A 72,089-nucleotide genomic window follows, 5' to 3' on the forward strand; every position below is an offset into this window, starting at 1 on the left:
TTATATATATATATATATATATATATATATATATATATATATATATATATATATATATTGTTTTTGTTCTTTTTCATCATCAAATGATTCGTTCCTTGATATCAAAGTGAAAAAGGAGTAGGTCTTTGCAGCCTTCAACTTTTGCGCTTTACTTGCCTAAAATGTGTGCCACGCGGATATCACATGTGGCCACGAATACGGTGAAGGGAAACTTTATTGCACCAGCTACTTCCTTTTCTTTGTTCTTGTCTCTTTTATGGGCTATTCAGGATCCCAAACAACAAACCAAACAGTGTTGCACGTTTAGGCATGCGAGTATTCACCCTATTGAAGAAATCAATGAGGTCCACCGATAGGTTGCTGCTTTTGAACAGACATTTTTCAATAACTATTGATTATTTTTCTTGGTTTCTATTATGGACACTGCAAACAGCGAAGATAATGTGAATGATGTTGTTTCAAATTAATGTAAACGTTAAACGTCATACATTAATTTAAACCTCTTTTTTTGTATAAAAAAGAATGCTGCTGCTGTTAAACTGCGCTCTTATCATACGGAAAGTAATTTAATTATATTGACGACAGAAACAGAGCGAGTGAAGCTGTTCTCTTTATATCATTAATGTAGAATGTTACGCATTTAGTTGCACATTTCGCCCTGACAAGCGCTCAAGACATGCTAAATTTTTGCAGAACACCTCTTAAGTAATTTCCAAACCCATACTTTTCTGCTGAGATAATTAGCGGTTCCCCTTTCCCCTGGTGCCAGAGGAATGTCGAAGTATGATCAGAACAGGAAGAAAAGACGGCTGTGCGTAAATCTGAAAGCATACTGCTTATTGTTATGATTGAAAGAGACTGTACCTGCTCTCAGCTCAAAGGGAACACCGGGCACTGGCCTGTGGAGGATTTTGTCTGACAGTCGCATAACTGATTAGATTTTCATAGAGAGTGGCTGCAGTTGGACGCAGTTCTGTGCTAGCCAGTCGTATCTATACGTGCTGTTTCCTTTTACTTTATGCCTCCACGTGCTGTGCAGTGCTTTCATTTGTGACTCTGGGAGATTGCTGCTCGCGTTGCAGGGCTTTGCTGCAGAGATAGTTGTTGGTGTGCTGGGGAACTTGTTTTATTGCCTTCACAGAAGAGAGACCATAAACGCATTCTTACCACCTACATACACCCTCCCCCATTTCACTGCAAAAGCATTGAAATTGCTCACATGCCAGATAATTCATACACAATGGAAACATTAACAGTGTGCTGGAAACTCGTCGATTTGGCCGAGATAAACCATAAATTGGCATATTAATTTTAATACAAAGGTCCTGCGTCCTGCGGGATGAGAGCATGCAGATATTGTATAGCCCATCGTTGCATTGGTGTTGTGAAAATAAAACAGTTTTGGAAAAACCCACGCACACAAACACACATACACCCACACCCACACCCACCCACACACACACACACACACACACACACACACACACACACACACACACACACACACACAAACACACAAACAGACACCACCACCCCCACCACCCTCCCCCCCACACACACACACACACGATCACACAAGCACTCAAAAAACTGAAAAAAGGCTTTTCTTTCTGTTTCAGTAAATTGATTTAATAGCTGATTTCCTGCACTCTTTGCCTCTTTTGGAGTTGTGTTCATGTGTATTTGTATGCAAACGTCCCGCCTTGCTTTGAGTGTGATCACTGTACTGAATGACATTGCCCACATTTCGCATCATACTTTTCCCCCAAACACCACATATTGTTCAACTTCAAGTAAAAAATGTCTCATCCAGCCGAGCTGATAGTGTGCCAATCAAACTCTCCGTTGTGTTTATCGGCATTTAGCGCTAATGTTCAAGCGCTGAGCTAAAAGCTACAGTTTCTCCTCAACTCCTGCCTCTCAATTGGTGGAGAATGGTCAGCTGACGTTGTCATATTGTCTCTCACCGAGCCAAGCCTCCGCTATAACACTCGGGTTTGTGCGTCTTAACCGGAGATTGGAAATTAATAATATTGAATCCTCAAAGTAGCCCACGTCCAGTTAGAGAAGCAGAAAGTCGAGAGAAAAAAAGAAGACATTGGAGAAAGGTGTGGTTGGTTGACACAGACGGGAAGGAGATTTACTGAGAAGGAGATTGAAGAGAGACCGATAAAGAAGTGGGGAGAGTTGGAGAGAGGGTTACAGGCAAGGTATGAATTCTTATTTCGCAAACCCGTCGCTCTCGTGCCATTTATCCGGTGGTCAAGATGTTTTGCCTAACGTACCCCTAAACTCCACCACCTATGACACAGTGAGACATTTTTCGTCGTACGGCGCTGCTGTGACCCAGAATCGGATATATGCACCTTTCTACTCTCCTCAAGATAATGTCGTTTTTGGGTCTGGCAGGGCACAGTATGAATATGGATCGAACGTGTTTCTTCAAGACAAGGACGTGCTCCCCAGTTGCAGACAAACAAACATGGGACTCAATACACAAAGCCACATTGCTCAAGAGTACAGTTTGGATCAAGGAAGAGCAGGAGCGCAGGATCAGAAAACCAACATCCCGATCTACCCGTGGATGCAGCGAATGAACTCACACAGCGGTGAGTTTTACTACGACAAATAAATTAAGGAAATGGGCCAGTTTTACGATATGTCTTACCAAGAGAGTAAGTTACTTTTTATGGCCCCATAAAACATTACTGTATCCCCTAGACTTGTAGATGGGCCTTTACATGTGCAAACAAACAGCTTTCATATTAAGAAAGATATAGTAGCCATAACCAGCAGCGAGAGACACAGAGAATACATGATGTTGTTTTTATTATTTTAGATAATGAAGCTAAGAAGCCCTTTGAGAAGGGATTTTTCTTTCAGTTAAAATGTGTTTATTTTTCTTGGTGGATTTGTATTACTTGATTCTAACAACGAGGTGTCTTGTGCTCAACTGCTTCAAAGTATTATTAGTGCACATAGTATTATTAGTGTTTTTCAATGTCAAATATGACTTCGTCTTATAAGCGATTCAATTAGTGACTTCACTTTGTATTTCAGCAGGAGTGGGCTACGGGACAGACAGACGCAGAGGACGTCAAATATACTCTCGCTACCAAACACTTGAGCTGGAGAAGGAGTTTCATTTTAACCGCTACCTGACCAGGCGCAGACGCATCGAAATCGCAAATGCGCTTTGTTTAACGGAGCGGCAGATCAAAATCTGGTTTCAGAACCGACGAATGAAATGGAAGAAAGAAAGCAACCTGACCTCCACGGTGACTGGAAGTGAACATACAGGAGCCTCTCCGGATGAGGAACGTAATGGCGCAATTGAAGAACAGAAGGATGAGGACAAGAAGAAAGAATAGTACAAAAAAACAAGAGGGGAAAACACCTGATGACCATTTAAACCCAACATAACTACCTAAAAAAAAATCTATATGGACTTGAGAGCGACTTCACTGCATGATGGCTACCGCAGCTCTCCCACTTATATCCCATGTTGACCACAGGAGTGTTGAGCCTTAGAAATCCAGATTATTTCAGCCACAGTTTGTCCCCCTGTGACACTTGGGGTGCTGATTCTGTTTTATTGCAATGTCACACTTGTATTGTGAAAATAAAAAGAAGTATTCATTTCTACGTTATTTCTCATGCCAGTAAATTCTGTGTATTTATCACCCCATCCATCACTGTGAACTCTTTGATCACCTCACGAAATACAGTGTTGGTCCAACTTAACTCAATGTTGTACATGCACATTCCACGAAGGGAAAGGAAAGGACAGGCGGACACTTTATTTGATCACAGTATTATAGGCCTACTTGAATCATCCGCCGAAAAGTGTCCTGCACAAACATGAAACTTGCACGGCCATAGCCCACAGTCCACACACACAACTGAAATGCCTGTATATAATCAAAATAACAATATACTATGTAAATCCAGTGCGGACTTATGTGCATTTAGCCGCTTTGATAGACGCCGCATAATTGCGCTTAGCCTTCCTTTTTTTGTTTATTGTTTGACACAATAGGCTTTCATTGTGAAACAGATTTGTACACTAGTAATTCTTCTCTTCTGTTTGGGAGTTACGAATTCATGTTTTGTCATAATTGTGTATCATGGAATAAAATATTTGCAAAAATGTCACCCTCGTCCTGTGTTTTTGGGAGCATTTCACTTTCTGAGTCAGATAATCATACAATATTTATTGAAATATGGCACCAAACTCAGTACGTGATTGTGGAGACTCGTTTGGCATTTTATCTTTATCATGACCTTAATGGTCAAGGGAGGCTGCAAAGGAAATTAACAAATAATCTAGCGAAGGGATTCTTTAACAAATGTTGGCCTTATAAATATTAAATATTCAACTTGGCATGAGTCATAAGAGCATGCGGTAATAAGCTATTGTCCAATATGCAGCAAAACAATAACATGACCGCAGCTGTATTTCTACAGCTGTCTTTCTATAACACATTTGAACACACGCGTTCAAATGTCTCGTCCATATGTGTAAATATATTTAAACCAAGTGCGCACTGTAAATGGTCATTAGTATTATCACGATCATTATTTTTAGTAGTATTATTCTGATGATCGTTATCATTATTAGTATTGTTTTATTATATGGGGCTGTGGGTGGACTCGCGGTGTGTCAGGGGCAGAGAGCTTTGGCCGGTTCTGACCGTCTTGCCCTATACCAAACACCAGATGACGCTCTTGTCTTACTGTCCTGTCCTTTTGCGCTAAAGATCCCTGCCTGGTCCTCAACAACCAACAGCTCAAAGTTTACCGGACACGTTTCTCCTATTCATCAATATCCCCATTGAGTATCAAAGCCAATTTATGACTGGCCAACATGTGCACGTGATCCCATACAAATACCCCATATTTGGGCAGCGCACGTCGGATCAAGAATTAAAAAAAAGATACCAAAGCCTACTCCACCTATAAATCCTGGATTATTTTTTTAAGGCAGACAGCCCTGAATTTTCCAAAAGCGGCTACAAAGAAATGCAATGATCAACACAAACAAGGAAATAACCGCAACAAACATCCCGCAGCCCTCTCGAGTTTGAAAAGAAAGTCTCGCTGATTGTTAAAAAATGAGCTCTTATGTTGACAGCTGCAATCTCAGGCAAACAAGCGAGACAACTTCTCCTAACACTATGTTTAGTTTCGACCTTTCTGGGCGCGCGTCCAGCCGCTATGAGGGTGTTAATGTGAACGGGATATTCACGTGTCCCGTCCCCACGACCTCTGTTGAACGGGAGGAGATGAAAACTAGCCTGCGTGGCAATACGGATATTCCTCTCCCGTCAGGACCACAGATAACCATGGTCTCCAGTAGCTCGTCTGTGAACGCCAGCGGTCTCAACTACGGCAGCAGCACGCTGCTGGGACGAGTGGCAGAAAGAGACCCGGAGAGGAGCGCAAAATCCGTCGGCAACAAGAGCCAGGAGAGCGAGAGAAACGCGGAGCACACGCAAACGGTGAAACGACACACAAATGTGAACCAGCGTCAGGACAGTGAGCAGCAGCCACAGATTTATCCATGGATGACAAAACTGCACATGAGCCACGGTAAAGTTTGCCTATTTTCTAAAGTGCGACTAAAGATGCTTTCCCTTATTCTCTCTTTACGCTGCAACACTTCTTTTCGCCCGTTCCAGTTTCCCTCTTGAGTTTTATAGGCCAAACGCAGGAAATAATAAAAACTCGTGGTCATAAATTTTATGACAAAGGCATCCATTGCTCGTAAACCTGCTCTGTTACGGTGAAGAGGTGATCTGCGGGGTGATTTATGGTGGTATAATTGGATAAGAGAACAAAATTGTGATAAAACTATGAAATAATATTCACAAATTCAGCTCTAAGTATTAGTTTTTGTCTTGGTTCCTTTATAGTCGAAGTTAATGTTTTACATTATCAGTCTCACTGTGTGGGAGAAGCTTTAGCCTTAAATTGAACTCTGGGAAACACCAATGCCCTGACCCAATCGTGAACTTTTCACCTCTAAAAGATGTGAATAGGCGTCGCTTCTTCTCCCTGCCTTAAAAACCCACTGGTTGACTATTTAGCCTGCAGATGTACTCCGAGCATATTTGCTGCCAAAAAAAAAGAAGCGACTTCTGTTTTGTGTTCCTCCATTTGCAAACATCTTGGAGCACACAGTAGGCACTTTATTCAAGTCCAATAGCAGCACAGGCCTGTTGCTAAGCACGCTGATTTGAGCGTGTAAATCTGTAAATAGGAAAACATATCTGGGGAACATCAGATTCCATTTTCTAAACCCACTTCTTTAGCCTTTACACATCTGTTTTTCCTCCCACGGCACTCCACTGCAGTGGTATTAGGCCAATGTCAGTGTTTACAGGAAGGCCTACACACTATTAGTTATCCAGTTGTACTTATTACAGTAAGACACGTTTCTTAAATAATAGTGTTGTGTATTTTATATGTTTTAATGCGAAATAATGTAGAGGGCCCTCATTCCTTTAAGCTAAGTATTTATTGCCTCTATTTAACCAGCCTGTCATGATTTTTATTACACAAAGATCAGTAAGATCAGGTTACATTGGGTTATATAAAGATATTTGACCTTTCAAATGAGAGTGGAAGGGGATTTAAATTAATAGATGTGTGCTTGTAATTCTTATTTTTATGGATGACCAATCTTTATTTAAATGTAATAATACTACTAGCCTATACTATTATATTTATTCACCGCTATAATGCTGCTGAAAGCTAACTGATTTTAATGCCACTTCAGAATCGGAGGGCAAGCGGTCCAGGACCAGTTACACCCGCTACCAGACTCTGGAGCTGGAGAAAGAGTTTCACTTCAACCGGTACCTGAGCCGCCGCAGGCGCGTAGAGATCGCCCACACCCTGTGTCTAAACGAGAGGCAGATCAAAATCTGGTTCCAGAACAGACGAATGAAGTGGAAGAAGGACTCAAAGATCAAAGTGAAGGAATAAAGCACCAGAGAGCGGGTGCATGCAGCACGTTTTCAACCCCACACTGCACAGTGCTGGAGTGCCGCCTGACCTCCGGATGAACTGCTAGGAGCAATGACATCATGACACCGCGCCGTGTGCTTCATCACCAATTATGTGTCACTTGCTGCAGTTTGGGACCTAATGTATTGAATATCACTCACTTTGATCAATCGGTTTACATTTCTAAATTAATTTGCAGCCCATGCGATGATAACCTCACTGTGCTGCACGAAGGGGACAAGAGGTTGAGGCGAGCTTGGCCCTTCAAGCTGCCAGGCTTGAGGTCCGCAGTGCACTGAAAGGCTGCACCATGTTACTAATTGTGTTTTTAATTAGGATAAAAGTAGTGGAGGCGGGGTGATAGCCTACATCATTTCCAACTCTGTCTCAACATCATGTGATCAAAAATGTTACGTCAACAAATCAAATTAAAGACAACAATATTTCTGGCTGCTTAGGAGCTGTCCTGTAAGCAACAGTGAGATAGTTTCCCACCAGTGAAAAACGCTGTCCCACTTCTTTCCTTTTCTTTTCAAATCTACTCTCTAATATGTTGCAGTGGTTGAATGTGTGATATGTTCAGTGAGCTAATATCTCCGTGAGTGTGAAGGCATCTCCCCTGTTGTCTGTCATATCATTGTGAATCTAAATCGTTATGTATAATTCAGCGACTGTATGTGATAATATTGTGATGTGCAATGAAGCCATTTCTCTCACCTTCTGTAAACTTAAGGTGCCTGGTTTACACGAGGCCCAGAATAATTGATAGATGGCTTAATTGTCGATTGTAACCAATAAAGTCCCATCATTAACAGAAATGATTTTTTCTTTGTTCGGGATGTACATTTCTGTTTTTTTGTTGTTGTTCATATCAGTGATTGATTAAACTAATATAGACATTGTTGCTATAGTTTTTATAAATTTTTTTTAAAGCTAACGATTTTCTTCCTTTTGTTTTATTCTAATGTTCACGTTTTTCTAGTGATGGGTCGGAATCCACAGAATGTCATTGACTGACAAACGCGCTCTGGAGTTTAAGGCCCTCATAAAACTTTATTGCCAGCACTCTGCTACAGGCAGACTCCCGTTTCCTGTTGTGTCAGGGAAGGAAGGCGCGCACGAGCCTGTGATAACACTCGTCCTCAACACAACATGGATGCAAAACGGTGGTTTCCTGTGGCCGCAGACTGACGCGCCATTAGCGTTGAGGCCATATGGTAACTTTATGATATCGCCCTGCTCTTTAATCCACTGCACTGTACTTAAAACAACACGACCTGCTATAGAGAACGTTACAATAATGCCAGTTGCTGGGTGTCTGTATCCAGCTGCAGCTTTTGTAGAAGTAGTAGTATGTGACACAGCACAGCCCAAGGTTAGGACCTAATTTCTCTATTAAATAAAATAAAAATCAACTCACCTCTCAAACTAATAGCTTCCTTGACGGTTATGAGAACCATAGCACAGCGTCCACTTTCTCTGCGCTCTGTTAGGCCTAACATATACGTGGACAATGTATTGAATCCCTGTTTGAATGTCTTTCTTTTAGGGTATTTTAAAGTTTACAAGGTTACACATGCCAATTGCCCCAAGCAGGGCCTGTGAATGGTGCACAGAAAGCACGTGGTGTCATTTAAGTGGGTTTTATGGCCTGGAAGAGCTGACAAACCTTCGATATATACACATCATATATAATCTTAACTGTCCGAATCGCAGCTGCTGGTTTCCCCTTATCTGAGGAAGAAAGGGCTTTGTGGCAGTGAGGATGCAGTACCTTTCTCCGGACTGTGTAGTCGATGGTGCGGAGGACTGAGAGCTGCTGCAGTAAGTTGATTTTAACTTTGCATGTACAGGCCTGTGCCTGGAACGATTTGTAACCCGGAAAAAATAGATTGTTTTTGTGGTATATTAGCGTGACTTTGAATGCGTGGATGTTGAATTGATGAACTTCAAAATTAACGATATTAATTGATGGTTAATATGCGTTTTATAATTACGGAATAATGCGTTTTGAGTTATCGGGGAAATGTGTTTTTTATTTTTTTTAAAAAGGGGATTTGGTGACGCATATTTATTCGGACCGAAACGTGATTATACCGCTCATCGTTATTTGGTTGTCATGCAGTGATTGTTTATTTCGCAGAATAGTCTTTGTATTTGTACCAGAATTTAATCTGACAAAATAAAATATATTTAAATATATATCAGAATGCTTCTCAAGACATTTGATCAAACTGTTGATTCAACAGTTTTATTTGCCAGTAAAAGGATCAGAAAAAATATTATTAAAAAATTAAGTCAGCCAGAACTATGACAATTCACTCTCTCTCTCTCTCTCTCTCTCTCTCTCTCTCTCTCTCTCTCACTCATCTCAAACATATACCGACTCTCTTTTACCTGTATGTATTTTTTGTTTTGTTTAATTCTTAGTAAATACTTAAACTGAAACTGAAATTATAATGTGACTTTTGTTCTGTATGATGCTAAAATGTTGTCTTTTAGTTTAAATTACTGCACCATAAAAGCTATAAAATACATAACATATTTATTAAAATGCTTCATCTCATTGTGTCACCTTGACATGAGTTTAATGTTTGTCCTCGTGAGCTCCTGTTGTTTTAGGGTCATGTCTGGGCCAACAGACAGGTTTGATTCAAAGGCACTTTGCAATGTAATTATGGCGTGTCCAAACTCAAAGCCTGTGAAAAACAGTGTGTCTGTGAGCTGAAACTGGAGTTGTTGCATGTTTGACCAAAACGCACCTTTCTTAGAGGAATGTTTGTTTTTCACCCTCGTTCCCTTACAGACTTGTCCTCACAGCAGGGGCAACATTTTACTGACTTGATCAGTTTGGAGACTGATGAGGCGATGTGATCTTATGAGCTCGATAATTTTCTGTTGCTCTATGGGGGCACATCATTTAATTGCCCATATATCTTAGAAAGCAGCTCAGCCTAGAAATACTGGTCTTTCCTAATCAATGTGTGAAATTACAAAGGGCTCATTTTGATATGAAGTCTATTTTGGGGTGAGTGCAGCTCAGCTGACAGAGCATGGTGCAGCAGGGATGTGCATGATGCAGCATCAGAGGCGAATGTAATTAGATATTAAATAAATGGATGAATCTATCATTCAAATTACGAGTTTTCAAGAATCCCGTTCAGATATCATAGAATATGTGCACATCCATGTATTGATAACATACCGTTTTGGCTGTATTGTTTTCAACACCCACGACCACCTTTTCAATTTTTTTGTTTTCAAGTGGATGATCAATTATACACTTCCAATAGGGGGCACTGTGTAACACGCTCCTGTGTGATACACTGTGGGGGCAACGTGTCCACGGAAGGGCATGGATTGGTGCTCTTTATATCTTTGATTTTATTTGATCTCGTGCTGTTGAGTAGTTGTGTTGTCGTGTTTATACATATATATGTTATCAGAGGGAGAACATTATCAACATGAACTCTCAAACTAAAATGAAAAAGAATCCAAAGTAGAAAGTTGTTCTCCTTTAGAAAAAGAAGGAACACAAGTATCATCTCCAATACATTAAAAACTATTTTGATATGCGATAAAGCACCTTAATAGAGGATGCAGGGCCCTTAATATAATCGAAATTATTTTATTCTCAGGACTTTTCAGTCATTGCATCTTGAGGAAGTTTGAATCACGTATGTTTTGATATCAAAGTCACTCCAGCTTCTAACATTCTGATATCATTGGTAAAAGTGGAACAGTCTAAACATCCGTTTTCTCCGCCATGTTCTGATGTTGTATTCCTTTCTCTGACCTGTGGAGCTGACACTGTCATCATTCAATCCACCGAGGTCATTTCCGGGTGAGCACAGACTTCCCTTTGTCTGAGCCCAAATAAGAACCATAAAGTCCCATTGCAGCCAGAATGTATTTACAATGTGGAGACAACGTCCTGATTCTTTTAGTGGCTGTTCGCCATAATTCAGCCGCGGGGATGTCCAGGGATTTCTATTCATAGAACATTTGCCCACGGAAAATATCATAATGCTTGTGAATTTATTTTTTCTGTCTGAAAATAACCCGTCCTAAATGTCTGTTCTCGGCCCCAGTTCTACAGGAGCCCACACGTGTCAACGCTTTTCTGGGGCAGCCTCCCTTCAATTAGACTATACAGGAGAGCAGACGCAAAGGGGCAAACTGACTAATCATTAAGATGAAATAATAACATAACATAACAAAACGGGTCTTTTCTCTATTTGAACACAAATATTTACTGGAGGAAACTTATATGACAAATGTTTTGGCTGAAATAAAACATGGTGCTTTTAGATATGTTTGTATGTCATCGCTCATTTGTTTTTAAATCATGTTTATGTGTTGTATTTGTATGATATTGTCCCATTTTTCAATGGAGCAAAAACGAAATATGTTACACTACTTAATGTGACGTGATCTAATATATATATATATGTTGTTGAAACGTAAATGTGAATTAAACAATGTGTAGAATGTTAGCTTCTTCGTCAATAATTTAAATTTCTCAGTTTAGATGCAAAAATGTATCTTATTAACTAAACAAACAAAAAAGACTGTTCTGGATCTAATTTTCGTTGTCTCTTTCTTCTCCAGACAGTTCATCGGGTCAACATGAATGGGACCGTGGATTTATCAGTAAGTGTTATCCATCGCCCCATACGCCCTTCCACCTGGGTTTAGTCAAGAGATGTGACACTTCTTCGTGCAGCTTGTCATTTGGCTGGAGGCAAACAGCTGGCTCCACTGGTGCTGATGCCTGCACTCTTAACGAACTGGTGTTCTGTGGTTAAACAATCACACTGTTGGTACTTCCATTTTTATTTTTCAATTCCAAACACTACTTACTTCAACAAAATATACTATACTCGTATTACTGTCCTGCAAACTTGGGTCGAGTTAGTTGCTCTCTTGTCGCACAGGTGAACTCGATCCAATACGCAGTCCAATGAACCACCATTGCCAGAATGGACTGCAAACCAACCAATGGTTTCTGTGGGGCATCCCGTATCTGAAACCACCTCTGCTCCACTGGCTGTTGCTGTTAGAGGGTATTCATATCCAACTAGTCTCCAGTCTGTCTGCACTTCATTACAACTTTTTATTTTAACTGGACGATCCAGCTTAACGTTATTACACCTGGGAGAGTAAACGTGTAAAGGCTATTAGGTTAAGGGTTTGATTAAAAGCGCATCGTAACCATTTCCTTCAGGGAGCGGAATATTACTGCACTGTCTGCATCCAGGTCAGGTGCTGCTGGGCCACCAAATTAAAAACATGCCAAGCATGGACACAACCACACCCTCCACATAGTTTCGCACAGATTTATTTTGTTTACATATGTACATGTGTGAACACGCTTGTTATTTTGAAGCAACAATTTCTCAAATGAACAAATGAAACATCAAATTAGTCCGCCCGAGGGTCTCATTTTTTGTATTTCTACATTATAACTAGTTATTGAACTATGGTGCACGATCTGAAAGCCATTTGTGGGGGGAAAGAATTCATTGCTGTCCCTCCATCAATAATCCTTGGCAGTGAACTATTGGAAGCAGTCAAACGCGAGGGGTGAAACTCAGGTCAGGCTGTCTAACTAATATTAAAATGCGTGCGCCAGAGCGCATGGGGCGAGAGGGGAGTATGCGGTGTGCGTGCAGCTCTCTGACTGGGCCCACAACACACTGCTTGTATTTAGATGAGCATACACAGCCAAATGAACGTGAGTTAGATTGTTTTCTGACTATTCTCTCTTTAGTCCACTGTGTGTTTGCTCGGGATGCTTTGTTCTCCAATAAAAATTAATGAATACAAACATATTTGAAATTGATACACATAGTGCAGGCGGGGAAATATGTAGATTGAAATGTTTTTTGACAGTATTTGAAGTCCTTTGTGCATTTCCACTGTAATCAATTCCATCGATTCACAATCTGAAGCATGTTTGCTGTTTTTAATAACCCCGAAACAGGTCACGTGTCTGATATTTCATTTTTCATCCGAGGCTTTTCTCATTAGCTTCCAGAGTGGCAGGAAGAAAGGTTACCGAGCGGTCAGTATGGTAATAGTAAGAAGAAGAAATGGTTGGGAACAATAGAAACTTATTTTTCATCCGTGCTGTCACGCCGTCTCTTTGTATCCGCGGTGTTTGTGACTGAATATTCATATCGGAGCTACCTCAAAGGCGGAGGTTGAACGTAAAGAAGAGGGACCCTCTTGTCCTTTGCACACGACGCGTTGGTGTGTGTGTGTGTGTGTGTGTGTGTGTGTGTGTGTGTGTGTGTGTGTGCGAAGCCTTATTTATATACGCAAATTTCAGTTTATTGGAGAAAATATTTTCAAGTCAAATTTTCTTTCGGAGCAGAACAGAATTGATTTGTGTTTGTGATAAACAGCGCCTCGCTTTGTGAAGTATTTCTACTCTAATGCATCCTGAATGACAAATACTGTGTTCTTCAGACGTGATAACCTGCATATGGGTTTGGCTGAGAGATCACCTCTGCACTGTCTAACCTAAAACACATTAGTTGTCTATATGTACCCTGTAGAACCGAATTTGTGTGAAATGCAAACAGTCGCAAATACGTCTCTACAGGAATACATGGGCAACTGAAATACCACGACCACGGATTCTTCTGCTCCTGCCCTTCTGCTCTTCTTCACGTCTCTGGCTTTTTTCTCTCTTTTTGAATACACAAGCAGCAGTGATATACACCGCCTACATACAGGCACTAGCAATGTAATAACATTGTCACAAAGTGCATTCATAGTCCAGACAGCCGTAGATTGTGTAGGTAGGCCACAGAGAGCAAACCCATGTGTGCAGACAGTGTGCGACTACTACTGTGCCAGACCCTGTAAAACACGTTAGGAACCAGGGGTCGTTTAAAAGTGACTGATTTACGGCTTTTATTGCTCGATAAAACGCCTCTAACATTCTCGCAAGGGGTAATAGAAATGTCGTGCGCATTCTGTACAGGACAGGACAGCCAGAAATGCCATTTCACGTCTCGTTTTCAACCATATTATGTAATTATTGCTGTGAAAATAGATTAATCAGTTACCTTGCAATTTGCTGCTTTTGACCCATAGATTGACTTGTGTGCTACTTTTGTTCTGGCTTAATGTTTCTTCAAGTGGGAGCCTCTGACATTTATTATTATTATTATTATTATTATTATTGCTATTGTTTTTATCATCATCATTATGATTATTATTATTAATATTATATGTTTTGTTTCCTTCTTGTAAATGTGGCTGGAGATGACTTTATTGCTAGGCTATCATAACAATAAAAAAAGAAAATATATATACAACCTGGTTGCTGTTGAGCTAATAGGAGTGAACCGTGTCTCTCTTTGACCACAGCTGACTCTGAGATAAGAATGGGAAGCATACAACACATGACACGTTTACACAGCCAGGCAGAATCAGTTTACAATATAACAGCAGACCTCCAGTAATGTGGCTGATGGTCAGTGCTTCAGTCAAGAATAGCATTTGGAGGCAGTGAGACTGAAATATTATTCTAGTGTTGTTATTGTTTTGTCAATGAGTTGAACTATAGTTTAAAGGAATAACATGTGGCTATTTTAAACATGTGTGTTTATAGATTAGTTGCCTGTATTTCTGTACATAAAGCAATGCTGCATTATTCAAAATCTTCCTCAGCATTTTCTTTCATGACATATAGGTTGTACACATTCAGCTGATTTATATTGTGGTCACATTGTTTTATCTGAGGCCCTAACAGAGGTAAACAGAGGTTCTCAATATGTTTAAAGCAGAGAGTCACGAAGAGATGCATATACAGTCAAGAGCTGCATTTTTGTCAGAAAAAGTCTCAGTAGTATTAAATAATTTGATGAATTCAGTTGCATTTATTGCGTGAACACATTTCTTAGCAGCCCTGCATAACTGATCCAACATGCTTGACCAGATTGAAGCTATCTGTGACACAATAGCACTGCTCTGCAGTGAAGTCAGCAGACTATCATATTCTGAGACTCTGGTCTGTTACACCATGACAATGTTGGTCATCATGTTACCATGCTGTCTGCTGCAATCGTCAGGTGTGTGACATCACAGCGGTGGCATGTGGCGTCACAGATTTCCCAATATTGAGGTAGTTTGGTCTGTTTGCTGCTCCACTGTTGTCCGGTCCCTACTTGTAGTATGACCTTTCTCTACTTTATTTGTTTTTAATGTACATATCAAAGGCTTTTATTGAATGCTGGTTGTATATTTCAGAATTAGAGGTTATTATCAAAAGTTAACAGCATGTGTTGGAGTTTGTACCGTTGTATAGCCTATACAATAGGAGCACCATGACTTTTTCATTCTTACCATCTTATTGGCTTCATTGTAAAGCACCCACCTTCGTTCCAGCATATTTCTAAAGCAGCTTCAATCGGGCCCGGTTTGGATGTTATCCTCACACATTTCCAATCAAAAGTTGAAGGCTGAGCCTTTTAATGAATAGTCAAAGAGATACAATTTTAAAATAGACAAATATCTCATCATTGAATGAAGGCTTTTGTTTAAGCAGGCTGTCCACCTTTCTCACATTATAAATGATCAGGCCTACTTTCAAAAATCAACCACACCTCCAGAGCATCTCACCACTCCAGTCTTTTCTGACATTTAGATTCACAACACACCTATTCAATATTTGTGCTGAAATCCTTTCAGCAATATCATCTTATACAACTGACAAAGCTCCAATTATTAAGTGTATTAATGGACTGTAATCAGTTTTACAGCTCAAGTGCTGTTAGTAAAGACTGTGCCTTCATTAATTAGCAGATAACCTTTATATAAGGCGTGTAGGCTAACAACATGATTGGTTTGCTATTGTCGTTTCTTTTCCTTGGTGAATCACCTATTGTCCCATTGAATAATTGTGACCAGAGGATTTTGCCTGTTTTATTTTTTCCTTGGTCAGCAACTAGCTACTAGTTTTGTCCCCAAGATCAATTGCCTTGGTAACACAACCAGAGATAGGGGGAGGGGAGGTGGGGTGGAGGGGGGGGGGGGGGGGGGGGGGGGGTGAGAGAGAGAGAGAGAGAAAGAGATTTGTGCCCACAATGGCGACTGTAGGTATGCAAAATACCTCTGGTTCCTTATCCGGGAACTACCTCTTACTCTGCTATTGGGCCATTGGGTCACGTGGTAAAAGTAACTTTACAGCGCTGCTCGCAAGTAGGAGGGCTTTATGGAGCAGAAAAACGACAAAGCTAGAAAAATTATTTTCCACTCCAGAAATTAATGATCATGAGCTCGTATTTGATGGAGTCTAACTACATTGATCCGAAATTTCCTCCATGCGAGGAATATTCTCAAAATAACTACATCCCTGAGCATAGTCCAGAATTTTACAGCCGCGCAAGGGAGACTGGCTTCCAGCATCACCATCAGGAGTTATATCCTCCGCGGGCGAGCTACCAAGAGCGCCAGTATAACTGTGCAAGCATCCCTGAACCCGACACGCCAAGGGGACATGGAGTACCCCAATCTGCGCACCTGCTGACAGGGAAAGGGCAACCTGCTTCATGTGAAACACCACAGTTGTCCATGTCCCCCGCCACCCCACCGGCCGCAACCTCCGCCTGCAACCAAGCTACCCCGGAGCATCCAAACAGCACAGCCTCCTCCAAGCAGCCCGTGGTTTACCCATGGATGAAGAAAATTCATGTCAGCACTGGTAGGCAACTTGTCTGTTTATGTTCCCTGCACTCCTCGTGCTTCTCTCTCCCTTTCCCTCCCTTTATCAGTCCCTCTGACTCCCATCTCGTTGCCAGCCCCTGCTCCGATAGCAGGGAAGCCTTTGAAATGGCACAATTGAGGCGGATTTACGACTCGGCATTGGTAATTACACCCACCATAAATTTTATAGCCGAGGTATACTCAGGGCAGCGGTATCACCATGTGGCTTCTGCTGTTATGTATTGCGCGATAGTGAGAGGGGGGAGAAATGAATAAGAAGGGAAAAAATTGAGCTTTGTAATCTTGCATTAATAATTTAGCTCATAGTTGGATGTGAGTGTCCTCTCATTACCCTGAGAAGTTCTTAACTTCCCATTTAAATTTCTCAAACAGCTAAACATTCATATCCAATAAATCTTTCTAGCCATATCTCATAGAGGCCATTCTTGTTTACCCCTCCTTTCCTCCCTTCTCCGTCTCCCTTTCTCTCCACTTATCCTATTTCCAGCGAACCCGGGTTACAATGGGACGGAGTCCAAGCGGTCTAGGACAGCCTACACACGGCAGCAAGTCTTAGAATTGGAGAAGGAATTCCACTATAACCGATATTTAACTCGGCGGAGGCGCATCGAGATCGCCCACACCCTGGTTCTATCCGAGCGACAGATTAAAATCTGGTTTCAAAACCGCAGGATGAAATGGAAAAAGGATCACAGGCTCCCGAACACCAAAGTGAGATCCTCTTCCTCCTCCGGGTCCAACACAAGCTCAGCAGCCGGCGCTGTTGCAGCTGCTTCGGCCACTAACACTGGGGCCCCCGACGAACTCACCGGAGCACAGAATGGCGAGGATATTACCAGGTTATAAAACCACGAACCAAGGAGTAGAAAAAGGACTGGTTATTTATAGAACAATTATATATTTTGTTTTCGTAGCTATCTTGTGCGGTTTCCTTTAAGTCCAAAGTTATATAAATTGCATGTTATATAGCATGGATTATTGCGAATACCGATTAATTATTTTTACGTGACACAGGGTTTAATTTATTTGAAGCTCAATTAAGATGATGTTTTTTATTAAAAAATGTTTTGAATGAAGGAAAAAAATAGTATAAAAAAAAATACATTTTATCAAAATGTTATTGTGGGCCATTCTTTTGCCCAGATGCCCAAGGTGAAATGCACAATCTATTTATTTCAAACCACACTGGAAGGAAATCAATATAATAATAGTTATTTTTGGTATAAAAAAGCTGGAACACACCATTGATCTTGAACTTGTATTGTTTTGGACAATAACAATGTGTGAATTACCTCGTGTATTTCAGAAACAGGATTTTGATTTACAATATAGTTTTGTGGTGTTGATGTTGTGTTTATTAGACCGTTAATAAGCAGATTATTGTGAAATGCAATAAACGGAGTGTAGTGTACTTGTGCTAATAATATTGGTCAATAAAGCAGTGAGTGTCTAGTTTTATATACGTTTGGTCGAACTTCATTTTAGGCAAGATGAGGTCTGCTATTGTTTTATGGCTTTTTTTTAGAGAGATCACCTTAAAAAGTGTACAGATGTGTGAATACTTGAACATTTCATGAGGGAAACAAGAATCACTGTGTTTTTAAATTGTGATTGTAAATCCTGCAGCTCATTGCGTCTTTGGCAACGTGCACAGACTGTCAGACTGTGTATGTGTGTTGTGTGTGTGTATATGTGTGCGTGTGTGTGTGTGCGTGTGTGTGTGTGTGTGTGTGTGTGTGTGTGTGAGAGAGAGAGAGAGTGAGAGTGAGTATGTGTATTTGTGTTTTAAAGCCTAATTTATAATGGACTGAAGTTATTTCTCAAATCTGAATATGAAATAGTTTGCGCTGTGCATTAAGTGCAACCTCACCAGTCTGAAGGGCACTCAATTAACGCTAAAGAGAAGCCACTGAGGAGCCACTGAGGCCCTCAACTCTGCACTGACTGTCAGTGTTCCTTCATCCTGACTTGAACACAAAGCTGCATGCGTTCAATTTAAGGGGATATTTGTTAGATTATACATTGTTGTGAAAATATTCTTATTCATTTTGTAACTGGTATTTCCCTGTTTTATTTCTGCAGTCCACTGCGCCATTCGGCTCAGTTTTCAAATGTACAGAAATACAAATAAATACAATAAAGTTGTGAGATGCAGATAGATTCTATAACGCGTCTTGTGGTGGTGGAGTAAACATGACCTTTGTTATCAGGTTATGTAGCTAAAGAAAGCAATGCTGATGTTTTCTTGTCTGTTCACTTTTGGCTTTTGCTTGTATAAACACGTTGCCACATTCACCTGCTGTCTCCCCAGTGAGTGCTTTGCCTCCAGAGTGTGCAGCAGCTCGCGAGAATTCAAGAAACACAACAAATACAATTTTTTTAATGGCCACAACGCAACCGCAATGTCATCGTCCACACGGGAGGACCGACACACTACTGGACTGTTAACAACTGATCTGCTGGACTCATACAACTATTTGACAAAATATCCCTCAAACTAACTCTCAACTGAAATATCTTGTGATCTCTCCTTTTTGCACAAAGATACATTCATTTTTTATAGTTTTTTTTCTGGGACAGATCTGTGTGGAAGGATTTCAGTTTAGAAATGACTTCAACCCAAAGACGCCCATGAATTTGATAGATTATTGAATTGTGACATGAATAGACCTTATAAAATGCCTGGCGTAGTGGGGGGCAAGGGAGCACAAAGGGAAGAGGTATTCTCCATCATTAATCTTTCACCACAGAGCCTTGTGTTATGTTCTGGAAAACAGCTCTGGCAACAGCCAGTTTTGATTTTACCAAATATTATCACGCCGTATCCTCTTCCATTATTCACAAACGTGAGAGTTTAAACGGACTTTTAAAATAAAGTACTTTAACTGGACCATAGCGGTTAACATCTGCTTTTTCGACGTGGCTTTTGGAGAGGCACTAGAATGGTGAGACGGCGTTGAAAAATGAATCCAAAGGCCTTTATGTTGCTGGACAGATTAGAGAAATTAATGTGCTCGCCACAGTCGCAGCATCCCTCCAATTCCTTTCTAGGCCCTGTCGCCTCCATGTCGCGAGGCTGAAAAGGTACTTTATTGAAGTTTGGGGGCGAAGTGGGAGAAGGCCGAGTTCACCTCGAGGACACATTTTCTGTCCCATTAGGCTCATTTCAGTCTGGATGGCCGACCTCCCCAACCCTGTGACCTGACTCACTCTCTATACGTGTACCTTCTGTGTGCGCCCTCACTGGTCCCCCTTGGCCTCGGCTTTCTTTGTGGATTTGTCTGCGTTGTGCCAGAGAGAGGCCTGCGGCGGGGCATCACTGAATGTGTTGCAGCTTTTGTTACACAGTGACCCAGGGCAGTGTCGGACTCTCGGACAAGTCCTGATCTCTGCATCCAACAGATAGGACCTCCAAACTTGCATCGTTGTTGTTACTTTCACCAGAGTTAATGATAATCGAAGTATACATGGTTGCAATATTTTTGAGAGATTAGGAGACATGCTTGATTTAGATCGTCTGTGTTTCAAGCCTTATACGAGTCTGCATGCTGAACAAATACATCATTTTGTAAATGTATTACACGGGCATATTTCCCGTTATACATCCCTATTAAAATGATACAATTCCAATTTAATTAAAATTAGCACCAAGAATTAAAAATGTCACATTTTCCAGGAATTAATTACATTCCCTAAAGTCTCAAAAATAGGAGGCACTAAAAATAGTCTGTGCGGTCATGTGACTTCTGTTTGACTTGAGAGAATAACTGGCCTCAGGTCAGTACTTCTGCTCCAAAACAAGCTGCCAATTATAGCTTGGTGTTTCTGACAGTACTGGGGCAGTCATTGTAGTTTATGGACAGGGACCTTCAAGTTAAAAAAACCTTGCAAACTTTCTCCTGACACTTTTTAATCCAAATGCAAATTATTTCTAATGTAATTTATACAGCGTATATTGGTCAAAAAGTGTTGCTCCAGCATTATTATTATTGTAACAAAAACGTTAAATGTGAGCTATTGCCATAACATATTTAAGCTGTTTTATGTTTACTTTATTTCGAAAATCTTACTGTTGCAAGCATGTATCACCATTTTCTTATGGAGGCATTGAGCAACACACGTCTGGTCTCTCTTGTGTAGGACCAAATATTCAGCGCTCAAGGAAACATATTCAACAGCATGCTTTCTAAGATAAACAGCTGATATGAAACCACAACCGCGAATCTGTGTGTCTCATTCATAGCTAAGTGATCATTCATCCTGCTCCGCCTCCATGTGTCCGAGGCTACAGGTGGAGCTCAAATCTCAAACTGAACAATGACGGGATGTCGCTTTTTGTTTCCTCTTGTAATTGAAGACTTGTGTAAAGTGGGAACATGAGATATCATTCGCATTTTCTGTCTTGACTTTTCGTTGACATAAGCTGTGCCAAAAAATAATGAACACAGCAACATAAGGCCCTGCTGGATTTATTACGAGACCAAACAATGTGATATTTAGAATGACTGTTTAAACAAAAGCTGGTGTCGTTTGTCAGTCATAAATCAGTATTTCCTCGCGTTTTGTTATTAAACTTTGGACGCATGGGAAATTACATTACTTTTTAAAATATTTACACAGATATTTGTCATCATACTATTTGAGGATAGCAAGCGCACACATTATACTGTAAACAAGCAAATCATTCCTTACATCTGTTAACTTCAAAGTTAGTCTTACCTGCATCAGATCAACATGAATAAAAACCAACACAATATCTGTGACTTATAGCTCTATCTTTTATCATTTGTTATGAATAAAAGGCACTCTAAAAGTTTTAAATAATCTTTCATTGATTTTAATCTTCCTCCAGCTATTTACTTTTAAGCAACCCTATCAGTTGAATAAGGTAAAACATTTTTTTTAAAGCAAGAGACTGGCGGTATTCTTGCCGTAATATCTTTTATTGTATATATTTTCAGTGTTTAAATTCCCCAACACTTATTTAGCCCTAACTGGTTTCTTTTCTGACTCGAAACTGTTGAATCACACATGATTTCAGCTCACATTGCACCGCTGCAGGCTCCATGTGATTTATGAGCACCTCTGGCGAGAACTCTCTCTCGGAGGAGGAGGATAACAAACTTTACACAAACAGCCATCGAAATGTTTTAACAAGAGGCAAATAAGAAACCAAAATGATCAGCTGTCGTGTCAGTGGTGTGGTTTATTGTCTGTTTTTATTGTCTAGGTAGGCTACACACGTGTGTTCCACTCGTCTCAGGTGTGTCTTCTTCAACCACTTTAGTTTGTGATGAAAGGTGCATTGTTATGGTGTAGTGTGTTTAAACGGCAGCCATGGCAGTTGCATAAAGGCTGAGAGTTGAAACAGGGGTCACGCTGCTATATTCCAGGGACAGAGAGCTCTCTCGCATTGACCAGCAGTGGGTGTGTCATAAATCCGTAAATCTCTCTCCCATCCGTTCACTGGGAGCAGATGCGCCATGTCTTTTCTTTTCTTTTTGCCCCTGTGCGTGCATGCGTGTGTGTGTGCGTGTGTGTGTGTGTACGTGCGTGTGAGTGTGTGTGTGTGTGTGTGTGTGTGCTCGTGTGAGCGCGCCGGTTTTGAGTTAAATACATTTACATAAAAACAGATTTTAAAACTCCATCAGACATGTTAAATGATTTACTGTCGGTGCAGGCACACATTTCAAGCAGGGGAACGACGAAGCAGCTTGGATCAACACTGATATCCCGCTGTAGACTCCAGCACCACATCACACAGGACATGATGGCAGGGTAAACTTGCCAGTAACACTTTATGTCATCATAATGCCTCGCTGAGAAATTTTTCATTAGCCTATTTGCTGCATCGTTGAAGACCTTAGAAATTACAGTAATTTTCCCTTAGTTCAAGGTGTCACTGGGGGCCCAGACAGTCACTAGATTGAGTTATGATTATGTTATTCACTTTTCATTAGCAGAAGTGATCTGAATTTGGGATCCTGAGACTATAGATCCACAATTACGTATAGGTTAAGTGCAAATGTGCTTTTTATTTGATTTTCTCATTGAAAATGATTCTCTGGTATATTTGTGTGGCACTAGTTGCTTTTTTACTGCAGCAGTCTCCTACTTTGAGCACATCTGCTGCAGCATTTGGAATGTTACCGAGAATTGAATGTTAAGGGCAAAGTACATCGTCTGGAAAAGGTTCACCTCACTTCCAAAATGTAAAACATAGGATTGAAACTGCCGTCACACCCCGGATTAATCAATTTGATGGAACATTCAGTTGTAAATCGAAGATAGCATTCATATGTTCTGATGTTGTTAAAGGTTTGCTTATAACAGTAAAACAGGCCAATTATCATTAGTTGAGTAAAAAAAGTTAACACACACACAAACTGTCAACATGTATACGTATACATCATATTTCACTGGGGGGGGAAAAATCATAAAACATATTTGTTTTTTTATACTTTAAAATATATTCAGATAAATACGCATATTTCCCCCGAGTAAGTCATTTCCAAAATTGTTCAGATATCCATCGGCTCCGAGCAACAGGATTTATGGCTGTGTGCACTCTCCACAGACAAGCCAAAATTTACAGTGAGCTGTGCTTTAAACAGACCCAAATTAATACTCCAAGTTAATGCACATGCTTATGCAAAAGTCGGGACTTGTTTGGGAAATTGACAATGTGTGTGTTTTCCTCACTTATGAAGTGCAGTCTACAAACTCTAGTCCTTTCATTTCACTCTGCATTGTTTACAGCAATATAGGACACCGGGCCCATAAATCTTCTCCTTGCTCTGCCAAGACAGCGCCATTTGTATGCACCGTTTTAACCGACAGCATCCTCTGCCCATTACCGTCTTCTCCCCAGCTCTCTCTCAGTCTCCTCTTATCTGCACAGCTCTGTCCCCTACAAATACATTAACTGATCCGTGTTTTGTTGAGCTCTGAAAAACAATTGTGCATTTTGAGTAAAAGGAATATATAATTTATGTGGAAAATAAAATACAAATACAAGAATTGCATTCTGCAGATTGTCCCGCGTATATGCGCAGTTGCAGATACTCCCCATTCCCCAATAGCGTTGTAAGTTATTGGTACGAAAAATAAAAGTTTATCGACGATTTGCTCGGTTGTTTGTGTCAGCAGGCGAGAGAGCGCAGAAGGTAGGGAGGAATTGTAAAAGGGTTGACACCCAGAGCGACCGGCGCGCTTTTGTGTAAGAGAGAAAAATGATTTATTGCCGCTGAGGCGGTTCAAACAGAGTTCACGGAGAATTGTGGTGGAGGCGCGGAGGAGCTAAATTATGGTCTTGCTGAGCTAGTATATCATAGATCCTATCTCCAATTCAGAGTGTGTTCAAGGGTGTGAGGTAAGGAAAACAAAACGAATTTAATTATGTTCCCCGCATTTCAGTCAGTGCTGATGTAATTCGCCTGATAATACTACTAGTAAATAATAATGATAATTGCTACTAATATTATTATTAGTATTATTATTATCGTTGTTGGTAGATTTACTGAGATACAAGCAGATGTCAATATATTTAAATCTATATTTATTTTCTGGGTCATTTTGGGGTTGATGGTTACCAATAATAAGTAATGGTGTATGTGTACTTTGTTTGTGTAGTTGTATTGTGTCCTTGGAAATTCAAAACAGAGTAAAGAAGAACAAACATCCAAGGACGTGACCAGGTAAAACCTCAGTGATGGTGGCAGCCAAAGCATGGTGAAACGGAAAAGGGGGAAGGAAGGCTTCTCTTCTTCCAAGCTATGCAACCCTGAGTGCATAATCCATCACCGCTGTGAGACATCTAAAGAGGGTTTTCTCGACAGCTTTGTTGTGGTGAAACACCAGAAGGAACTTATATCTAAAGCCTGCTTCAACTAAGATTGATACACAGAATATGCAGAAAACTCTCGTTTTAGAAGATGCTTTTGGGTGCACTATTTTATTTAATAATTCTGATGGCTTCATTATTCTAGTTATTTATCCACTTTGGATACACTGTGCTTAAGCAATCATGTTTTATGAGTTTTCTTTTCTTGCAAAAGATAACTCAGTTTGGCCACACTTTAGCCCCAAATAATTTACCCAAACATTTTTATTATGGGGGTTTTAAATGAAGTTGCAACAATTCATATTGTCTTTAAGTGCTTTTCACCTTACTAACCATATTTCCATATTCCTTGTGTGTTTTTCTAAGCTCCATGTTGCACTCTAAACAGGCGTTAATCAGGGCTCTGCAGAACATCTATCTCCCCCTACTCTTGTCCACAGCCGTGCAGCAAACGGGGTGTGCATCCAAAACGTCCGCCATGTTTGTCCGTTGCCTCACATGCAGGGCCAAAGACAGGGCCACTTGATATTGTACAGTGATGACTGCTTAATGCAAATGCGCTGAAAAAAAATCTCAAATGATTGCCTCCTTTGTCTTTGTGTGGCAATGACTGTCAAGCCTTTGTTTGACCACTCCCCTTGAATACCATTAAGCCAAAGCTATACTTCCACTCCAACAGTTATAACCATATGCTGTTATTTAAAGGAAAAGCCCGACGATTTATACTGGACAGTTAAATGAGTTGCAAACCAAATTAGCCAAAATAATCGGACTAATTTTTTTTACAGGCAAAAAGCAGGCTTATTGCAGAGTGCCCATATAGAGCAGATAATAGCATATAAATAAAGGTAGGGGGGAGGGGATTTCTCATTATGTTTAATTGGAGAAAAATACACCGCAAACACCATTTTTTTAAAAGGCGTTTTACATCTTAAAAAAGCTGAAGCGAAATAATGAGTTGTGGTCGATGATACGCTATTATCCAGTATATTATTCTAACTCAAAGACGTAATTAAACAGGAAGTCCTCACGTTGCTATCTGGTCAAACCTACCACTTAAAGTTCAGGATGTGCAGCTGCAAAGGGCGGATCCTTCTAACAATGGCGTCCTGTCAAAAGATTGACAATATTACAAGAAATCAACACTCGGTTTGCAATGAGAGGTTCCTCCCCACACAGTGCAGTCTCCCCCTCTCTGCCATTGTTTCTCTCACACCACGTAAACACAGCCCCCTCTTTCTCTTTCACACTTATTACACAGTTGTTGGCATCTACTCATATTCAGTTTCATGTTTTTATAGAGAAAGGAACGTAGGCTGCTCATAGAAATGTTGTCTGAAGAAATATCGCAGAAGCTTCTTCGGTCGCCCCAAGTTGCCCTCTTTGCAACCGCTCTGCTATTGGAGGACGGCCATACGTGACTACGGCACCCTTCTGGTAAATATTAATAAAATGTTCCACATGGTTGTTTCAAGTGCTCTTCCCTGTATGGCTTTATACATTCAGGTTAATTGTGATCGGATATTAGACAGACAGAAGTATTATAGTCTTTAATACTGTTGAGGGATTCCTGGTTTTTATTTGAGACAGTTTGGTGAGCTGGTCCATGGACCCCCAGTCTGCCCTCCCACTGCAGCTGCATGGCAACAGTTTTGCTATGAGCTCTGGACAAGTGCCACAACTAAGCGTGGGATGTGTTGAAGAAGGAGGAGGTGGAGGCCAAGAAGCTGAACTTAATCAACACATGACCTCCTCTGCTCATGTCAGTTGCAGGTTGAACCCAGGTGAACAGCTTCAGTGCCCACTGGAGCCTCTGGTTCACTGCCATGCCAAGGGCAAGATGGACATCGAGAGCAGGGGCTGCAGTCTACTCACCATCTGCCGCTCAGGAGTAATTTTTCCCTGGATGAAGCCACGGACAACTGATTCTGAACAATCTGGTAACTCTGGTTTTGTTTATTGTCATTTACTTTTTAAAGTTTAAAAGTTATAACTGAGTGCACAATCTTCAGGTGCAGTGATGGGGTGATCCATGAATACAAATGTAATGAGCATTTCCCTCATTTATGCATTGAATATATATCTATGTACCTGATAGCTGTTAGACTCTTTGTTCCATGAAGACAACTGAAGACACAGTCAGCCCCAAATCTACCTGATAACAACATTTACAAAAAGCGCAAGCAAAAGTCTGACTAGTTAATATAATAATGTGTCACCTGCTCATTTAAGTGCCATTGTCTTGTTCAGTGTTTGCTCTTCTGGGTTGCTGTCTGCAATAATGTTTAAAAAGCTAAAGTGAGTATAGTTTGCACAGAAGAACACTTTTTGAACTATTAATCTTCTTTTCAATAATTGCATCTTAATCAGCAAACATCATCACTTCTGTTGTTACTTTTAACAAGATGTTTAATTTGAGTGTATATCATAATTAAATATATAAAACTAGAGTACATGTTCAAACAAAAAATACACATTTCTATTGTTTATATGATTTATCATGCTTTTTTCTTCTATTTTCTTTTTTACAAAAATAGATAAAAACATCCCGATCTCGACACTACAATCAAAAAGGAAGCTACAGTCTGCTAGTCTGGTGTTGAGGAGAGCACTTGTGTCTCTAAGGTCACTATTATTAGGCCTATTAGGTATCCATTAACCCCTGTGTGTTATGTTGTTATCAACAGGGCCCCGGTATCGCTCATATACAAGTCAAATTGAATCTCTAATGGTGGTTATTTTCAGTGGTGGTCCCAAGGTACCTTTTAAGTGACTGAGATGGGGATTTGACAGGTCTGCTTCCGTGCGTATAGCTGTGATTAATGTGGCCTGTCAGGCAGCCGTAGTGGCGTCAGATGTTTCCCCCAGACTGTTTCTTCGGGAGGCAACTTTCCCTGAACACATGACACAGTAGACAGACAGTCTTGTATAGTGTCTCAAGCATGACTGAATACACAGGAAGAGCTGAGGGCCCTATTTTGTCCCAGGTTGATTGGTTGAGGATTAACATGGTTCTCACTCGCACTTGAAGTCCATAGAGGCTATACATTTCAGGATAGACCTGTTAGAAATGTTGCACTTGCTCTTAACGCCCTCTCTTCTTTATGTGCTTCCTCCTGCATCAGTCAGCGGTGGTGTGGTGGCAGATCTGTCAGCCAGAGGAAGGCTCTGTGTCAGGAGCGAGAGAACGGCCTTCACCAAAGGCCAGCTGCTGGAGCTGGAGAAGGAGTTTCACTTCAGCCCTTACCTGCGTCGTCCTCAGCGGCTGGAGATGGGTGCTGGGCTGCAACTCACCGACCGCCAGGTCAAGATCTGGTTTCAGAACCGCAGGATGAGGTACAAAAAAGAGCGGAGGCATGGAAAGGTGGCAGGGTCTTCCCAGGGGTCTCCCTATAACCCTTCCCTCAGCTTGAGCTCATGTGCCGACCAGCTGAGGTTTCAGGGTGAATGTGTTGTTAGGACTTCCTCCTCAGAGCTACGCTTCACAGATTACGCTCCTATGTCCTCCTCTCTCTTTGGCTCTCACAGTGATGCCAGCAGTGGTCAGTGTAATCACCCCGCAGACCTTCCCCATTTGAGCTGCATACTTCCATCTGTTGCAAATGGTCCTCCACCCTCCTGTACAGGCGCAGATAGTCATCACCATGCTGGCATTTCAAACTGGCCCTAGGGTCCCATAATGGCCATCCCTCCTGTGCTCATCAAAATCTCAATGATACATCCACTTTCACTTATGAAATACTAGTGGATTTCTTATTAGCATCCCTGGGTTGAAATCCCCTTAACATACCATTCATGAAACATTTTAATTAAATATGAAGATATCTTAATTAAAGGAGTGCTACAGCGATATCATTGGTGTTTCTCAGGCACAGTGACTGAAGATTGCAGGTCAAACTTGCTGCTTATATTGTACTCACACGGCATGCACAACACAATTAATTACATGTTTTGCTGTGATTTTGTGGCTGTTACATTTATATTGTCATTGCATGTTTAGTGAATGTGGGAATCGTATTATGAGTGATTTGTTTATTTCCCTCTTGCTAAGGGGTAATCATATTTTCTAAGTCTTGTATTTGGGCTCTTTTTCATTATCTACTGTAAATAACAGGTCATTTGTGTAAAATGATGTAATTGAAATGGGAAGAATAATGTTAAAATCCAATGATGTTATATTTTAGTTAAAGCCATTAAAGGATACGGCAAGTCTTTGATACGGTTCTTGTTCTTGATTGATTGAGATGTCACATACTGTACATGCTTAATAAACACATTTGGGAAAACCATAGCACTTGTAACATGTTTACCTTATTCATCGCTGATTAGAGTTAAATTTTTTCTTGCAGTATTTCATGATTAAGGAATCAGATCTTAAAGGGGAAAAAAATCGGAAAGTAATCAAATTAAGGCACGCTTTAGATTAATTAAAAAAAACTATAATATTGTGCATTCAAGTTGCACAATCTTGCTACATAAGCCTCTCCCTCGCTCCTGCCTCCGAGTTCCCCACCATTAATCACTGAGACAAGGCAGTCCTTCCAGCACTCCAACCACAAGCTCTGAACCCAGTGGGCAACATGACAAGATCTCTTGCCTTCTCTTTCCCAGCCCTTGTCTTTTCAATAGCCAAATTGTAGTGCTGCAAGTTGGGGCTGGCCTCCCTCTCAGGGGCTATTTTAGTTTGCTTAGACGCCCTTCCAGCAGCCCGCAGGCCATAACAGACCAGTGAGGTTCAATCACTAATGACAACTTATTATCTTAAAAAGCAATGAAGAGACATTATGACAAGTGGATTCTCAAATGTAAATGATATTGTGGAAACATTATTTTCCTTTAGTTATGTTTGATTTCGGAATGTTCGACTCACTGAGCTAACTTACGCCCCCCCAGGGAATTATGCTTTTATTTGACAGAACTGGGTCACAGGTTCTCGACAGTTTTACACATAACATAAACAGCAACTTTCACGATGGAGTAAACCTCCTCTTACACTTGATAATGTGAGCCGGGGTATCAATGTGCCTAACACAACTTCAGATGTTTTTGGTACCTGCTGACAGTTTTATATCTGAGGCTGTAGTACTGTAAATAAGCTGCCAGAGGACTACTGACAGCTATGAAATGAGGAAGCCGATCCCCTGGTCGTCCTGGATAGAATGACTTCCTGCTCCCAATTCATTAGGTAATCAGTCAGTAGATCAGCTGTCATTTGGTAAATATTTGACACCATTTCTAGTAGGTCTCAATGGTTTTCAGGGGAGCTACATAACAGCTATAACTCTGTGGACATTTTGAATCAAATCAAATAAGGTCAACACCACATATGTATCAAAGATGTGGTGACAGCATATGAGAGAAAAGTATTAAAGGCAAGTGAGAGAAAAAGACGAAGCAAGAAAAAGTTCTTCCCTTCAAATATGTTAGTCTACAAAGAGAGAAAGAGGGGGGTTGTGAAGAAGAAGCAGACAGTGTTGAATTCCTGAGATTCTTGTACATATGCCGGGTGATTTATGGTGTTAATGGTGCCGTGGCTCAATAGGAACTTTACCTCCGGTTCCTCACTACATTCTCCTTACAGACACTGAAAGCCATGAGGATCCACACACTGGAGTGCAGTAATTCTGTAGATGGGTCAAGGGGGATCCCCAAGGGTCATGAAAAGCCCCCCCCTCCTTAAGGGCCCTCACTGCAAGGGGGAACAGTCTACTCCCATTTCAACATTAAATTAGCCAGTTGTTGCTAACTAGGTGGCTCCTAGTTAGCAACTAAAGTCATTATTTCCTTTTTACTCACTTAACCTCAGTTTGACGACATCTGTTCGCAGAGGGGAAGATCCGCAAAGCCAAACATCCTTACATGTTTTCTTTTTTAAATTCTGTACATTGACCAGACTGGAGCGATGCAGTGATAAATGATGCCAACCATGGTGCCATGAAACCAGCTTTGGTTACGGTCCATCATTAATTTTGAAATTTTTGCATTGTGCGTGTCCTTTACAGTGACTGATGTTCCACTGACCCATATGCAGCTGTCGTAAAAATGATTTTGGGGTTAGATTTGAAAAATGCTCTATGCACCGAGACTTTTCTTAAGCTGCCATGAAAACAAAACGTCCGTGTCCTTAACAAAGACATGCTGCTTTAAGTACATTTCAAAGCATTTGGCCCTGCTTTCAACACAAGTAAAGCCAGAAGCTCATCATATTACCATCAAAGTAAGATTATAGTCTTATGTTATTTGTTTTATGGGGATCACTATCACAGCAAATCAATTATAATAATGAATTGACCAGGTTGCAAAATAAAATGTATTTAGACCTGCAACAAAAAGGGGAAACATAAACCATTTTATGAGGCATATCACTTTGGGTCCACTACAGACAACTGACTTGCCTTCCTCAATTTTCCTGGAGAATGAAACACAGACCAACCAGTATGCTTTCTTCCAAGACCTTTTATATCTGCTGTAGAATTTAAGAAAACGCTTCAGCACAATAAAGAATGAATAGTTTGCAGGATTCTCTTTTATTTTAACTAAGTGCCATTATGAGTGTCTTAAAGCCAAGGCAATACAAAAAAAAAATTCATTCTTAAGCCTGATAAAATAATAATAAGTCAAAATATAAGTCACATGGTTTGAGCATGGCTTTCAATGTCATCCCTCACAACATATCCTGCATTTTGACTGTCTTCAGGTATACGAGTCAACAGGAACCGGTGTGAAATCCACGATGGCACCTGAATGTGGATCTAAAGAATGTTTAAAAATGAGGGGAGAATTTTGACTTTGAATTATGTGATATTTACAAAACAGAATTTGAAGAAATCACTTCATCGTCACAGAGGAAAACTGGGAGAGACAGCCACCCTTATGGCTATGACATCATTACCAGTGGGGGGAAATGAAGAAACTGCATCACATTTTGTCTTTCTGAGCTATTGTTTAGAAGGTCAATATCACTCTCATGTCTGTCCGGTAAATATTCGGCCACAGTCAGCCACTGGTTAGCTTTACCGTATACATAAAGAACACTTTCACAAGATTAGTTAGAAGAAATGCTTTGTTTCAACTCCAAGGACTCAAAGAAGTTTGATCTTTATTTGCACTCTTGGGAATTGTGCATAATAATAAGGACAAAACAGAACACAAACACAACATTTTGAACAAAGTTAAGAGATGACCGCAAATTTGCTGGATAAACTGTGACAGACAGGTTCACATCATGCACAACTTTTGTGTTTTTATATTTATACTATTTGGACACTTATTCTATTTACTGAGAAATACATTTGGGCAAGGCTCTCATGGATGTAGCTACGGTTACAGACCCTGTCTGTTGAAATATCCCCAGTTGAAATGTACATCTTCAGGTGAATAATGTAAACTTAAAAGAAAAGTTAAAAGAGCGTTTCCCGTATCGAGCTACTTACTAACACGGGGACCTATTCTGACATCAATTTGCACGCCGGACATATTTACTATATGATAATATGCATTATTTTGTTTAAATATAGGCAAATATATTTCATCTTTTAATTGATGGTTTACCATTTACAATGTGTGCTTCCCTCCCAATTAGCTCCAAATGAGGGGAGATTGATGCTACCTGGGTTAAAGGGGCAGTTATTAGAGGTCATTCCTGGTAGACAGCAGGTTACTGGGTTTAAAAGGTCACGGAAGACTGAAAACTGGTTTGCTACTTTTTACTCTCAATGAAAATGGAAAATGGAATTGTGTCTAAAGTCTTTTTTTAATTACATCTCTGCAGAAGACCTTAATTGATAAACCTAATGAAAGGTTTGTTACTCCTATTTTTTTGTCCTTTCTGAATACATTTAGTTTTTCTGGAAAATCAATGCCGTCATGCTATTCTATTCTTCACACAAGTACATTTGTTGGCAGTGTTTGGATGGTTGCTGACTAACATTACAGAAGGAAAAATACCCACAAATTAATTTTTAAGGGGAAGTGTACTCTTTCAGGCAGGACAAGGATAGTCCCCTACAGAAAACAACTCCAAAATTACTTCATTAGAGTGGAGAAAATAGGCTCAATGATAATGTCTATGTGACAGACCCTGCTCTTAATAGTGTACTCTAGTTATTCAAAAATGCATTTATAAAGAGAATGCTTTGGCTTACATCCTCCTCACCTTTAGTGATTAAGGAGGAACTAAGGATGCCGTTAAATATTATACAACAGACCTTTTTAATTAAAGGTGCTCAACACAGAATTTGGAGCATCTATTGCCTCCACACAGCTCTTGGCTGCTTGACGCATATGTCCACACAAGTGATGTCACACAATCAGACACTCTTGGAGGTTCCATAAAGGAGGTTTTGTCCTGTGCCTGCACATCCAATATTTTCTAACAACGTATTTTCTCAATGAGCTTTGAGAATAACGGTTTGTCGAGGGGAGCAACTGAGTATAAACGAAAGATACCAACGTTTCCTCGTCATGACTCCATGCCAGCTCGGTGCAACCGTCCTTGTGGAAAGTATAACCGGGGCCTGAGCCGGCAGCTAGTAGCTAACAGTACTAACAGCACCAACAGTCTAAACAGTCTGAAGATGACAGTCTGAGGGCAACATTACAGTGTTTACAGTGTTTACCTGAGGGGGGTCCACCGTGTCTCACCCACAGGTTGTCTAGACAGTTTTATACCGGCCGACCATATTTTGGATTAACTCCAATGTAAACCCACCCGCATCAAAAGATCGTCACAGCCAATGATTTTGAAAAATTCCATCCACATATGCCAGATGGCAATGGAGGTGAAACACAGGACTATCATCAAGGAGACAGCAGTTTGTGTCCCGTGCGAACATCAACATTTTGTAACAGTAGTTAGTCATGTGAGTCATTATAGTTACTTGGTAGTATGAGTCATTAGTCAGGTTAACGCCAGCTACGCTCTTTTCCTAAACCTAAGAGGACTTTTTGCCTAAACCTAACTTCCTGCTAACCGAGTGGAAACTGACACATTCTCCTTGCCACATCCAAGGCTGATGCTAGAGGGTTACTTGGAGAGCCATAGTTTGAAGCTCATGGCCATTGACCAAGTGTTGATATTTGACAAGTTGGGTTAGATAATTTGTTAGGAAGGTAGGCGCTACAATACCATTTGGGGCTGTGTTATTGGCGTCAAATACCATATGAACAGTGCAGACCGGCGGCAACAAGCTAGCCAGTGGGGCACAACAGAGAAACTCGCTAAGCACTGAAAGACACGCTTAGCCGACACAGCTTTGTAAACAAAGAATATAGAAGCTCTGATTACAACACACACAAAAGGAGACTGATTTCATGCCCATCCCCTTTCTGGTAAACTTCATATCACTATATCTTTACCTTGCAAGTAGTTCTAAATCCTCTATATTGAACCTTTAAAGGAAAACAAAATGTACCATTATGACTTCAAACCTGAAACCATAAAACAGAATCTCAGGGAAAAATGTACGTGGACAAACTAATTTACTTACCTAAACATGTTCTAAACACAAGGTAAAGTTGGAGAGATGCATCACAAGTCAAAACCAAATGAGAAACCCAACTTTGCATGCCTTCTCTGCATGTTCACCTCTTAAACCACCTGGTACACTTCAAAGCACTGTATAGAATATGTTTATGAACAACACGGTTTTATGTCCCAGTTATGACACAAGCTTATTGGCTAGACTGCAACATCTCTTGTTAAAAAATACAATACGCAATATTTAAGATTATGGCCAATTTGGGACTCATTTTAACTTTTGCTTTTGAATAATTATGCTTCATAATTGAATGATTTGTACGATGAAAATAATAATAAAAGTAAAACCATCCTATAGCGGTGACTGACATGCAATACTTTGGTCGATTGTTGGGCAAAACCCTGAACTTTTATGTCTGGCCTTTAGGAGGTTTTGTTCTTTTTATGACCTATTAACCTTCTCAGCCTTTTCCCTCCACAGTAATAACTGCTGCCCACCAGTCTCTCCAGGTGCTTGTTGCTCAAGATGATTGTTAAGTATCAATTTCCGGTGTCACCTTTATGGGTTTTATTTATTTGTCTGCTCCTTCGTGTGGAACAGAGCCAGAGCATTACTCAGGTAGATGGATTATAACTCAACTGCTACGACTCATCAATCTTGGAAATTTGACTTCCTGAATCTCATACAACTGTTACTGTCATATTACGCCACGGCATTATCAAGATCAATGACATTTTAAATGCTTCCCAGTTAAGGATGATCGGTGACAATAAAAAGGTAAGTTGGTGATGAAACTGTCTCAACTGTGGTGAGCGGCACTGAGCAGTCACAGAGTCACCTGCTGGATGGAGCTCACTTTCCCTCCGAAGATCTTAAATGAATGAACTTGTAATCACAACAGTCACCCTGCTAAATGTCACATGTTGACCATTATTGATCACCCAACAAATATGCACAACCGACGGCTTTATCACACAGAATCTAATCAATGCACTTTATTATGTTTTTTCTCGAAACCAAGATCCGTGTGGAAATATCTCAGATAAAAACATTTGATCATATCAGTATTTTGGAAATGTATCAGAATAGGGATTTTTGGATGTCAATATTCAGTATCTGTTTTGTTTTATGTGCTTTATACTTCACAACTTTTTCAATTTTACAGTTCTGTTTGAGTTCTGTTTGAGCTCTCACACACAGCTGTAGAATGAATCTAAATGTAATGTTCATCTGTATCTGTGATTGCTGTTGACATCTTCCAAATCCCAAACTGCCTCAAAACATAGTAATGGCACAATGTAGGACAACATCTACATTTCTATGCCTGTGTTGGACTTTTTGGCAAACAAAAGGGATTTATATTTGTTCATTTATAGCTAATATAACACATGGAATATATAAACGTTTGTGTCTAGAAATAATGAGTTATGGTCATTTCTATATTTTGTCACATCACACATATAAGCCCAGTTTGTGTCAACTGAAACTACTTCAATACATTTTTACATACTGGGTTTTAATACCTTTAGAAAAAAAATCAAAAAAGTTTGAAAAGAAAACAATTTATTTGCAAATATTGTTGTTTTCACACATACAGCAGTCGGGTCAGTGGGACACTGCACAATAAAGCACAAGGGTTACATCTGGGACATTTGCAAAGATGTTTTTATTTAATTGACTGCATAAAAAAATCCTTGTTGAACCTCAATTGTTAAACTAAATGTTTCTGAAACATTATCACAAAATGTTATATTTATGTCAGTATTCAACAGTGGTCCATCGTGTAGTCAAATGTTGTTCTAGCCCAGATAACTTTACTTAAGATTCTACTGGTCGGACATCTAAATGATTCCCTTTTCCAATATTGATGTCCTGGATTTGAATATTTCACTCAGTGTAAACATAATATAGCATCAGTCAAGCTGAGACAGAATATATGATTCTGTCAGACAGTGTGAAATAAGATGATTTTAACAACCGTAAAGCTATTTCATGTGGAATGAATTACATTAAACTAATACTGTGATATTGTAAATATCCAATATCTTGTTCATCTAGACTTTAACTTTCAAACTTTTAAAACGTTGACATTTTTCCTTTCAAGACTGCAGGAATAATCCTTCCTAAGCCTCAACAGAAGAGTAGTGCATTATTAATACAGTGTCATTTTTCTATCAGCATTTTGCTATTAACCATGATTAGCATGCACAGTAGACTACTGATCTGCGTTGTGAACAAGCAGGGGATGTTTAAGCAGAAAAATAAATACATTAAAAAACACTGCTTCTCTTTCCCTGCAGCGAAAAAAAGAATATTACAGAGTGTGCTGTGATGATGAACATTTCCTTCTGTTACATGTTTAACCCTGCTCATTTCCCACAGTAAGAACTCCGGAAACACACAAGTGTGCGCAGCAGCTTGGGGGGAGATGACTGATGGCTTGTTGTCATGATGTTTGGGATTCTGCCGACTCCAAGCCTCTTGGCTCACTGAGGCTGTGAAACACTGCAGTACATACTACAGGCTATTGTTGAAAAGCCCTGGTATTAGCAAGGTATTGCTTCATTGTCACACTGTTGAGCCTGTGCAGAATACAGCTATCTGTAATGTCCCTTGCCATTTGCACTGTAGTTGCGTTGGATTTATGATTACGGTTTATGTACTGTGACAGATTTCATACCATTCAACGATGAAGCAAGGACAATTATTTGAATTCCACACCGTGAGTGGATGGATTTCTTTGTTTCAAGAGGTATTCCCTCGATTGTGTGTGGGCTTGGCATACACTGAGCTAAACTTCACTTCTGACATCACTATTTTTCAAAAATGTCAATATTTGAAAAACAGAGACATGCTCTATCAATCATACAGATAGCCATCTTTCAACCGGTCAATGTGCCACACTTGTATATCTGTCTTTTTGTGCCTCAGCCTTGGTCTGACCCTTTTTCTCTCTATCTCTATTTCTCTTTGCCAAATTACAGCTCTATCATGATGCCACATTGATGAGCCTAAGCTCCATAAACATGGAAAAGATGGCTGTCATCTTCCCCTCCTGGAACTGCATTAAAGGTAGTGACCTCTCTGGCTGGTGGTGACACTCATCTGTCAGCACTGGTTAATTCCCAGTCTTGTGAGGGTCAAGAGCTGACATATAATTAGGCTTGACAGTGTTTGAGGGCAAGACAAGGGTCTGGTATCAATGGCGGCCTGTAGCATCATGTCAGCAGCGACAGGATGAGGTTTCAATTCAAACCATGGAGGTAATCCGAGCACGGCTGCGCTGATCCCAGGGCCTTGACTGCCTATTGACACACATCAGAGCATGGACGCCAAACAAATTAGCATCAGTCAATATTCTCTTCCTCCTCCTGCCTCCTGACAGCCACCCAAGTGCTGCTGTGTTTTGCTTCACCTCCAGTCAAAACAATAGAGACAATGATCATGATAGGAAATGCCCACACTGAGTTTTAAGAGGATGTTTATCGGGTTGGGGGCCGAATATTCACATTTCTGGTTTGTGTAGATGGGATGCAGAATTTGGTTTGAGGGAAATCAAATTCAGAATTGGACCCATTTCCCCTAAATCGGGAGATTATTCTCTTTCTTATTTCTCATGTTTGTGGTTTAGGGGATACAAGCTGTCCAGATGAAGAAACCGTGGCTATAGATGTCTTCTTTTTTTGTCTGAGCTAAATGTGATAATATAACTTCTGTTGCATAAAAGGTGCTGGGCAGTGATGTGGAACAACACTTCAAATATGCTAATCAAACATATGGCACTTCAATGGATTGCTGTTCTTGTCCTACATGATAAAAAGGTTACTTGGTTTTAAATGTAATTTGAATACGTCCGAAGGCTGAGGCATGCGTTTAAAAAATCGTTTGCATACGGGAAAGCAGGGATTACACCTGTTCTTCTTCTTTTTCTTCTTCTTCTTCTCTCTGCAACCCCTTCCTACCTCTCCCTCCCTGTGCTGAAAGCCATTACAGAAATACAATTTCTAATACCTCTGCACAGGTCTTCGATCGACTGCAAACAAATTTATATTCAGGCGGTAAACAGAAAGCTGCAGAGATTTATTTATTGAGTGTGGAGGAGAGGAGAGAAACAAGCTAGCGTGTGAACCCTGAGTAACCTCCGAGCTGACATGAAGATGGATCAGTGCACCCTGCAAATGCATGGAGAGAAGGGATATTTTGCACTCAGTCATTCAGCACATCGCTGCCTGTAGAATCCTATTAACTCCAACAGCTGGGACCATATTTCTGTGTTGTAAGAATGCAGTTAGAAGTTGTTCATTACGCTGAATTATTCTGAAATTACTGCAGACTTAAAAGACATATTGTTCAAAAAATACAAAAAGAACAGGAACATGTAGTTTAAAAAAAGTTGAGGTTGTTATTAAATGTTATGAGTGGTAGTTTACAGTTATCTGAGAAACTGTAAGATAATATATAACAATAATAATATTAATAATAATGAAAAAATAATAATAACCTGCATGGCATGGCTTTCAATTAACAAACTATATTTGTTTTTTTCATTGATTTTGTCTCAGAGACAAAATGGTATTAATTACAAATAAGAAATAATGATAGGTACTAATACAATTTCAACATCATGGCTCTAGCTTAAGTGATAATTTGTTTAGCGACTAAGCCAATCACAGGAAACATGACTGATAATAATAATAATTAGGCTTTTTTTTCTCACTTGTTGGGTTTCTATGAAAATATAAGATATAATCTCTTCACTTTTGACTTAAAGACAAATAATCAAACGGTTTGGAGATTAAAACATCGGACAATTAGGATATTATTATAGATGTATTAATTCTCGTTACAATGTATGCGATGTTGCAGACCGAGCAATGTATTGGATTGCCAGTCTTCAGGAAAAGAAAACAACTTCTGCTGCACTGTGGAGCTCATTGACATTTTCACGAAAGCACGGGCTGCTGTGTCCCTGTTGGGAACACTAGCCAGTTGCATTAGGCCTATTTGCATGTTTTAAGTCAGTGTACATAGGTGCAGTCCTGGCCTTGTTGTATTATTCTTCTCTACATGTATTTTTTTGTTTATGTCAATCAAGTTTCAATAGCATGTAGTGATATTTGCAAATGTATACAAAAGTTTAACAGTTCTAAAACCTGATGTGTGTGCTCTGCAGACGAACATGCCTTGTTGTTTTTGGCCAGCTAATCCAACAAAGGAGCTAGTTTAACCTAAAGATAAACATGTCCTCTGTCAGTTACAACTTCTTGATCTCGTTTTTTGTATTTGTTCGAGGCTAATTACAAATCTGCTGCCACTGAACTTCTAAATACCAGCTGTCACGAACTCTGAACCCATTAAGTGTGCCTTTCACATGACGTAAGCCCTTTGCTAAAGAGGGCCTTGGGTTTTCAAGAAGCCTTCCCAAATTTGCATAATCCATTAGCTGCATCAATGTAGACCTATATTATGCTAATGTGCTTTGGAAAAAGAAAAGGTGTTCATTGTTGTTGTGAAAAATAATAAAAATACCAGAGTTATATATAAATATATTTATGTTAGGGTCAACAAACTCTTTATTATACAACAACTTTTGACGTCATAGCCTATACCTGTCTGCATAGGTGAGCGGCCCATCAAGGCCCTCGGTGTCCACTGCTGATGATTTACTTCCTTGCTGCGTTTGAGTGGTTGTGTGTGGGTTTTGCTATGGCCATGGTGCAATTCGTTGTGCTCGGACACCATTAAAATGTTGACCTGAAGTGAGTTTCTCAACTCTGTTTAATCAGTGCTGTCCTCTCTGATGACAGAGATGTCCAGCTATTGGCCGAGACCAGGAGGGCACGTCATCTCCATCAATCAGGGACTGCTGTTTCTCCTCTGAGGAATGTCCCCACGGTCGTCCAGCCGCCTGACCATGCGTTACTTGGATGCATGAGAGGCCGGGCATGAAGTGCAACCCCGTCCAATGATTATGCAGGGGAGAGGTGATAATGACTTCCTATCAAGAGTTAACGGCCGAAGGGGAGAGTAGCCCTCTGTTCACGGGCTGCCGCGGAGAAAAAGAGGTCATAAACCGGGACCTGGACTGCAGGACGCATCCTGAACTCGGCAGTCGTGATGAGGAGGGGGAACTGGAGGTGAAAGTCGCCTCAGGAATTAATACACCGCATCCCCGGTACTCAACTCTTTACAACAGTTGCACCTTTTTGGACAACCCTCCTCCTCCAGCGTGCGATACTCTCGAGGGCTTCTCGGCACCGGCCTGCCCCCACTCGTCCCGCGTCCCCTGGCGGTGCAGGGCGCAGGGGCAGGGCTCTCCAGGACCCGAATACTGCGCGTCAAATAACAACGAAACGCTACAATCCGGGTTTGACTCCCTAGTCGAGCAAATTCAAATCTACTCACGTAATGGCCCCGAGATTGACGCCGCCATGGGGAGTTCAGCTGGCTCGGACTGTAACGTGGCACATATGGATGTAAGCAGTAACACTTTTGAGTGGATGAGAGTGAGAAGGAGTCAGCAACGGGCGGGTAAGTTTTTTGTCAAGGGAGTCAGGAGGGAAAAAATAACCTTGATACATTCACGTATTCAGGATATATTACTTCTTGTTGAAACTTTAAGCTTTGGATAACTAGTTGGGAAAGTTTGGTCAAAGTTTTCTCTTCAAGCTAAAAAAAAAAAAAAAGAGGAAAAAAACAGCTGACGTGTTTTGTGCGTCACCGTGCACCATTTCCTCCGTCACCAACATAAAGTTGAATTAAAAAATAAATAATCTCCCACATGTTAAAAACAGATCAAAGGGTTTGGAAGACGGCACTGTTTAGTCGACGCCACATTTGAATATGCACATGAGGACTCGGTTATTATTTCCTTAATGTTTCCATGTTACTGGAGGTCTGTTAGGTTATTTAACATCGTCGCTCCACCTTCTGTTGCAAGCAGAACCTAAACAGTCAAAAGCCTGCTTAGCCTGACTGTATATTCAACTGGAAAATAATCCATTATTTACCATTGCCCTTACTAACCAGTAGCCGTTGAATAATGCAACAGACCACTTGCTGTCGAGACTCACAGGAAGTTGAGTAAAACTTACTCTTGTAAGCTGGAGTGCTCCCTGAGTATTGATTAGTTGTCTGTTTGTAATGAAAGCCCTTGTGTATTGATTTCAGTTTCCAGCACCTTTACATGTGTCCACCTTTTTAACATAATTGCTGTCACAGATCATCATATCCCTGACTGATGAGTCCTGGGCAGAGAGCCCACAAGAAAATATCACAGGCTTAAAAAAGAAATACCAATAGCCTACTAATGTGAACAATGCCTATCAATCCTCAATTGTATGTGAGTGATAGTATTTTATTGATCATTCATTTGATCAATAAAGTCAGTTGACTGACTTGGCTACTGGCTACTATTGGTTTCATACATTTTACATGGAGGAAGATTGACTACAATGGCAGTCCAACCTTTTTCCCCCAAAGCACAATCTCTGTCCACTGTAAGCGTGCTGCTGACCTACATGTTCAGTGACCAAAGAAGCAGACTGTTTGAGGTGAAAAGGCCTGAGCTCCTCTGCAAGGACTGCAACAAAGCCAAAGCTGCAGCAACATTCACATTCATATGTACAATGTGGTGGACACATTATTTCTGATGATTCTGCACAATGGGGTCAGTGTGCACAAAATGTAACATCAACAATTTTCGATTTGACTGCTTTAAGCTAACATTTTTAGCTTTGGATTACCTTGCTCATGTTTATTCATGATGTGCATTCATACAGCTTGTGAAACATCATTTTGGATTAAGGCTCGATTACAGAGGCAACGGATGACAATAGTTATATGATGCAGAAAGGATGGACTGACAAAGAAAATTCAGATTAGCAATGTAAAACATTGTTCTCATGATGCAGGTGACACCACTTCTGATTTTTCATATTGCAATGTTTTGACGTGCAGCAAACACAAAACCGTAATTTCTAGCTTTTGATTACTTACTTCAGAATCTAGATGAGTGGGGAAACGGTTCCGACAACACTTTTCACTGGTTGAAGAGTCGTTTTATTCATAAAAGACATTAGCCACTCATCTGAACCAAATCCGTGCACTTGAGAAAGTCATTTGCTCACACCCACCCATGCACACACATCTCCTCGCTGTACCGTTTGCATTTTTGTGACCTCTTTCTGAATCTCTCTGAAGGGGATCATCTGTAGGAGTAACTCATTAGCGCAGAAGTGTAACTTGTAAGAGAGTCATTAGTGAAAGTATGCTTTCCTCTGGAGGTTGTATTGGCTTTGGCTCAAAACAAAGTCTTGCGTATATTCTTCCATGTTGAAAGGCCTCCACAGACCTGCAGTAACCTGATCTCTTGGCTCAGTGTATATACTCCCAGTGCGTCATTCTTCAATTATGCTTTGACAGCACCTGAATTACTGTGGGCTAGATGCCCAGATGACTGAGGCAATGTGTATCGATCTATCCCTTTTCTTCTTCCCTCTCCTTGGCTTGGAAGGCCCTTCCATTCCTTTTGCTGCCTGGCTATTTTTAAGCATGCAAGTCATTTCTCAAATATTTAGTTTGAGTCTTTTATGCCTTCTGGCCGGCATCAATTCTATTATCTTTGGTGCCATTAATCAGAATGTGCATGTGATTTGCACTCCTGAAAGCTGAAGTTCTTAATTACGTACACTTCCTCTGTATTGGTTCTTCATATTCACTGCCCTCTAATTCTCAGGCTCGGTTACCTTGACATTCATTTTCTTAAAACACAGATGTCGACATTCATCCCATAACTGACCTTTCCATCTGCTATGCTTTTCCAAGTGGCTAGAGGCCTGTTAACCTTCCTCTCTATGAATTGTGGTGGGAGACATTGCTCTACACCTGGCACACTGACTCCATTATGCAGCAGCAGCACATTTTCTCAGAGGCAAAGACACACTGACGACTTACCCACAAAGTCAGCAATGAAAAATCAAGATATAGCTGCGGTTCCTGTCATTCATTGCACATAAGTAGCATAGATGATACTTTAATGTGTGACCCAGAAACCTCAGAGGAAAAAATGGAAGCATTTGTCATTAATGCAGTGTTTGAAAGGATTTGTAAACGGTTAAACTGTCATTGACACAGAAAGGCCTAAAGGCAAATTATTAATGATTCTGATGAATACAGTTAATGGACTGTAAACGATACAAAGTTGTTTTGAATCACCAAACATTTCTTTGACAACTTTTCCATATATCTGCAAAATACATCCACAAATGTTGTTCTATTTGGTGAACTCGTCTCGGACAGACTTTAAATGTAAGAACTTTACAACATGAATGTGAAACATTCAAATCTTTCAGACTCAGAGGTGTCTAAATCATTTTCAGGTTATAGTTTGTGATGTTGTTGCATGAGATTGCATTGTACTGTTCAGGTGTTTCTGTTATTATGTTCTAGTATAGATAACACATAATTTACCATCCACATGTTTGACAGCAAACTATTTTACAATGTGCCTATAGGCTATTGCTAAACTTGATACTTTGGTGAAATATGTCTGTTATACAGACAGAAAAATAGCTCCCTGTGAAGACTTTAAATCAACAAGTTGGCACAGGGCCAATTCCTATAAATCTGTTTCTTGTAGATAATATCTTGGAACGTTTGGATATTTGTTCAGCTCATTTCTTCAGTATCCAAACAAATTGTGAATATTTTTTTTAAAAACATTTACCAGAGCAGTATAGATACAGCTGTAATGCATATTGTATGTATTTTCTGAGGATTTATAAAAGTCATAACCACATATATGTGACCTTGATTTAAGTTTATTATACACGAATTGTTCCTGTTTCAACTCTGAAATAATATCTAATCTTATTTTCTGGACAAGGGCAGGTACTTTTGGGGAAACTCATTGATATTGCATGACGACTGTTTTCATGTCCCCTGTTCCCAGCCAGGATGCACATGACCTGTGGGTTCAGCGTTGTTGGTTCGGGCCCTGGTGCGGTCGAGGCTGGAAGCAGCGGCATCTGCACGGGTGACCATCCCACGGTACCCGGGGCCTCGAGGATCAGCTTTAGCACCAGGCAGCTGACCGAGCTGGAGAAGGAGTTCCACTTCAACAAGTACCTGACGCGGACCAGGCGGGTCGAGGTCGCCAGAGCCCTGCAGCTCAGCGAGACGCAGGTGAAAGTTTGGTTTCAGAACCGACGCATGAAGCAGAAGAAATTACAGAGAGCCGGGCTGCTCTCCGACCCGGGGCCAGCGGCACCGCACTCACACGCCGACACTTTGGACACCTGCCCCTCTCGACCGTCCTCGTCCAAACACCTGCCCCTGAACTCCTGAACCGCAGGAGCTGCATCACGCGTCACACACGCGATGGCGCCCGGCTGCAGATGTTTTGATTCCCTTTTGCATCGGTTTCAATCAGGCTTCACTTGTATTTGCGTACCACGATGGATGCGTATCGTAAGAAGCGCAATGGCAAGTGTCTTCATGCAAGAATGGATAAAAACAATTTGTCATCCTCCCTCGGCTTCAGACTGGCGCTGATTTGAATATTAAAATTCAAGTCATTGCACCGCGCTCCTACCAATGAAAACAAGGAAACAAAATTATATTAATTGCCCATAGAAACTGTGGCACTCGATTTGTTTATTTATTCGGTACAATTCATCCAGGAGTTGACTTTACTTGTATATGTATTCAACCGGACACGTGCATCTTAGATTTGTTTAAAATAAATATAAATATTTGTATTTATTTAATGTACATTTCATCATATTTATTCTATTGTGAATATATGTTTTGGTTTTACTAATTATTGCTTTCTCAACCAATTTAAGTTGCAGCATGTTTATATCTCTTTTTTATTTGCTGTTGTTAATATTTGAGGAAACATATGCACCTGTTGTAGACAGATACTTATCAGGCTAATTTAACAAAGTATTTAATGCTGCTTTAATGGTGTGTATTTGCCCGGTTTTAAGGTTTTTCTTCACGGAATTAAAATGCCATAATTGTCTGATAGATTTATTGATCACTCTTATTAAAAGTATTGATCCGTGATGATCCATCTATTTGAGGCACAAATCTGGGAGCATTTGCATGCATCTGTAACTGCATGTTAATGGAATGTAGAAAATTCACGGTCGGGAGTTGTTGCGTCTTTTATTACCGCTATATGCATCAGAAAATGATAATTTAGCTTGAACACTCATGCGGGAGATCAGACAATAAAACGCTGTCTGCGCTGTTTTGCAGATCAACCAATAAATTGTGTGGCCCCAGCAGCTCCAGCTGCTAAATATTCCTTCTAGATTCACATTTCATCTCATATAAAGTAAATGATTGTAAACTCGGCCCACAAACACTGTTATGTCCCGGTATCGCAATGGGTTTCTGTCATGTTAATGTCTATTCTAATATCAAGATATGAGGCCATCAGCCACACTAATTCCATGTAAGGGAATATTTTTTTAGCTTCCAATTAGCGGTGTTTGTATTTGATGCAAAGGTAAATAGATCCAAAGCGGAAGTTAATGACAACAACAAAGGAATTAAACCTAAAGCAGCTGGGTGTCGCTTAGAAATATAAAGCGATAATCAAAATGAATGAATTAGGTCGCGTTTAAGCATTTAACAGGTGTCCTCCTTGGAATGTGTGTAAATAAAATAATAATATAATTGTTAGACAGTTGCACCTTCAAGCTAATATATGCAGTTACACCGGCGTTCACCTTTCACCTCTTGACCTTTGTCTTGCCTCGGGACAACGATGACCCGGTCAGCGGCTCAGAGAGAGAAAGATGCACCATTAATTTGGACGACCTCTAAGTCTGAGCTTTCCCTCTCTCTTTCTTTCTCTATAGTTCTTTCTTTCGTTTTCTCTTTTTTTCAACAACTCGGAAGGCTTTTGTTCTGGTGGTGGGTCTCTATGTCCACACAACAATATTTCATCCAGCTGAATAGAGGGGCGACTAGGCCATATGATAATTGTTCATATTATAATTCCATACCAAGTCACATAAGGCATTTGTTCTACACCTAGAGCTAACCTAATTTTTACCCTATCTCTTATTTTAATAAGCCCAACAATGTGCTCCTGGCTCACTTTATAAACTGGATAAAAGAGTCTTTTCACCCAATAGGTTTTTGGATATAAACCACAGATCTATTTTTAATTGCAAAGTTGAAAAATTAAAGTTACTTGAGCATACTGAACACTTAATAGGATTCCATGTCAGAGCCCGTATAAACACATTTTAGAGCAACTATTCATAACACCTTTGCTGCTTATATATTTCATATCGTCTTGAATAATTTTAGAGGAATTTAGACATTACTCCCCTCCAAACAGTATCCTTTATAAAGTTCATCTCATTTATTTGAACTGAAAGCTATAAAGGAAAAGAAGTTCAAACTTAAAGGTCTGCAGGGGAACTTTTGACAGTGAAAACATTTGAAAGTTGTATTTGTAATTGATACAAATAATTTTACATGCAAGCTAGACAAAAAACGTGTTGAGCCCAATTTATTTTACATTTGCATTTAAACAAAATACATACCATTAAGGTTGCCTTTCTCTAAACAAAATAGCACAAAGTGGAAAGCTTAACAAAACAATCAAATCGTCTATCGTCTTCTAATGCAAATAAGTGTGGACTTGTGAAGGTATATGAGGATGACGATGAGGATAATGATGATGAAACAATGTGATGGTAAAGCTTGTGAATATAAAAATGGTCCCTCGTGTCCATGTTACTAAGAAGTGTGTTAAGTTGACCGAAACACTTTTGTCATCTTGTGCACATATGTTCCCTTGCACAGGGCATTACATTACATGTTGTGCTGTGCAGAGGATGCTTGCAGCAGGTGTGCAGTCCAACTTTTTTCAAATCCAAACTTACTTCATCAGAGTTTCTACTAGATTCAACTAGAAATGCACAACAATTTAAAATAGCAGAGAAAATGTGTGGAGGAAAAAAACTTCATGTGAGTTATAGGTATGATGTGAAGGTGAAAAGAAGAGTTGATTTATTTTGGGTGAACTACTTTAATTTAATTCTCTGGCAGCTTCAACATTTGCCTCTCAATTGATGAAAGGCAAACTGCATTGTTTGTTCAGACCTGACATTTAGTTCGAAAGCATTTGAGTGTGACTCTACTCTGATGAATTTGTACTCTTCTGTAATTCCTTCCTGAAGATGTACGGTTGGTTCACGAGACTGACAGCTGTGCTGTGCTTATATGAGCAAACACATGGTAAATGGAAGGGAAATAAAAAACCAAATAACTCAGGTGAAAATGTATTACTGCCACAGATTGCAACAGTGGTGACATTGAACAACTCTGAATGTTCTTCACCTTTATTTTTATTTTCCTCTCCTGTACAGCAATAATTTCTTATAATGAAATTCATTCCAAAATTAAACTTTCATTAACTCATTCATTTAAATCAATAAGGAACATATTTATAATAAAGTGCGATATAGCTCAAACAGTTTTTGAGATAAAATACTACAATTGAGATATTAAACTAAAACATGTATTAATTAATCAAGCATAAGGCTATTGAATGTCTTCTATATTGTCTTCTGATGTGCGCAGCTGTTAAAATTCTCCCGAGGAGCGCTGCATGGCATGAGCAATGAAAGATATGCAGCTTACAGCATATTTTACACTAAGTTTTAAATTAACACATGTAAGTGGGTTCTTTCTGAGCTCATTGTAATTAATTCTGAGTTGACCTAAAATTAACTTAATGCATATTATGCATGTAATATCCTCACCGGTGCACAGGGGAATGAAATCAATTGTTCAAGTTAAGCTCTTTCTAACTCTAAGTGCACACACTTATAAATAGCTCAGTTGTTGTTGTAATTACAGATCATTTGAATGCTCTCCTCTCTTTTAGTTTTTCTGATCATCTGATTTGACTGTTTTCCTTTATTTACAAAGACTTTCATGCTCAATCAATCTTTTTGATCGGGCTCATTGACATATTTGACTACCAAAGAATTTGTGCATCAAGAAAGTTGAAATGAAGTGCACCTGTTTGTGTGTGTGAGTGTGTGTGTGCCTATGCATATTTGGATGCCCTGTGTTCAATTACACAAATATGTGTTTTGTTTCCAAGGTGCTACTAATAAAGCGCTCAAAAAGATACAAAGCACCTATTTGAATAATTGTTCACTCACACGCGCATGCACACACCCGCACATACAAATCCATTCATAACACATTCTGACAGAGCTACACTGAACAAGATGCGCACCAATCCAGCCCTCGCCTCTTCTCTCCTGCTCCACTCCAGGGAGCAGATGTTTGGGGACAGCTTACAGCCTCAGCAAATTTCTGTGTACAAAGCAAACAGCAGCACTCAGCACTTCTGGTTGCAAAGGGAGATTTGCTCTTGAAAGAGTGTGTGTGCGTGCGCGCGTGTGTGCGTGTGCGTGCGTGCGTTTGTGTGTGTGTGGTGGGGGCTTTTAGTCAATGTAAGGTATCATGAGGATGGGAGGTGAGGGAGAAAAGAGTGAGAAGGGGTGCCCGCAGAGGTGAAACTGTGTCAAGGTTGCAAGTCTATTGCATAGGAAAATTCCCTGTTTCCTGAGACATCTGGTGCTGTGTATCGGAGCAGTGTGGGATATCATTATGTACAGGAGTATCTTCCTGTGGCATCATGCAGCATCAGTACAATCAACCAAGCTGGCCCTGCTACATATCTGATTGTGTGGAGCCTCTGGCCTCTCTCATGCAGCTCTGTTTACTCACTAGTTTGGATTGCCCTTTCAAAAGTTGCAGACAAGCATAAAGTGAAGGGGAAACAATCAAATGAGCCTTTACAGAGTTTGCTGATACTGCAGCTATAACCTAGGACCAGCAATGCCAATTATGCCATTAATATAATCCACTGATTTAATGGCACCAGACTTGTGGTCCAAAGGAAAATTGCAATATTACTTTTTATTTTACTGAAGTTTTTCATTCTTTCATTTATATTTCATGAAACCTAACTGTAACATGAAAAGGCTTAAATAAATAGGTTGTTGCTTTATTTCTTCCAAAATGATTAAAGTGCAGCTCTACCACATATGCTACATATGCAACATGCTGCACACAGTCTTCTGAATAGGCTCAAACATACACACTCTTATGTCAACATGTGTGCAAGTACATTTTGACCTCTCATCAGTGTATTATAATCCCTAAACAAACCATCATAAATGAGCCCTGCGATGCTTATTTCTCTGAACGAAGGCAACCCCCTCCTCCTTCGCCACTGGGGTGAGGTTGCCATAGTGACAGATTCCCAGACATATGGAGAGAGAGGAGAAGGGGAGCCGAGTTGAAGGGGTGGGGCTGCAGGGGTGAGGTGGTGGGGGAACAGAGGGGAAGGGGATGGGTACCGGTTTAAGGACATCTTTCAGATGTGTCTTTGTGTTTCATCTGTCAATCAGCCATCCGTGTCAGTCTGCGCTCAGAGAGGGAACAGTTCATGAACTTTTCTCAATCAAGTCACTGTCAGGAGCCATCTTGGCTATATTTCATCTGGCAAAGGGTTGATTCTCGTGCCGGCTTCACAGCCTAAAAAACACAGTATGTGCAGGCGCGCAATAGTCAAATAGTTCAGTGGAATTGTGTACTAATAAATGGATTTGGAAGGCTGTGTTCACATTTTGCAATCTCTGGCCATTTTATCAATGACCGCTCAACATTAGAAAAACAAACATAGAGATGTTTTTGGTCCTCAATAATAAAATTCACATGACATAACCAACCGTTCAGCCAACCTGAAGACAGCTTGCCAATGGACAGCGAAAAGAATAGAGAGTGAAAGGAGGGGGGTGAAGGGGCTTTCAGGTCTTGCCTTGCTGCTATAAAAACATTTTTTTTCGTCAGCCATTTTATGCAAAAGGCGAAGACCAGGTGCTCAATCAAACCTCCTGCCTACTGTTTTATTTTTCATATCACCCCTCCTAGTGCTTTTCCACACAAACCTTGTGTGTGCCTTCTCTTTTCCCTCGCGCCATTCTCCTCCTCTTCTACCCTTTCTCTGTGTCATTCGTCTTCCCTCCTTTCCTCCTCTGCCTGCCTTCCAACTGATATGAGAGAGTGACCCATGGGCCCTCAGGGGTCAAGTGATACAAGGTCATTGGCAGTTCATCTCTGCTGACTGGCTGACCTCTAAAAGGACTTATGGAAGGAGCCAATCAGATCTTGTTCCTACCCCCCTAAGGCGGATCCCCCTCCCCTGCTCATCAGCGGCCTGTGTCACATGACCAGGGCTCGGCATCAGAGGGAGGATGATTAATGATGCTTTTAGTACCTGTTTAGAATGAAGCTGTCCACACCGCTGTAATTACCCACTCCCAGGCGGCAGCTGCCCAACATAATTGCTTTTTGTTTGTTGACCTGGTTTATTGAGGAGAAAGATGGTTTTGGAAGGGTAAGATGGTGCCATGTACAGTATACAGAGGTGAGTATGGATGTTTGTTCAAGATTTGGTTGACAGTTTGTCTCAGATCCATGTATGTTACAAAAGTGTGAGCGAGAAGGTGCGTACCCCAGTCGTGTGTGCAGTTAGGGGTGAAACAAGTGACACAAGACACAAAGTTGCTTCAGGCTCTATACTACAAATCCATGTCAAACTAAATGTTTGTGGAGCTATGTTGTGGTATGCAGTCAAATGTCAGTCAGGAAACACAGAGACCTGCAACCCTCCCAGTTAAGGTCAACCACAGACTGCCACAGACCCCTTGTGCAAGGTTACTGCATACCACAGGAATACAAAATGCACAGTTATGGAGGAGTGTCTTCTGTCATGCTTGATTTATGACAACATCTCAAAGGCACAAGCACTGGGTTGCTTGGAAAATTCAAAACTAAGTTCAGAAGGTCAATGGAATACCGCACATAGAGACCCCCCTGCAACCCCTCCACACACCCCTTCTTTGGCTACATTCATAAGGCAAATATGAAAATTTCAGTACCTGCGGCGCACGCCACGAGGACAGTGACAATGAAACCCAGATAAACAGTGCCACGTTTGACCTATGGAGAGCATAAATTTACCGACTATAAATCCGTGAATGTTTCAGCTCCGTTTGGCGCGTTTGGCGTGCCTCTCTACCCAGACAGAGAGAGGCAAGTGTCGGGTATCAGTGCTGCTGTATGAGCAGCTTTCATCCTGCTCCTGGTTCTCACATAACTCAGTCCTGCAGCCTTTATCACCGCCTCATAAATAACTAGGCTATCGCCTGATAATGTCCGCTTAATGCTTAGTCAATAAAGCCCACAGTAAGAGGGGCCTTTTTTAGCCTCTCTCCTGTACATAAATATAAACAGTGCAGTAGATTGATGTGATGGGCAGGCTCTTTCTACACTGGGACAAAAAGAGGCAGCGTGTGGGCCTGGGAGCTGAAGGTGGGCTGTGGGGCTGCAGGTGTTTAGAGGAGATAGTGGGCTGTAATGAGGGGGCTGCAAGAGAAGGACTGAGTGGATAGCCTTGACTGATCACCTGTGAAAGGCACATACACACAAATGATAGCACACAGACACTGACACGCAAAGGCACATGCGCACGTAGGGACACTCATTCACACACCTACCCACAGACACACACACGCTAATGCCATCATTAGTTAACCCATTGGTGTCGGGGCCTGCTGCACAAAAGCTCATCCTCCCCATTTGAAGGGCATTAGAGCATTATGATAAAGACACTTCCAAATGAACTGGCGCATTTGCAAAACCAACAATATGCTGCTACCAGAGAATGATATCCAAGGATGTAAGTTTCATTTTCTTGTGCACATAGCAGGGACAGTTATCGACCATTCACACTAGTCATCAGACCATCCAATTCCAGTGTGGCGCCAGGGGCAGCTGTAGTCAGTGTGATGGCTGGAATGGGATCAGACTGAGCCCTGGGGAGACAGAAGAGACTGACAGGGATGTTGCCGGGTTGAACGAGGGGGCTGATTGTGATCCATGAGTTAGTCAGTGCAGCAGCACCTGGGCTTGGAGCAGCAGCTGGGAGAGATGGGCAAGGTGACATGGAGTGGGTTCAAAATGAGAGGGATGATCCAATCAGCTTATATTGACATACTTGGTGGCGTATGAACGTCTACTCTACATACATCTTGTCATGCAGGATTCAGCCCGAAGATTAGACAATCCTGTTGTGAAATCCTGAAGTCAACTGAATCTGGATTTGTTTTGGGGATCATTTGGGAGACATTAAGTCTCTTTGACTTGAGCTTTCATAATCATGAAATAAACATAATGGATCTATAGAATGAGACCATTGTGCCACTTCATTATGGCTAAGCTTGCCAAAACCACATTGGTTGATGATTAATGATCCAGTTCCAAGATGGCATGTGTGTGTCAACCACAAAGTTCAGAATAAAAATAGACAAAATAATGTATTAGAATGCTTTGAAATTGTTCTGGTGTTTCATAACATTGAAACAGTTTGCAGGAAACATAAACATAGTTGTATTCCCCAACACATTGATATAGAAGCTGTAACTATAATATATCCTCTTTGTGAGAAAGTTTACCTAAACAAAAGACATATGGGGCATAAAAGAAAGATCAAAGCGCTCAACAAAAAAGAGTCACACAAAAAACAGTAATTTTGTAGCAAGCATATTGTAGATGAGGAAGGTCTGTTGCCTAGAGCCCCGAGAGTTTACATAAAAAAGCAAATCCTGAATAGTGAACATGTAAACTACAGGAGTTTCTCAAAAGGACAAACTTAAATGATATCAAATTGCATTTTTATTTTTTAAACATCTAAATGTCTCTGCTATCAAGCTGAATATATATTAAATGCAACCCAAATATGTGTTCAATAACCAAATTGTATTTTGGTTGAATTTAATATATCTTATAGACCAAACAGCAAAAACAACTATCATGCTGCACCCTATCGCTCTTGAGAGAAAAAAGATTTAATTCCTAATTAATGCGTAACATATAAGGCCCTGTAATGCTAATTAATGACTGACCACCCAACCTTGAAGTTGCTGGAAGGACTATTTCCTCACTACAGAGATGACAGTTGCTCTTGTGCAGCTCCTCTCTTAATATGCTAGAGAGTTAGCAGCAGCAACAGCTATTTTTCAAAAGAATGCAAATAGATGAGATTATTACAGATGAGTTTGTCTGACATTGCGTAAGTAATACAATAAACGTATTTGATAAAATGTTGGGCGTACTTAAATGCATTATACCCAGCTGTCTGAAAAAGCATCACCGTCATCTCCAGCACTACTTGACCCCATTCATCGATATTTGCCTCAATGAAGAGCACTGGAAGAGTTTGAATTTGTTTGTACAACTTTCCAAGACACAATGCCGCTGAGGTTTCTCGCCGTTTGACGGGTTTTTGGACAAATTGGTTGATTCAAAGTTGTAATGATTTTGTTTTGAGGCATGTTTAGGCATGCAACAAGTCTCACAGAAACCTTCTAGTGCTGGAACCATCTTCTGACTTGAGGCCACTGGTTTTCCACCTGGCAGATGCTGTTACGTACTTAGGAGTTACGGGTGAGGTGGGGCAGGGGCCAGATTTCGGAAAGAAGGTGAGCCCAGAGGTGCCCACAAACTAGTAGAGGCACTGCTCCAAACACTGCGGCAAATGAATCTCCTGGGTAATGGAGACAGAACTATAGCAAAATTAGGAGAGACATTAACTAGGGTATCAATAAATAAACCTCTAATTAGGAAAAAAGAAGCAGAGCGGAGCAGGAGCAACAGCACAGGGGGAGAATATCAATGGCACTCTCACATCTGTATGCAGGCACAGCTCTCTGGTGAGGGGCTGGGCCTCACAGGGGCTTCACCAATGGAATTAGCTCACCCATCCATTCACGACCCGCCCTGGCGGAGAGAGCATGCCCACTCTTTGACTGTGCAGTGAACCCAGCACACCCTTCCCCCTCTTCCAAACCTCCATCCAAGTGCAGCCCCCCACTTTCTCCACCTCTCTTCTCTTCTCTTCTCTAACCAGCTTATCAGCGCGGTGCCCTGAGTGTGCTGCTGTGCTCTGTGACTTCGCCATGATTGATTGTGGTGGGGGTCCTCCACTCCCTCGGTGAGAGAGAAAATGGAGGAGGGAAAACAGGAGAGAAGGGAATGGGCAAAGCAGAGAAGCCTGGAGAGAGAGACCATGTGATGAGTAACATTAAATAGAGGCAGTGTTTGTGTATGTATGTGTCTGCACACATGTATGTGTCTCCACCTATTGGTGTTGAGTATTCTGACGCAAAATGTTGATAGGAATGAAGAAAAACTACAGTCTGTGCATGCGATGTATCCAGCTATAATGTGTAAGGATTAGTTGGATGTCTGGCCAGCAGAGGGATGTGGAGGTGCAACCTAGGTGTTGGTGGAGGATGAGGGTGGAGGGTGAAGGGGTGCGTGGCGCTGACCGCTCCCTGTCTCTCCCCCTCTGTTCCCTGGAGGGTAATAAAGACTGATGACAGTGATGCTGTGCCATCCGGCTCCACAGTCTCCACTGCACAACCATTTGCGCCATCATTTATCCCGCTCCCCCCTCCCCGCTCTAATTCTGCTTTAATAACCGCCAGCTCCATTCATCAGTGTATTGACGGGCTTGACAGGCGGTGCGGCACACACTAACTCCCTGCCCTTTACTCGCTCACAGCCGGGGTCAGCGCGAGGTCATACAGTCAATAATCACAACACACCTCACTGTCACCTTGGAGCGACTACATGCCCTGCATATCTATCCTCACGTATGCCCGAGCTCCTCATTGACTTTACTGCTTAGTACCCAGCACCGTGCACATTTGTTACGGTCACAGAAGCTATGGGCAGAGTTAGAATTGCACCACAGGAGACATGCTGAGCAGAGGAAGTGTTGATGTTGCTCCAATGGTGATCCAAATATGTGGACGTTTTGAATATGTGGGACTCTGGTCCACTAAACTGAGTTGGATTATTCCTCTGCTCCAATGTCAAAAAAGAAAATTTATTCTTTCAACACTATAAGAATAAGTCATACACACAACACCAAGTTTACACTTTGCTCCAACACTTGTGTATTGGCGGAGAAGGTTTTGGAGGGGGGGCGACAGTCATTTGTTACAGGTGTAGAGTCTCCCTCTCTCTCCTTGGGCATTCACCTCTTCATATGCAAAACATGTCCTGCTGTCCTCCAACTCCAGCACAGTTTGCTGCCGTGACACATTTTTTCTTCATTTCAGCTTGACAGTGACATTTATGTTCATTTGCTCAGTGCAATTGGGAGGCATCTGGAGAGGCTGTTTCTCTTTTTTCTCCTCCCTCACCTCTTTCCTTTTTTTTTCTTCTGACAAAAATATTAATGCAAATTTGCATGCAACAGTGACTAAGCCCTTGATGAGCTATTGGATTTTTGGGAACACACAGAGGAAAAACAATTATACATGGCAAGAAGACTGAGGAGTCCGGTGGCTTCTACTGTTTGTAGATAGATTCCACTGTATGTGGTAACTCAGAACATAGCCAGGATCAGTGGCACTGGGAACCTGCACCAGTCCATGAATCTTGTGATGCTGCTGAGTATGGTGGTGCCGGGAGTTGTGGTGCACTGGGGAGCTGAACATGCTGCACACTGCGCTGGGCCAGGTGGCACCCACCCTTCTTCCTCCTCCATGGTCACATGATTTATCCCCACGCTCCCTTTCCTGACCCCGTCTGCTCACACACACACACACACACACACACACACACACATAAACATTACAGAGAGACAAACAAAAAACAAGCAATGGTTCTATTCACTGTAAAACACATACTGTACCTTTAAAAACACACATATGCACACACACCTCAGCCCCCCCCCCACACACACACACACACACCCACACACACACACACACACACCACCCTAGTCCTGTTTTACCAGCAGCAGCCAGGGGTGTGGGTGCTGGGGGCTCTAATCCGCGGTGCAGGTCCCATCGGCAAGGATCATTGAGCTAATTAATAACGTGGCACAGAGAGGGATGGCAGTCATTAAGGAGCCACGGCTGTGTGTGCTGAGATGCTGTGGGCCTCTGCATGGTTTTGCGTTTGCATATATGTGTGTGGGGGGGGGGCACTGCAGACACAGAGACTAATTATGATATGCAACCCTTTGATTCACAATCCACATAGGCCAAGCAAATATGAAAACACTGTCATACAGCCAGAAACATGCACGTATGCAAACACACAGACTGCTGTCCTCCAAAAGGAAACAATTATCTACTTATTCATCATTGCAGCTCTACTGTTATATATAATTTTAAGGTCTTTGCCCTTTACCACCCGTTTTATGCCACTTCATATTTGCACTTAAGTACATTTATTTGACAGCTATTCTTACTGCTTTGTAAATTCAGATGTTACAACATTGAATCCTCTTTTAAAATGCGATACCATACTGTAGAATAAACTACCGGCCATTAAATAAACAAAAAGCAGCAAACTGTGCTGGAGTTGGAGGACAGCAGGGTATAAATGGGTATAAATGCATGCACTCAACACATACATGTGGACATTGCATCAATTACTGTAGTACAAACTCAAATAGACTCAGTTGAATTTGTGTTAGGGTCAGCCAGAGTGCAGCAGCTTAGGATTTCCCTTTCTCTTTGTATCAATGAAGCCAACTCTGTATGTTTTGACCACACTGTAACTCACAACCGGAGCAGCACAGTGCTCCATGTATTAAACACTCTACTGCACCAGCAGAGCCTATCATTTCCAGTCTGCAGCCATATGTTAGGAGTTGCTGTATACATCGCCAATATTTACTATAGGCTAGGCGACCAGAAGGCTAAGAGCACTTAGTTGTGTGAGGCAGTCCAATAGCTCAGCCTGGGCTAATGAAAGGAAACAACAGGAGCAATTAGCAGTGTAAACAAACAGCTCACAGAGGCCCCAGTCTCCTGCCTCCCCTCTGACAGCAAAGGGACTGGCAGCCTGGAGTAGGAGGTAATTGGGGGAGCTAGGAGCCGAGACAAAATCAATGACAACGCATGCACAGACACAGCACGATTACTCACCACCCTGCGTTGCAGCCCTGGGGACTCAAACACGACAAGGTATTGTAGCAGATTTGACCCTGCCGAGCTTATACTCACCTCGGAATATGCTGCTTTACTGTACCTCAGTGGTGTTAAACATTTACACATACTCATGCGGTCAGAGCAATATTAATTTCAGCACATGGACACAAATACTCAGACACACAGACACACAGGCTCTCACACTGACAGCTGACACAACACAGCATACAAGCATCGCACTCTGACCACTGGCCATACAGGGGCCTAACAACCTTAGTCTCTGTCTAATTGATCTCATCTTGGTGCCATTTAAGTGTCTGCTTGTGCACTAATGTCTCCTACTCACTCACTCATTGGGAAGCATCAGCGTCTACAGTGCGACCATGTGGCTGCGGCCTGCAGACAGCCGTGCAGAAGCCACGGCCATGTATGTCTCCTCCCACTCCCTGAGTGGAGCTGCAGGGCAGAGGGAGCATCACTAATGCAGGAGGCTGGCGAGGACTTCCACTCTGCAGGGCACATTCTGCTGCAGGTATGGGGCTTTTGCTGTCTGAGTGCTGGCCAAGGCAATAATCAGCAAGAGAGACTTTCCTGCAGAGTTTTACAAAAGTCTCCTATGCATCGTTTATGGTGTGTTTTTAAAATAACAGGTTTTATCTGAATCGGGACTCATTGACTCTTTTATTAGGCAGCAACACGGCAATAACACACTAGGTGCTAGAGGTGTTCTGATCTTTTACATACAATTACAAATATTGATTGCATAATGCAAATAAAAGCTTTAAATGTCCTGATTACAACATTCTGCAGGCCAAATTATGACATGTAAATTGTACTGATTTACCAAAATAAAAGTACTGATCATGTGGACACCTGAAACATTTGACAGTGTGAATATATATTTAGTATATTTTGTTATTGAATTATTTTTCTTGATGCATCAACATGTAAGCAGAATTTAGATGTTGTGGCTTTTTGTTTATTTAATGGCCGGTAGTTTATTCTACAGTATGGTATCGCATTTTAAAAGAGGATTCAATGTTGTAACATCTGAATTTACAAAGCAGTAAGAATAGCTGTCAAATAAATGTACTTAAGTGCAAATATGAAGTGGCATAAAACGAGTGGTAAAGGGCAAAGACCTTAAAATTATATATAACAGTAGAGCTGCAATGATGAATAAGTAGATAATTGTTTCCTTTTTCAATCAAAAATGACAAGCATCTCCTAGTTCTGGTCAAATGTGTGTGTGGGGGGGGGGGGGGTCTGTTTTGTGTTATTTTCTTTGGGTTTTCCACTATTAGCTGATAAATCAAGAAAATACTCAAGAGATGACTCAATAATATAAGCTACCGGCCTTGAGGACAGTATTTTAGTTACTTTCCACCACACGGGCTTCATGTCAATATGCATCAGCGCTACTGCAGTGAGCAAGGCACTGAATCCCCAGCATCTATAGGCTATAGTTTGATCGTGTGCTCTGCCCTGTCAGTAAAAATATCACATTTCTATATAGTCATTATTCCTTCTTCACTGTTTTTGATTGTATGTTTCATTGTATCTTATCACTTACAAGTAACTCTATTAAAAAGCATCAGCAAAATGCCAAAACTGTGAGGAAATCTGAGTGACTCAAAACCATATTTCAAAAGGGATTCCACGTGGACATGGATTTTGAGCTCACAGTGGAGCTTAATCTGGAGTTAAGAGACTTATTCCATCATTTATGATTCTGAAAATTGGGGGGGAACACTACATTAATCACCTACCTCAGCAACATTTTTGATTTAGTGTTCAAATAGATGGATATTGCCTCTATTAGTCCTTATTATTACTGTAAATTCTGCAATACCGCCGGGTCGACTCGGTAGGGATTATGGACCATTATGAGCAGAGTGGAGACAGAGACAGAGATACCTTCTCTACCAGATGCAGAGCAGGCAAAGTGGAGGGGCAGGAAAGAGGAATGTGACCAGGCTCCATATAATGTTAATACAGGAGACAGGGCTCTGATTGGGGTGCAACACAGTCCCATTCAGCTACACTTAACAACATCCTCCATAACGGCATCACTCGGTTCAGAGAGCCAAAATGTCTGGATACTGGACAATGTATACACACACACTCACACAGAGTTCGCCCTCCAAATACCAGTGCATTACTGCCCTGGCGCTCATTGACAGAGCTGCCACTCACCACTGAGATAGATGCTCCTCCTGGGACAATTCCAAACCTCCTTCATTGACTCATTTGTTTTGCTGATCTAACTACCTTTGAACACAACGCTGAGGTGGGTGTGTGCGCTCTTGAAGGGGTGGGGTGGGGTGGGCTGGGCTGGGCTGGGGGCTTTCAATTGTGTGCCAACCAGTGACCACAGTTCTCCCTCCCTCGGCATTGGTAAAACACCCTCTTGAGGCCTGCTAACAGTACAGAAAAGGGAGCCTGCAAGCAATCTTTTCTCTCTTTAACTTTAAACTACAAGTGATGCTCTCCCTCATGAGACAAATAAGTCTTGTTTATCATTTATGCACATTTGCCTTCAAGTTCCTTGATTAAAAACATGTAAATGACTGGTCTAAGTCCCCAGCTTCTCTGAGCATTAACCCAAACAAGCCTTCAAAATTTGCATTTCATTAGATTCGAGAAGGCTCAGGGATCCTCCAGCCACCAGTCTCGGCTCCACTTCACACCTCCAATAACATCTTCATCGCCAATCAGTCTCCCATTGGAGTGTGTCACGACCATGGACTACACGCATCTCAGAAGACAGCCCTGCATTCATCACACACCCCCAGCCATGTCGATAGTCGCCGGGCTGAGCAGACTCATAATGAATTTGAAGAGTTGCACACCTATAGCAAAGTCATTTTCGTTATCAGTCCGATAAAAAGAAGTGATAAGATAGAGGCTCGGCACTGTAAGAGTATCAGCCTCACTCCGCTATTCATCTCACCAAGATCTACAAATGGCAAAGCTCATCCCTCAAGGCAGCCACACAGAGGCGTTATCTACACAATTTAAAGAAGGGCTAATATCTCATAAGAATGTGTGCTTATGAAAACCTTCATTTCCATATTATTATCAGCCTGAGTATCTGACTGCCATACTAATATGCTTCTCTCTGGATCTGCTCTGCTTCTGATTCAGGGACAACTAGAATACAGGTGCAAATATGATTTGGGCCTATTCCTCTTATGAAGTTGACCCTTTGTAATTGACACAGACACACTGGCAATTTAATTTGCTCTTCCTGCTGCTTTAGGGCATTTGAACATAGAAACCTCATCGTCTGTTTCATGTACATAGCTCCACCTATTGGTGAAGTGAGGGAACAGCACAGAGAGCAGACTGAGCCTGAGTGTCCTGACTCACATTGTGATTGGAATTTATCCACTGCGGGCCAAATCCAAGAATATCTATCCAGCCAGGCCACAGCTGAATCACACACACCTACAACTAACTAATGATACATTGTCATCTGCAGGAGTGAGGTTAAATAATACATTTGGAAATAATTGTAATGTTTTATACTTTTGTTATTTGTTGCATTATAAAACAATGAACATAACATTTTGTTTTCTATATTTTTAAAATAATGTTGTATGTGTGTGTGAGGGAGAGAGAGAGCATGGATACATGTGCATACAATGACTTGCATGCAGATTTAAGTGTGTGGGTATGTCCACAGCCAGCCTGTGTGTAAGTAAGTGTGTATGTGCCACTAAAAGTAGTTCATCCCGTTATTACAAAGAGAACTGATAAGAGCCTCTTGAAACACTCGAGATAAATCGCTGGCTTAAGTGCACTGACATTGTCACAAAACATGCAAGGCAAAGGAATGAAAGTCAAGAAAAATGGGGGGGAAAACACACACAGTTCAATAGTAGTGTCATTCACAGCACAAAAATAAGTATGTGCTCAGTACCAAAACAGTGTGTCACATGACATGAAAATATACATTGATTCATCAAGATACATCATTAAAGCTGTCAAACATCAAAGGCTCTATGATCACAGCTCATTCTTGACAGACACCAATAGCTTCATTTATCATATTTGTTTGAGCTATGAGAGACTGGGTGACGCAAGACGAGAAAGAGAGAGGAAGAGTTCGCACTGAATGAAAGTCAGATTAAGAATAAGAAAGTCATGCTTAAAATGATGAATATAGAACATTCAAATAGAGTATATGAAACAACAGAAAGTTGAGACACTGAGACACAAAAACAGAAAAGAGTAACAAGGAACGTGTGTGATTGAATAAAGGGAGTAGAGTCAAAAGAGATAATTAATATCAAGCGGCAACAGAGTTGTAACATCTCTGTTTGTAGTTGTACGCCACCTGGACTGAGCCCTAACCCCTGAGGCTCTCCTAAATAAGCATGCTGGTTCAGAGCTGCACACACCTGCACCAGAAATGTGCACAAAACACTATCTCTACCTCTATCATATCATTTTTATTTTCTGCATTGCTCACTCTCACCTTTATTTGACCTTGTGAGGCTTGCAGCACATCACTCACTTTAGTCCAGATTTATTATCATTTATCATTTTATTAACATGGGAAACATTTTGGGGGGGGATTGTATTACTAATTTCTATCCAAATAATGCTTGTAAGAAGACATTTTTAAAGTTTATGCAGCTCGTGATCAAATGGGTTTTATATATCCCCAGGCTCTTGTATTCTCCAAATTGCTTCAATAAATAACTTGTAAGTCTAATTATGCAGCAATTAATTGCAGCCAACATGGAATGCCCATCAATCTTGTAACTTGAAAAAGTATTTTTCCAGCACAGCCTGGCAGTCCAAATAAGAAATTTGATTAGATTTTGCTAGCACGTGTGGGATTGTGCGTGTGTCTGCCAGTTTGTCATTATGTGCGCATGTGACTGTGACTGTGTGTGTGGACATGTGCGAGTGCCCATGGAGGTTACAGCCAGATCACAGAAGAGCGAGCTCCATCCCAGCAGCTCTCGGCAGTCTGCTCCCTCTGCCGTCTCGTCCAGTTGCTATGGCAGCAGCAGTGAAGGCTGTATCCATGGCCAAAGGAGGAAGCTGGCGTCCCCCAATAACAGACCTTCCACCCCTCCTCTCCTGTCTCCCCCGCCAGGCTCCTGACCCGCTGGTGAACCTGCCTGGGGGTCGGAGGTCAATGGCTCAGAGCTGCCGAGTGACAGTGAGGGATGATTAGGGAGAGAATGAGAAAGAGAGGAGTTACACCACACAGATGGGGAGGAGAGATGAGAAAATGAAAAGATGAGACCAAATTTGATTACTATCAAGGGGTGGGGGTATGGGTGGCGATTCCACATTTTAGAAAATGGCTGCTGTTCTGCCCGTTGTCTTTAAAATGGAGGTGGAATGCTGATTGTGTTTACTTTTTTTGTTGCATAATTTAGAATATGTTTATTATACTGTCTTTTGATTGTATGGATGCATGCTGAGCTGAGGAGTTTAAGGGGCAGCGGACAAGGTAAGGAGACAACCTGAGACAGGAGGGGAGATGAATTCACAATCACTTCCACTTTTTTGTTCATTGAATGTGTGCATGTGTGTTGGGCCAAAAAGAGAAAGTGTTTCTCTCCTTGACTGTGCACAACCCGTCTGGAGAGAGTAAAGGTATGTGTGAAGGGAGTTATTTGTGTGTTCAGTACGTATAGTCAAAGGGATTGATATGGTCGAGGGGGGGTCAAGTGAGTTGACCCCTGACCTCTTTGCCGTACAGAGGTCAGAGAGTCTTAGGTTAGCTCAGAACACAACTTCCTCACCTTGAAGATTTGTGTGCTTTCATACCTGGAGGCCTTTAAAAGTACGCAGTTTTTCATCAGCGTTTGTCAGCGGCAATTTCCCAAAGCAAAGATTTGACATCCTTCTACATTTTTCTGCTCAAAGGTAAAATGTGGCTTTGATTTAGTTTATTTTTAAACAGTATAACATTTCAGCATGCTTAAAAGTTTGGCAAAATATTTAACGGATGGAAAAAAATGGATCAATAGGGCGTGTTGATCCAGGAAAGAAGGACAGAGGAGATGATAGACACACACCACCACCACCTGCAATGTTACAACATGTTATAATACATTATCATCAACCCTTCTGCCAACATGAACCAGGAAATCACCCTCTACTGTCTGATATAAGCGTCACATTTTCAGTGGCGAGCACAGCGACTCCTTGGAATACTGTGAGGATAACATTACCCCCCAGTGGCTAATGTGTGCAACTGCAGCCTGAAACTCATGGGTATGAGTGAATGTCAACATCCAACCATACAATCGATCTCCCTCCCTAACACACTGTGGTCCATGCAGTATGGAAGAGAGACTCTAACACTGCCTATTCCGTCTGATACACACAATATGTCAGCGCAATCAGACGCATCATTTCCGTCCATCTTTGTCATTATCATTGGCTCGTGAGGAGCACATGAGCCAGTCAAACTTGAGACCCACACAGTAGCCGAGAGGGCATGGCAGAGGGTGTATGTTTGTTCCCACATAAACACAAACACGCTCAGGGCGCTATGCAGACACTTTACACAGTCTCTCTCTTTCTGCTGCATCTTTTTTTTTCTTCTTCCTGCATGCTCTCCAGATGTCGTGTCCTCTTCGTCACCCCGTTCCTCCGCTCCGCTCGGTTCCCCCGCCCGGAGACTTGTCACAGCCCCTAACCGCATCAGGAGCACTGCTAGATTGGATATACATTATCTGTCCATCCATCAATCGAGAGAGAGGGAGAGAGAGAGAGAGAGTGAGAGAGAGAGAGAGATGTCTGTCTATCTGAGTGAGACGGGAGGAGAAATAAATAATTGGGATGGAGTGTCATAAACACAAAGGAAAAAACCTATGAAGGCAGACGTATTCATAAACAGAATGTAAAATTATATTAAAAGATATTATAATACAATGTAGCCTATACATGCAAAGATTAGCGTAGCACCAATTAATACTCTTTACAGTGACTGATCTTTGGACCATGTTTCTCATCGTTGTCATTGCTCAGTGATAACTGACAATCTCGTGTCCCACTAACGATGGAGCTGGTGAAGCTGAATCACCTCGACTTTCTTGTTTTTTCCTGCCGTTCTGTGAGCTGAATGAGCTGGAACACGTGTGTTATGGCCCCTGTAATATTGTGTTACAACGTGGGCACACATCGTTGAGACCTCTGGGAGCTGAGCTAACAGTTGCCTCAATGCATTTGTCTGCAGGTGTTCCAGTCTGGCAAAATGATTCCCTGTTGCAGGACCATGCTAATCAAGCAAAAAAGAGCAGAAATGTGTGATCTTTCTGGATATTTGTCTCAGAATTTGCCTTGAGGCTCCATCTGTATTTTGCATGTGAGCTATGACAATTATTCATGTTTGACATATTATATGTTGATGATTTAATTCAAAGTGTGATATTATATGTGATTATAGACTATTAAGGATTTCTACAGTTAATGCCAAGCAGCAAGAGAACAATAATTCCAGAGATACTACCCGGCCATCTGTAAGAGTGTGGTTGCAAATGACAGACATTTATTTTCTTCAGCTGTCAAATAAATGAATCTAAATGCAAAACACAACATCTGACTGCAATAAAAACAGCACTGCTCCAACTATTTCCACAATATACTGTCATATATTTGTTTGATGTTGAATATACAGTATAAGGAGGGTTCAATCTGAGGTTGCCCTAACACTCCATCGTTTTATCTGGTGATATTCATCTATGTCGGCTCCTCTATCTTTTCCATATATTTCCAGGTGATGCGATATCACAAGCACATCTGTACATCTCCTCCTTTTCCCTGCTGTCTCCATGTTGCTCTCCTTATTTTCCCAATCTCCTTCCCTCTTTCCTCTCCCTCTGTTTTTCCTCCCACCTGCCTTCTTCTATCTTTCCTTCCATTTTCATACTGACGCCCCCCCACACCTCTCTCTCCCTTTCTCTCTGTCCCCTCTCCGCTCCAGCTCTCTCTCTCTCTCTCTCTCTCTCTCTCTCTCTCTCTCCTGTGCTCTGATGAATTGCCTTCCCCTCCCAGTGAACTCGACCGATAATCCTGGGGAAGCAGTAAAAGATCATCGATCAGCCCTGCAGACAGGCCCACAAGCCACAGCACAGGAACAACACGCTAACAACAAGCCTCTGCACTTGGCACTCAGTGTACGTATATATGTGCCTGTATGCACAGGCATGCATCCACATATATACGTGTGTCTGTGTGTGTGTGTGTGTGCGTGTTTGTGTGTGTCTCTGTGTGTGTGTGTGTGTGTGTGTGTGTGTGTGTGTGTGTGTGTGTGTGTGTGTCTGTGTATGTGGTAGTCAGTATGATAGAGTCCCTGTACATTTGCACATATGATGCATGCATGTAGAAAGTTGGACACAAGACATACGTTGCAGAGTCTATCACTGCTGGTTGTGTTTCATGTGCTATGTTTAGCTGCATGTGTCACCGGCATGCTTAGCATACACTGAAGAGTTCCCTCTGCTCATCCTGTTTCCTCACGTGATCCGCCCCCTGCTGTGTGTCATCTCCTTGGAATGTGTGCATATATATATGTGCTAATGTGCATACCTATGTGCATGTTTGTATGCGTTTGCCTCTTGAGTGTGTACGCTTGTCAGCATGTTTGTAAAGTATTTGTATATGTATGCAGCACACACAGAGGCCATAAATCATCTGGCATTCTCCAGGCTCATCCTGAAGGAGAGGAGAAAGCACATGATCTTGGGCAAAGCTTGATGGCTATGAAATTGACCAATTGATTGATTGAAACAATTAATATTGCACCATGCTTTTATGGCTGCAAAGCCAAGCAATCATTAGTTTGCAACAACCAAGTGAAGACAGCCGTATTGTTTTATAATTTCTACTGAAACATAGCAAAGCAGTAGCTACTGCTCCAGGCTTAGGATAATGATAAGCTACCAGCTATTGGTTTAAGTTATATGACATGACATGATAGTTTGGCTGTGCAAAGTCATGTATGAAGTCCATTCATCTTCATCCTCCATTTTGCACACACAAAAAAAGGCAGCTTGGGCGGTTCAAGCACAAGGCAGCCAATAGTCATTTTTCTATCCCCTTAAATATGACAAATGGAGTACTGCTTCTATTGAATCCCATTCTTTACATGCCATATTACAACGCACTGCTGTTCACCACTGTGGAGGGGCTTGACCATAAATAGCCAGTTGCTTTGAAAATAAATCTCCCCTTGGACAACCAATGAACTGTTTTGTCATTGAGGAGGCTCGCCATTCATACTTTATCTCCCTTTTTATTTTGGAACTGTTTGTGAGTTGTCCTTCAATGCCTTTCTCTCCGCTGCCTTTGTTCCTAATGTACTGGCAAGGCTGCCTTCATTAAGCCCTGTATGTGGCAAACACATTGATGTCCTATTTTGATTTTTCCCTATTTCATTTTGCGGTGATATACCCATAGCACTGCCACCAAGGCGGAAAATAAAGCCCCTAGAATGCATGAAGCCACCTGCTCTTTGTGAACAAGGTGACACCTTGTGGTCAAAGCAGAGAGCTGCGGCTTCCTCTGAAATCCAGCAAACGCAAAAAAACAAAAAAACAGGACAAGCTGACATACTGTGTAATGCAACTTGTTTCCTCCACAGAGCTAGCCTACAATTATCAGCTATTTCCAACTGAGAGAATGAGCCCGGCGCGGAACAAGAGCAAGGCACGCACAGCACCTCACGAGCCTCAAAGGACACCTGCAACAGGTATCTAAGGCATTTCGCCAGTTTGAGAAGGCGTTCCGGACCATGATTCTTCTAATACTTGGGGAATGACTTAATGTGGGGGTGTGTGTGAAGGTACCTGTTTCCCTGTGCTTTTTTTCTGAGAGTGAAACACCATCGCGGACATTGACAGATCACATGGGAATGTTCAATTGCAGGTTGTTGCGTCCTGCTGTCAATGGGTTCATCTGTCATAGGGCAAGGCTAGCTGGGAGGCAGGAGGAGGCAGGAGTGAGGGGCGTCACTTCTCCCATAGATGATGATCACACCGGGGCTCCTGCCAAGCCGGCTGCTGGCCCTGTCTTGCTCCTGCGGTCCTTTGGAATTCTTGTCTTTCAGTTCCAAGGCAATAATAATATTACAGCTTTGATCGAACACACTGACATCTGTTGAAGCAGACAGGGATTTTCCTACTTGAAATACACTACAGCTTTGTGTCTCTATCTTTCGAATCTTTTGGCAACATTGCTGTGTTGACTGTACTGACTCTTTGTTGAGATTAATTTAGCAGCTCAGGGAATAATTTTTGGCTGGATGATGAGACATTTCTCGCCACAAATGCCACACACACAGACAGATTCAGAGATAAGTCAAAACAGAGCCCTGCAGGGACATACATGATCTGAACAGCCTTCTCTCTCTCTTTATCTCTACCTGCAAGTGTGCCTTTCCATTACTGCACTCAAATACACTTTCTTGTGTCTTTCCCACACAGTCGTTACTTCGCCATTCTTCCTTTCTGCATTACTTCTTCTTCCTCCTTACAATATGTTGTTGTTACTGACACAAGGCCACACTTTCACATGTGCACCCTCTACAGTAACGGCCGGGAAGTGCCTTTGTTGTTACATGAGAAAAGATACAAACAGGAAGGCAGATTACAGCCCAGGAGTCATCTATCTGTCAACCACTTGACAGGAACATAGCACAGGCAAATATATGACTCTCCCATAAATCACAGCATCTCACTCTAACTAGCCTGTCTTGTGTGAGTAATTAGTAGTAACATGCAGAAGCATTTTCAGTGTCCCGAAATACCATTAGATCATTTTACTTTTGATTTTCAGTCACTTTTCTCCAAAACCCACACACTCAAATAGCCAAATGTTCCTGAAAATGATATGCATAAAACTGATTTAGGAGGCACTCAGGAAATCGATCATGCAACAGAATCGTTTAATGTTTAAGGAAGAGCCTTATGATTTGTAGATGTTGAAACAGAGTTCATATTCCACATTTAAAGATTAAAAAGAGGACCTTGTATTTTCATAGTGAGCCTTAACCGCCTTGTACCCCCTTGCAGCAGTCCCACCCCGAGAGCTCCATTGCTATTGCAAATGCTTTATGACGGGCAATTTAGCTTCAGCTGCTATCTGAGCCATCTCAGGAATGGACTCGCTTAGAATCAAGTACAATAAAGCAGAGAGGGAGGTGGAGAAAAAGAAGGGGGGAAGAGAGAAAATAAAGAGACAACAAGCTTGTCTGGACAGCCCCTCTGGACAAAAGGTTTGGGGGCAGGGTCTCCTGACATACACGCACACAAATGCAAACACTGGTTTCCCAGGCCCTCGGCTAGACAAGGAAAAGGCATACCTGTTTGTTTTCACTGGAGCTTCAAAACAAGGCCAAGCATGTGAGTGGATGTAGGCACACATGCTGGCTTTTCTATATGTATAATCTGCACACGTTGTTACTAAGTCAGTGTGTGTGTGTGTGTGTGTGTGTGTGTGTGTGTGTGTGTGTGTGTGTGTGTGTGTGTGTGTGTGTGTGTGTGTGTGTGTGTGTGCGCGTGTGTGCGTGTGTGCGTGTGTGTGTGTGTGAAACATTTGGTCCTCCACACTGGCTAGGCTTTGTTGAGTCTGCTGAGCTCCAGGAAATCTCCTGAGGCGAGGAGACAGATTTACACCCTTCCCCCTGAGAGGGCTTTACAGCCTGGGACCCAGCAGAGCAATGGAAGGGCCAAGAGCGCCAAGGGAAGAGCAGGGTGATGAGACAGAGAGGGAGAGGAGAGGAGAGGAGAGAAGAGAAGAGCAGGGAAGGATAAAGGGAGAGAGGACAAATGAAATATGGCAGAGATTCGGAAGGGGGGGGGGACTGGGATATCGATGGAATGCAACATGGCTGCTATTTGGTTGCCGCCTTTTCGCCTCTACTCACATACACTCTTTCTCTTGTATCTTGTGTTTCTCACTCTCAATTTATCCCTACTGCTCCTACACACTCATGCATAGACACACATGCACAAAGAGAGGCCATAAATCTGCCACTGAGTGCTGCTGGGATAGAGACACCTAAGACAGGCCTATGCTGTGTTTGGAGAGAATGCAGATGTACCTGCCTCCAGCACATCATCCTCTGTCCCTCTTCCCCTCCCTCATTCTCCTCCTCTCCGCCCCTTAATTTTATCCTCTCGATCTCCCTCCAGAGTTTTCTGTCTCATGTTCTTAACCCCTTTCAACCTTAACTTGGCTCATCTCTCCTCCACTCTCCACTCCCTTTTCTCTTTGGTCTCACTTTAAGGACTGACGCTCGCCCACTTGGGGGGAACAAAATGCTTCAGCCAAGTCTCATGCCATTGTTTTGTGCCAAGACAAGGCCGAGCTAGAGGATGCACAATAGTATGAACAGAAGGAAAGATATGGCACACTATAGGCGGGACCTTGTGGGGGAATAATAGTAACTACTACGGGGTCTCTGCAACCTGTTTGCTGCAGTTCTTATGTCTAAGAGCCAGTATCCATCATCCAGTGACAGCTCTAACTACCTGCTGAGTGATATCTGATGTCCTCAGATGGGCTACATCACAGCTATCTACCTCTACATGATATGTCGGAGATAAAGACAGACACCAGCATCACAAAAGAAACAGGAAAAGTCTTGAGCAGGTTTCATGTTTGCTCATAATGTAGAATGGTGATGGCAGGTGTAGGTTTTGAGGGGATCTATAAAAATTACTTTGTTAGTCAGACAACATAATAACAATAACTATAGGTAATGTTTCAACCCATCTGTATCAGCCGTGATGTCCTCCAGACAAAACAGACCTGCAAACCCACGCACACGCCCTCGCATTCGAAAAAAACGCAGTAACGCCTTTGCCTTGACATTATCACAACCCAACTTCACGTAGTCCCCCAGCAAAAACAAGGCCTCAAACACAGACACACATACGTAAACACACACCAACGAAACAGACGTGGCCTGTATGACCTGATTTACCATGAAGTAAACGGTTTAAGCCGCACATCTCACTCCAACACCTAAACACCTGACAGCCCTCTCATAAATAAGGCTGGCCAGCGACTCCTACATAATTTACACCTTGGCTATCTCCTAAGCTAACATGTAACAGGTCTCCACTCCATATTTCACCACTCAGAGCTCACCACTCACTGGGAAAAATAGAAGGGGGCAAGGGAACTTCAAAAGCTTCAGAGGACGGTCTGGATTTGGGGATGTGTTTTAGGGATTGAAGTTCCCTCGACCTGTGTGTGTGTGTGTGTGTGTGTGTGTGTGAGCATGCATGTGAGTGACCCTGGCCTGGGGCCTAGCCTAGCCTAGCCTAGCCACAGCCCAGCTCAGATCAAGGCCCACAGCCAAGAGTTCCACTTCTACATCTCCCATAAATCCTCCTGCCTTTGTCTGTTCTCTCTTTCACTGGCTGAAACTTATCCTCTTCCATTAAGAGTGATGGATCAGCACCTCTCAGGGCGTAAGAGACTCTGAGGTTACAGGTCCTTGCAAAGATTGTACTTTACACTGCAAATGTGAAAGAAATATACACATAGGCATACTTCCACATACGCTCCTAAACCAAACACGCAACATGAGACGTGAATTACATTTAAAGTCCGGGATGGGAGTTGTTGAAGTTGTTTGATGATGAAATTATTTCATAACAACTGATATGTATCTGCATTGGCAATTATTTGTATAATGGGTACAATGGTGTATCTCTTTTATGTTTATAGTTGCAGCCTTGTGGTTCTTAATTGTCAGGTACCTCCCTTGGATTTAGTAGCATCTGTGCTCCCTCTTGTGGCTGCTCCCCACCATGATCACATGCTACGTTTATCATAGCCATGCCTGCCATAGCTGTGTGTTCATTTGGTCTTATATAAACAATAATAATTCAAAATGTACAATGAGATAACTTTCGGTGTCAATCATATCACTTTAACAATTAAAATAACCAAGATGACAATCATTTGTGTTTACTGTAATTGACAGATTTTAAATGATAGTTTACTGTTAAAATTACATTGCCATAAAGACTATTAAACATAATACAAAGCAAGAGCCAAAGGACTTGCCTGTGGGAATACGGCTTTTGTTTCTACTGCATGAGAGAGATAATAGTTTGGCAAGAGATTTGACAAAACTGCTCTACATGTTACAACAACGACCTCAAATCAGCAGCTGTGTGTATGTGTGTGAAGTGAGTGCTGTCTGTGTGTGTTTTTGTGGGTTTAGGCTACTTTCAAATTATTTAGCAGTAACACTAGAAATGTTTTTTATTATGTTTGTAAGTCTTAAATGAGGATCGTTGAAAAGATAATTGTAGCTTTGTTATCGGTGCAACACATTTAAAATGTCAAAAATATTTAAGGTGCTATAAATTGGAATATTTTGTCCTGAGAAAAAAGCTGATCGCATCCAGAAGTGAGGCCATTGCAAACTGCATTGAGTATAATTCTAGTGCTATTGCACTCCAGGAAGTGCAATAGCCTTGAGCTATAACATTATTATGTTATAGATCTCGGGCACGAAACATATTCTAACCGGACATATTCTCAATATTGTTTGAGAACTGCTTGTTGTTGCTTGAGGCTGCAGCAGCAGGACATCTGCGTGTTGTTGCCCTCTGGTGGTGGGAGTGGAAACTGACTAAAGTGAATGTGTAGTCCATAAGCCAGCTAAAAGATTAACTCCTGGTACTTTCATCTGCTGGCTTGAATAGTACTTGAATAGTATAGTAGTTAATACATAATAGTTTGAATGAATCGTGTTTTTGATTTAGATTGTCTGTGCGTTACTTATGTTGAGTGGTGGTCGCGTGGTGCGCATGCGCAGTGTTCGGTTGGACGCTGGCCTTTGTCTCAATATGCTGGCCACATGCGCTTGCGCGTTGCCTCGTCGACAGCGGAGAGACATAAAGCCGGGTAAATTGCACCAGGGCAATAAAATGGCAATAAAATGAC

At 41.5% G+C, this 72,089-nt stretch overlaps 5 protein-coding genes across 7 annotated transcripts; all 5 read left to right on the plus strand.

Annotated features, from left to right (window-relative positions):
* Positions 1 to 2,141: 2,141 nt before the first annotated feature.
* LOC117734089 (homeobox protein Hox-C6a) lies at positions 2,142 to 3,906 on the plus strand. Of its 3 annotated transcripts, none has more exons than XM_034538162.1 (2): positions 2,142 to 2,609; positions 3,061 to 3,906. In XM_034538162.1, the coding sequence occupies exons 1-2, from the start codon at positions 2,213 to 2,215 to the stop codon at positions 3,369 to 3,371; spliced, it is 708 nt and encodes a 235-aa protein (XP_034394053.1). In that variant the 5' UTR covers positions 2,142 to 2,212; the 3' UTR covers positions 3,372 to 3,906. The 3 variants fall into 3 exon arrangements, with proteins under 3 accessions (XP_034394053.1, XP_034394054.1, XP_034394055.1); XM_034538163.1 differs by having other exon boundaries at positions 3,064 to 3,906; XM_034538164.1 differs by having other exon boundaries at positions 2,142 to 2,606; positions 3,064 to 3,906.
* Positions 3,907 to 5,114: 1,208 nt separating this feature from the next.
* On the plus strand, positions 5,115 to 6,990 carry hoxc5a (homeobox C5a). The gene is made up of 2 exons (XM_034538165.1): positions 5,115 to 5,592; positions 6,782 to 6,990. The coding sequence occupies exons 1-2, from the start codon at positions 5,115 to 5,117 to the stop codon at positions 6,988 to 6,990; spliced, it is 687 nt and encodes a 228-aa protein (XP_034394056.1).
* Positions 6,991 to 16,104: 9,114 nt separating this feature from the next.
* Positions 16,105 to 18,379, plus strand: hoxc4a (homeobox C4a). Its single transcript, XM_034537040.1, has 2 exons — positions 16,105 to 16,729; positions 17,240 to 18,379. The coding sequence occupies exons 1-2, from the start codon at positions 16,294 to 16,296 to the stop codon at positions 17,596 to 17,598; spliced, it is 795 nt and encodes a 264-aa protein (XP_034392931.1). The 5' UTR covers positions 16,105 to 16,293; the 3' UTR covers positions 17,599 to 18,379.
* Positions 18,380 to 26,201: 7,822 nt separating this feature from the next.
* On the plus strand, positions 26,202 to 28,265 carry LOC117733654 (homeobox protein Hox-B4-like). The gene is made up of 2 exons (XM_034537443.1): positions 26,202 to 26,535; positions 27,751 to 28,265. Exons 1-2 carry the CDS (start codon positions 26,202 to 26,204, stop codon positions 28,263 to 28,265), a joined length of 849 nt encoding a protein of 282 aa, XP_034393334.1.
* Positions 28,266 to 40,005: 11,740 nt separating this feature from the next.
* hoxc1a (homeobox C1a) lies at positions 40,006 to 44,753 on the plus strand. The gene is given in 3 exon segments (XM_034537329.1): positions 40,006 to 40,048; positions 40,051 to 40,605; positions 44,027 to 44,753. Coding segments are annotated over 3 exon segments (993 nt in total). The 3' UTR covers positions 44,422 to 44,753.
* Positions 44,754 to 72,089: the final 27,336 nt, after the last annotated feature.

This window comes from Cyclopterus lumpus, chromosome 7, assembly GCF_009769545.1.
Source record: "Cyclopterus lumpus isolate fCycLum1 chromosome 7, fCycLum1.pri, whole genome shotgun sequence".
Taxonomy (NCBI): Eukaryota; Metazoa; Chordata; class Actinopteri; order Perciformes; family Cyclopteridae; genus Cyclopterus; species Cyclopterus lumpus.

Coding starts and splice junctions, on each gene's coding strand:
- LOC117734089 (XM_034538162.1), top strand. CDS start 2,213: ATGAATTCTTATTTCGCAAACCCGTCGCTCTCGTGCCATTTATCCGGT. Junction 2,610..3,060: donor GCGAATGAACTCACACAGCG/GTGAGTTTTACT, acceptor TTTGTATTTCAG/CAGGAGTGGGCTACGGGACA.
- hoxc5a (XM_034538165.1), top strand. CDS start 5,115: ATGAGCTCTTATGTTGACAGCTGCAATCTCAGGCAAACAAGCGAGACA. Junction 5,593..6,781: donor AAAACTGCACATGAGCCACG/GTAAAGTTTGCC, acceptor ATGCCACTTCAG/AATCGGAGGGCAAGCGGTCC.
- hoxc4a (XM_034537040.1), top strand. CDS start 16,294: ATGATCATGAGCTCGTATTTGATGGAGTCTAACTACATTGATCCGAAA. Junction 16,730..17,239: donor GAAAATTCATGTCAGCACTG/GTAGGCAACTTG, acceptor TCCTATTTCCAG/CGAACCCGGGTTACAATGGG.
- LOC117733654 (XM_034537443.1), top strand. CDS start 26,202: ATGGACCCCCAGTCTGCCCTCCCACTGCAGCTGCATGGCAACAGTTTT. Junction 26,536..27,750: donor AACTGATTCTGAACAATCTG/GTAACTCTGGTT, acceptor CAGATCTGTCAG/CCAGAGGAAGGCTCTGTGTC.